Source organism: Sinohyriopsis cumingii, unplaced genomic scaffold (genome assembly GCF_028554795.1).
Source record: "Sinohyriopsis cumingii isolate HCF-2022 unplaced genomic scaffold, ASM2855479v2 utg003566l, whole genome shotgun sequence".
Taxonomy (NCBI): Eukaryota; Metazoa; Mollusca; class Bivalvia; order Unionida; family Unionidae; genus Sinohyriopsis; species Sinohyriopsis cumingii.
This window is the reverse complement of record NW_028316531.1, coordinates 42,162-114,250: the sequence shown is the minus strand read 5'-3', so window position 1 is coordinate 114,250 and position 72,089 is coordinate 42,162. Positions and strand designations below refer to the sequence as shown.

The following is a 72,089-nucleotide window of genomic DNA, read 5'->3' as shown; positions in this document are numbered from 1 at the left end:
TGCCAATAAATACTCTCTCCAAGTAGAACATAAACTCTCATATTACAGTACTATCCACCAATAAATACTGTCTCCAAGTATAACGTAAAATCTCGTATTACAATACCATCCGCTATCCACCTATAAATACTGTCTCCAAGATTAACATTAACTCTCATATTACAATACTACCCACCAATAAATACTCTCTCCAAGTGTAACATAAAATCTCATATTCCAGTACTATCCACTATATACCAATAAATACTCTCTCCAAGTAAAAGATAAACTCTCATATTACAGTACTATCCACCAATAAATACTGTCTCCAAGTATAATATACACTCACATATTACAGTACTATCCACTATGCACCAATAAATACTCTAAGTATAACATAAACTCACATATTAGAATACATCCACCTACAAATACTCTCTCCAAGTATAACATAAACTCTTATATTACATTACTATCCACCAATAAATACTGTCTCCAAGTATAACATAAACTCACATGTTACAGTACTATCCACCAATAAATACTCTCTCCAAGTATAACATTAACTCTCGTATTACAATACTATCCACTATCCACCAATAAATACCGTCTCCAAGTATAACATAAACTCACATATTACAGTACTATCCACCAATAAATACTGTCTCCAAGAATAACATAAACTCTCATATTACAGTACTATCCACCAATAAATACTGTCTCCAAGTATAACATAAACTCACATATTACAGTACTATCCACCAATAAATACTGTCTCCAAGTATAACATAAACCAGGGATCGTCCTGGGCTTCGCCAATGTCGCAAATTGCGATTTTTTTTCCTTATTGGCGACAAAAATATCCCATCTGGCGATTTTTTTGGCGACAGACTTTTTGGTTATTTAATTTGTACATACAATCATGGATTTGGACTGGATAAATTAAAAGGGAGAATGAAAGGAAGCCACAAACTTGACTAAGCAATGCACTGGAATCGATCTGTTACACAAACGATATTTTGTTCGTATTGACAACCCCATCTTTACAGTGCATTGTTACATCATAATCTGCTTATGCTGACATCTGAGCGGAGTACTGTATGCTGTGTTACAGTCAATCATGTTACCGAACTATACCTACAACTGACCGACTTCTGAAGATGACAATAGAACAGATACAATTAATTGAATGGCTAATCCTTCTGTTGTTTTTTTTTTTTTTACATAACCTTTGAAGTACCGACTACTGAGTATAAATACAAAGCAAATGGAAAAAATCTCAATCACAATCATATCTGTCGCCAGTACAGCATTTTACTCATTGATCTTTTCCTATTGCCACCAGACCGTGTTACGGCTGCAGAGACTTAAACTCCGCCAATAGAACAGATACAATTAATTGAATGGCTTAATCCTTCTGTTGTTTTTTTTTTTTTGTTTTTTTTTACATATACCTATACAGTAGTTTTGTTGAACCTTCATAGAAAACTGATAACCTTTGAAGTACCGACTACTGAGTATAAATACAAAGCAAATGGAAAAAATCTCAATCACAATTATATCTGTCGCCAGTACAGCATTTTACTCATTGATCTTTTCCTATTGCCACCAATCCGTGTTACGGCTGCAGAGACTTAAACTCCGCAACAAGAAATAGCTAAAAAAAACCAAACAGTTTTGCATAATTAATAATAATTATTTATTTCTCAAAATACAGGAGTGAAAGAATCCCTAAATTAGGTGTGAATTTATGCTTATATATACGGTCCAATATTGCCAGGTGTTGACTCATGTAAGTTTCATTCGTGGGAATGGAGATCCTATTTTGCTTGTCGAGAAAATGTATACAGCATTCAGTGATCATTCTTGGGATTTAGGAAGCAATTCACTACAAGCTTTGTGGAGCTAGCCATAAGGTGGGGGGGGGCTGCTAAGAGACTACTGGTGTCACCTGTCAGCATTGTAGACTGTGAACATGGATTCAGTAAGATGAACCTCATAAAGACTGACATCAGAAATAAACTCTGCATCTCATCTCTCGAGAATTTAATAAGAATCAGCATGTACAGATGTGAAAAATTAGACTTTGAAACTGCATTCAACAAGTGGGCAGCCCTAAAATCGCGACGGATCTTCATGTAACACTTGGTAACATTTTGTTAATGCTTGTTGTAATTAGAGTATTAACTAACCCATCTTTTGTAATTTTCATTGCCTGTTACATTAATAGACTAAATTAACACTTGAAAAAATGTACACTACTTGTTCCGGCGACATTTTTTGAAAATTGGCGACAGAATATTGAGGTTGGCGATTTTTTTGGCGACAGCTTTTTAAAAGCCAGGACCATCCCTGCATAAACTCACGTATTACAGTACTATCCACCAATAAATACTGTCTCCAAGTATAACATAAACTCTCATATTACAATACTATCCACCAATAAATACTGTCTCCAAGTATAACATAAACTCTCATATGACAGTACTATCCACCAATAAATACCGTCTCCAAGTATAACATAAACTCTCATATTACAGTACTATCCACCAATAAATAATGTCTCCAAGTATAACATACACTCACATATTACAATACTATCCACTATCCACCAATAAATACTGTCTCCAAGTATAACATAAACTCTCATATTACAATACTATCCACCAATAAATACTGTCTCCAAGCATAACATAAACTCTCATATTACAATACTATCCACTATCCACCAATAAATACTGTCTCCAAGTATAACATAAACTCTCATATTACAATACTATCCACCAATAAATACTGTCTCCAAGTATAACATAAACTCTCATATTACAATACTATCTACTATCCACCAATAAATACTGTCTCCAAGTATAACATAAACTTACATATTACAATACTATCCACTATCCACCAATAAATACTGTCTCCAAGTATAACATAAACTCACATATTACAGTACTATCCACCAATAAATACTGTCTCCAAGTATAACATAAACTCACGTATTACAGTACTATCCACCAATAAATACTGTCTCCAAGTATAACATAAACTCACATATTACAGTACTATCCACCAATAAATACTGTCTCCAAGTATAACATAAACTCACATATTACAATACTATCCACCAATAAATACTGTCTCCAAGTATAACATAAACTCACATATTACAGTACTATCCACCAATAAATACTGTCTCCAAGTATAACATAAACTCTCATATTACAATACTATCCACCAATAAATACTGTCTCCAAGTATAACATACACTCACATATTACAATACTATCCACTATCCACCAATAAATACTGTCTCCAAGTATAACATAAACTCTCATATTACAATACTATCCACCAATAAATACTGTCTCCAAGTATAACATAAACTCTCATATTACAATACTATCCACTATCCACCAATAAATACTGTCTCCAAGTATAACATAAACTCACATATTACAGTACTATCCACCAATAAATACTGTCTCCAAGTATAACATACACTCACATATTACAGTACTATCCACCAATAAATACTGTCTCCAAGTATAACATAAACTCTCATATTACAATACTATCCACCAATAAATACTGTCTCCAAGTATAACATAAACTCTCATATGACAGTACTATCCACCAATAAATACCGTCTCCAAGTATAACATAAACTCTCATATTACAGTACTATCCACCAATAAATAATGTCTCCAAGTATAACATAAACTCTCATATTACAGTACTATCCACCAATAAATAATGTCTCCAAGTATAACATAAACTTACATATTACAATACTATCCACTATCCACCAATAAATACTGTCTCCAAGTATAACATAAACTCTCATATTACAATACTATCCACTATCCACCAATAAATAATGTCTCCAAGTATAACATAAACTCTCATATTACAATACTATCCACTATCCACCTATAAATACTCTCTCCAAGTATAACATAAACTCTCATATTACAATACTATCCACTATCCACCAATAAATAATGTCTCCAAGTATAACATAAACTCTCATATTACAATACTATCCACTATCCACCTATAAATACTCTCTCCAAATATAACATAAACTTACATATTACAGTACTATCCAACAATAAATACTGTCTCCAAGTATAACATAAACTCTCACATTACAGTACTATCCACCAATAAATACTGTCTCCAAGTATAACATAAACTCACATATTACAATACTATCCACCAATGAATACTGTCTCCAAGTATAACATAAACTCACATATTACAGTACTATCCACCAATAAATACTGTCTCCAAGTATAACATAAACTCTCATATTACAATACTATCCACTATCCACCAATAAATACTCTCTCCAAGTATAACATAAAATCTCACATTACAGTACTATCCACCAATAAATACTGTCTCCAAGTATAACATAAACTCTCACATTACAGTACTATCCACCAATAAATACTGTCTCCAAGTATAACATAAACTCACATATTACAATACTATCCACCAATGAATACTGTCTCCAAGTATAACATAAACTCACATATTACAGTACTATCCACCAATAAATACCATCTCCAAGTATAACATAAACTCACATATTACAATACTATCCACTATCCACCAATAAATACTCTCTCCAAGTATAACATAAACTCTCATATTACAGTACTATCCACTATCACCAATAAATACTGTCTCCAAGTATAACATAAACTCACATATTACAGTACTATCCACCAATAAATACTCTCTCCAAGTATAACATTAACTCTCATATTACAATACTATCCACTATCCACCAATAAATACCATCTCCAAGTATAACATTAACTCTCATATTACAATACTATCCACGATCCACCAATAAACTCTCTCAAGTATAACAAACTGGTATAACAATAGTATCAATATGGATAAAATTATAATGACTTAATCTTTGCAACTTATTTGTTTATATATTTTAGTTTGAGGCTAATGAAAACCAGTTATTACGTGATTTTACATTTTGTCAGGGTTTTTGTACTATAGACATAATTACGACATAGCCATGTGATATCTTCCATCAATACCTGCTGGAAGTGCACCTTGACAGCTCCCATATACAGTGTGGTGCATCTAAAGTTAATACAGTGAAAAACAGAACAATGACAAGGATTGAATCTCCATTGGATTGATGTTTCCTCTGATAAGCAATAAAAAAAACAACTATTGCAACATCTATGCAGTGTGTGTAGGTGATATGCTGCTGATCTCCATGCAAATTTCTTCAAAGGTGGATAATTTTGTGCAAATTTAAACGTATATACTTATGGACCAAAATTGGATATGGCCACTGGGACAACAGGTTGGTAGCTGTGTAGGTAGTTAGAAACATAGATTGGTAGGTAGGCAGAATAATGCTTTTTTTCTTCTAAAATTTGATCCTATGGACACTGTCCCCCCCCCCAATCCAAATGCGACAAAAGCAGAATCGATGCCATACAAATCCCCACCATCACCAAGTCTAATGATGGTCTGTTTTTTGTTTTCTAAGTAATAACTGCCATCACTCCTTCAGCCATTAACAACAATGATCATATCACCAGGTTTCAAAACTGGCTCCCTAAAACAAAGGCAAGATGTGTATCATTTACAAAACAAAACAAAGGATGGTTCCCATACTTTTCTAAAGATAAATTTCCAGGTCATTTCCAGGGTTTTTCCGGGATGAAATTACTTTTTTCGAGGTTCACATATGACCATTAATGAATGGAATTAAAGAACATTTTAGATTATAAAAGATGCATTTTCTAAATCTAAAGATGTTTCTCTTTCAAGACTCTCCAAAAACACCAAAGTCAGAAAAGATGATCATGTACAGAATCATAAAATGTACCACATGAAACAAGTTTGATTATATTCCTATAAATTGGCATGTGAAGTCATTTCAATGTACAAAATAAAAATTCTAACTTTGTTTTGCTGCATTATGTTGCTAAGGGAGAACAACATAATGAACATAAATTATGTTCTGTTTCCTTTGAAACCTTTAATACTAAAGAATTCTATAGCAATATGTATATGCATCTCAGAGACAGTAACATTTCCTACTACAGTATGAAAAAAAATAAACACAAATAATTAGAATATTGCCTTGTAACGAAAAGAGTTTAACCCTGAATTTATCTGTGAAAATAAAATTCCAAACAAGATTTTTCAAACAACCTAATCTCCTTAAGACGATCTGGTTAAAAATCCATCATTTAAAAAACATTTTCAAAAGGGTTGTTTTAAATTTTGACAAAAGACCTTCAAAATTATATACTGTTATACAAACAAAGACTGAATTTTCTGTAAAATCAACTTGTCTTCTTGTAATTTCTTAAACCAGTCCCCAAACATGTATTGATACAGGGGCTCACATTGTTTTTTAATATACAATGCTGTTGGGCATTTCTGTGCACCCAAGGTTTCCGTCTCCAATAATGTAGCACAATGTATACTGAATTTGACCGATTGACAAAAATAAAATACTGCAATGCTTACCATTTGAAAAGAGGCAATTGTCGCCACAATATTCTTTTCAAAATAATATTACCTTTGGACACAAGGGATACCACCACCATGTTTTCATGACTCGCGATATGTCGGCTAATTCTGCATACAGCTTTGAAAAGATGTAATGTTTATCCATCAGGTTATAGAAATGAAATACATTATGTTGGACTGTTTCTGTCAGCAGTTCAGCTGAGTAATTTGATCAGGTTTATAGCTAGTTTTACAAAATTCAACGTAACAATGCCAATAAATGGCAAGCGATATTAAGCCAGGTAAACCGATCTTGTAAAAAAATTAGTAAAATTCAATATTTAAAAAAAGTAAGCTATTATGTGGAAGAGAAACAAAAATGAATAGGGTGTAATGTATTTACGTCTTGTTTATGGGGAAAAATTACTAAAGAATTTAGAAACAGACTAAAGGCTGGGACATTTTGTGAGAATCTGTTCTAGTGGCAAGCTGACATGTTGGGTAGCAGATGATTTTGTACATGTGGGGCAACTTGCAAAATTGGAAACTTTGATTAAGATGCATACTTTTTTTAAGGTATACGTTTCCATCTTTTATAAAATGTATTTATTTGTATGATTCTAACAGATACATAGTAAATAGGATTTTATGGGAGTGGGTCTTCATGTTGACATTTACAAATCACATTTTTGTATGCATTTCAAGTCGAAATGTGGAATATTTTTGTTCACTTTACGAGTATCACGTTTCTTAATTAAAGTACGATCTTTCTTTCTTGATACAAAATGAATTTTTGGCAACAAATAACACGTGATCCAATGTTTACAGAAATGACATCGTAGCGCAGAATTCCCTGACACGCAGAATTGGCCAACATGGTGGTAATACAAGGGACAACAATTTCTCATTTCAGGTCTGAGGTTCAACAATTTGGACTACAAATTTGGCTTAAAACGATTAGCAGTCCATTTTTTAATCCAAGTTTCCTCTGAATATTCCCACCCCATTTTTCATATTTGGACATTTAGGTTGGGTGTGGGGTCACTGCAACTGCATATCAAAAATTTGGAATTTGTTGCCACCGCGCGTTAGCGACATATGGCAGTCGCTTACCTGCAGGCCTAGAAAATTTAAACTTTTGTTATACTGACTCGTGCATGCATGAAATTGATAGAAAAATTATTTATTTTCTCAGAAATGGCAAGTATTATAATCGTTATGTCATTAACCTGCAGTCAAACAAGACGAAACTACGGCGTAGATGAAACCTGACCCAGTATTCGCCATTTGCATTACTAGTCACAGGACTTCACAAATCTCAAAGGAGGACATCGGAAGTCCAATAGTCAAGTGATATCAACAACAAACTTCTTTATAATACTGTTGTAGAGAAATTCAATTATATTAAATGAAAGTCAGATACTTTTTGTAAAAACCAGCAATCTAGCCAGTCTGATTTATGAAGCAGAGATCACATGTCAATGTGGTAGTCACGTGATACAACAATACTCCAAAAGTTGTTCTCAGAATATATAACTATGGAGAATTTTGTGTTCTTTCGTTTTTGTATTCTTATTACAACCAGTATATGACTTTCATTTAATATTTTTATATATTTTTTTCTTTACAACATTTGAAAAGGTGGGTTGTTTGTGTACAGTACTCATGCGACTAGCAATGCAAATCGCAAGCACCAGGTCACATTTCATCAACGACGTGGTTTTATCTTGTCTTTCTGCAGATTAAAGACATAACGATTTTAATTCTCACAATTTCTGAGAAAATAAGTAATTTTCATATCCATTTCATGCATGTATCACTCGATCAAGAAATGTTTAAAATTTGCTAGGCCATCCGGTAAGCGGCTACGCTTTGCCACTACCATGTTGGCCTCTTGTGATGCTAGATTGGTTTTCATACCTTCCATGTAAGGAAAGATACGGATATCAAGCTGACTTTAAAAATAAAAGTCTACTAGATGAATCTTATCCACTGAGCATTTGGATTGACTCAGCATGTATGTTTAATGCAAGCACCCAAATGATCCATACTGCACCCTCCAAATATTCTGGTTAGAACTCGATAAATTTAACTCATGATCAGTTTAGTTATGACTCAATTACATAATTGTTTCAGGCGTCAAGTGGTGGCAGAAAATTCCCGGGTTTTTCCTGACTGTCATCAATATTTGCAAAATTCCAGGACTTTTCACGGTCAGGAAAAAATTATCATTTCTCCCGACTTTTTCCCGATTTCCCGGTAGCATGGCAACCCTGACAAAGGCAACCATGTATCAGCTATGAAACAGAGGCAAGACACATCAGGTACATAACAAAGGCAATCATGTGTCAACTACAAAACAAAGGCAAGACATGTATCGGCTACAAAAGAAAGGCAATGATGTATCAGCTAAAAAACAATGGAAATGAAGTATCAGCAACAAAAAAAGGTAACCAAGCATCACCTACAAAACAAAAGCAAGACATGTGCCATCTACAAATATATCCTGACATTTCAAAAACAACTCAACCCTCTAACCACCATGTTAACACAGAAAACAGAAAATGTCAAACTGCAATTTATTAAAATGTGCCAGGAAAATACAGAAGCATTAAAAAATTCCCCCCAAAGATACAATCTAGTCGTATACTTGCCGGTGAATTTTGGGCAAATAATTTTTTTACTTACAGCTTGCCCCTCCTGTGAAGGTCATTAATGTAATTCTCTCTATCAATTGGGTGAAATCTGGCCTTGCTGAATGCTGAAACATACCAACAATAATTAATGGCTGCATGTAATGATGTAACAGTATCTATGATGTGATGCATTTCCAACAACTCTGTCTTGGCAAAATTAAAAATACTAAGAAACAATAACGGCCATTTAGGTGTGGCTTGAAACTAAATGCAGGCAAATATTCTTTAAAACATGCAATCAATTACACAATGAATAGCAAAGGTCTTTAGTAAATTATGTTTCTCCAACAACAACAAACAACCCCAAAAAAACATTTTTTAAAAGGAAACTAAATTCAACTTCTTCCCAAATCCAGCCCTCCCCCCCAAAAGAAGATAAATTTCATATACTACATCCATATATAACATAAAAATCAAAGGGAAAAAAAAAAACAAATCCATCACCTTCCCTTAACAGCACAACCTGTGAACTGGATGTTTAGGCCCATAAAAAAATCTGTTTCCTATTGCACTGGATTTAGGTTTGGTAGGTAGTTTTTTTTATATAAAACATATACGATAACGATTAGCATATAAAATGTACTAAGTGCTTCAAGTACTGGGCTAAACCAGCTCAATTAGATGCACAAATCAATTGGGGGGGATTTCTTTTTTAAATAATATGAAAACAATAACTGGTCCATATGCATATTCTCTTATGATGACCATAATATCTACATTGTATCCAGCTGTAAATCAAAGGGCAATAACTCTTACAGAAATTATTGTAGCACAAAAATTAATAAACACATCTTTAGGTAAGTACCAAGCTTCACAGAGATCCAACAGCAAATGGGTTAGAGAAAACTGTCAAATTTCTTCAATTCCAGATGAGCAGTTTCTGAGAAGAGCTTTTTAAAAACAAACAGAAAATTGTTTTTATTAATGGCAGCCACATCTGTTGGTAGACTGGTATCATTCTAAAAATTTAAAGGCCCTTAATGCCAGGATGTTTTCTGTAAAGTTTGGTCAAATTCTGTTGTACAATAGTATCTCGTCAGATGTCATCTAAATGTTTGTCTATATGCAGTATTAGTGGCTGTATTTGATAAGAAAATGCCATCATCTGCATAAATTCAAAATCTTTGAAGCTTGGGTGCTTTTCCTGTCAGATTTGGTCAAATTATGTTAAAGAGTTCTGTTGAGATGGTTTTCCTCTCAGTTGTATGAAAGCCCTTAATACTAGGATGCTTTAAATCAAAATGTATGTATTCTGCGGAGTTATTTTTGAGAATATGATGCTTAAATGTTTTGATATTTTTAATGACAGATCAGCATCGTTGCATAGATTTCAAAAGATACTGTGCCAGGATGCTTTTGGTGAAAGTCTAATCAGCCATTTTAGAGAAGAAATAATTTGATGGGCTGTCTATTTTCAGTAATGGTGGTCATCATGGGTGGAGTGATGTCATCACTTGTATAAAACTGAAAGGTCTTCGTGCCAGGATTCTTTCTGTCAGAGTTTGGTGAAATTCTATTCAGTGGTTTTGGAAAAGTTGCTGATGCCTGTTCCACTTAAACATGCATGGTACCCAGAGAATCTCTTTTTTTTAATATGCCATGGAACACTGATTATTTCAAGAGTTTACATTACTACTCCATGCTGAAAGTGCCATCCTAGGGTCACAAGTATGTTTTACTGGAACAGCCTTTAAAAGGTGTTTCTATTTTTAGTAACAGTAGCCTTATTTCATTGCAGATCAGTATTATTTATTTCTGAACAATCTTCATTACAGGACGTACTCTGTCAAATATGGTCGAATTCTGTTCAGCAGTTTTTGGGATGCAGTCATTTGAAAATTTAACTAATTTCAGTAATGGTGGCCACATCTGATGACAGATCAGTATCATCTATACTAATCCGAAACCAATTTTACCAGTAAAATATGTTTCTTCAAGAATACCCAACCATAATACCTTAGGAGAACTACTCCTACCTTGCAAATCCAGCCCCAGATACTACTTTTGGCTAATTGGAGCTAAAAGTTGTCTGCTGACCTGTGTGGCGGTTGGGCAGAGTGATCTCCCCTTGGGTATAAGACGGGGGGGGGGGCGGGGGCGGGGGCAAAGACTAAGAATGTGTCAGGTTACTACTGGAGTGGAAAGCACATTCTCTATGGAAGAAAGGCCTTTATGCCACAATGCTATGTGTAAAGAAATCATTTTTATCAATGACAGACCGGTTTATTCTAGTAATGACAGCCATGTTAAAATGTGGATCTGAATCATCTGTATCAACTTGAAGGGTCTTTTTGCCTAGATGCTTTTGATAAATTTTGTTTTAAATTCTGTTCAATGATTTTTCAGCTCAAGTTTTTGATTTTTTTCTCTGTTTTTTATTAATGGTGGCCATATTTGAAGGTGGATCAACATCATCAGTAGAGTTTTGAAAGACAGACATCCCACGATGCTGTCTGCCTAATTTGTTCAAAATTATTCCTGTGGGTTTTGAGAAGTTTAAAATACAACTGTAGATAGAAGAACCATGCATGCCAGATGCAGGTAGATACACAATAAGTTAAAAATTGTGAGCAAAGTGACTTGCTGATACATACATCACCAGGAGATGAGATGACCATAATATTTACTTACTTACAGGCAATCCATCAAAAACTGACAACTGATTGTGCTAACAAGGTTGTGTGCCAGACGGATGGATAGATGGACAGAAAGAAAGATTCATATTTAACCCTCCTTCTATTAAGAATAGAATAAAAAATAAATAAAAATTTTTAAAAAATTGATGCATTTTGGAAACTTCTTACAAACAACATTAACAAATACAATTAAATACTATATTTTCCTGATGATGTATTACTGGTGACTTTGAAACTTTACAACAAAAACATATTTCTTCAATTAAATGGAAAGTGAACAATAGATAACACAAGTTACAAAGTCTATCCTTTTACGATGTTCCTAATGGACATTATTCCATCAAATAAACCCTGCTTAACTGCTTACATGCATATACTTGAACGTAAAACCATAACAAGATGACACTACCATTACTGTTACCATCGTAAAATGATCTAGCAATGCCTTGCTCCTTGTCTGGTGAAACAACCAATATATCGCTATGCCTTATCTGTTGAGACAACCTATATCAAACAATGCTTTGTCTGGTGAGACGACCTATATCTATCAGTGCATTGTTTGGCAAAACAACCTGTATCTAATAATGCCTTGTTTGGTGAGAAGTCATATATGTAGCACTGCCCTGTCTGGTGAGACAACCTATATATAGCAATGCCTTGTCTGGTGAGACAACCTATATCAAACAATGCTTTGTCTGGTCAGACAACCTATATCAAACAATGCTTTGTCTGGTGAGACGACCTATATCTAGCAGTGCATTGTTTGGCAAAACAACCTGTATCTAATAATGCCTTGTTTGGTGAGAAATCATATATGTAGCACTGCCCTGTCTGGTGAGACAACCTATATATAGCAATGCCTTGTCTGGTGAGACAACCTATATCTAATAATGCCTTGTTTGATGAGAGAATATGTATCTAGCAATGCCCTGTCTGATGAGACAGCCTGTATCTAACAATGCCTTCTTTGGTCAGAAAACATCTAGTAATGCCTTGTCTGCTGAGACTACCTATACCTACCAATGCCTTGTCTGATGAGACAAAAATGTTAACAAAATTAGTCCACCACAATCGTGTGTCATCTAAGTTGACACTGCATACCAGTCCTAACCATACAAGTCAAAGTGACCTACATTTGCTAGAAATGGGATGTACTGCTATGAAGTTTAAAGACAACAGAAGCAATAGTTTCAGAAAAATGAACTTAAATTCAAAATCTATATGTTGCTGTCAATCAGTTACAAGAATTTTAAGAAATACATGTCTCAGAAGTGCTTCACAGCCAAATGAAAAAAACACATAAACAAAAGTTACCATCAACTGCTTCGTGTGACTTCCAGCCCAACACATCCATCAGAAATCTGTAAGTACAGCATAAATTGCAGTTTAAATCTATTTTAGATTTATTCTAGTATTGTAACTTTTTATTTGAAATTCAGGAAATATTATGTACAATTTAAAATGTAATTCAGACTAAGCAAAACCATTTTCTGGTCATATTTTACTGAAGAATGATAAAAGTCTCATTCATTTAAAGTTAACATAAAACTCACTTGTAAGTCAATCCAAACTTCAAACAACATACAACCTGATCTGCCAGCACATAAAGTACTGGTAGATCAGGGTTTACATTGTTTGTTGTACTGATTTATTTCTAACAAACTGCACAGACCCAGATCTGCTGTCACACTGAATCTGTGAAGTTTGAACACGGTCTCGACTTGTAAGCAAGTATTTAGTAAGCTAGTGATTTCAAGACATTAATCCTGGTGTCATGTGATAGCTCTGTAAAATTTTAAAGAATTTTAAGTATAAACACATTTTCATGTCAACTCCATATGAAATTTATGGAAATGCAGCCTGAATTTGATTTCAATTTCATACATTAAGTGGTCCTGACCTGCAGACCATGTAGCCAGTCCTATTTACTCCATGAGTGCAGTGAATCCCTATGATATAATCTGAAAGTACAAAAGAGAAAAAATGAGTTATACATGTATCTGACAGTATCTTGACAGCTATTTTGCAATTTTCAAAATAATATTAATGGACCGCTTCAGTGGCCTAAGTGGTTAGAGCACCCACCTCAGATGCAGGAGGTTGCAGGTTTGAACCCTGGCTGAGTCATACCAAAGACTTATAAAAATAGTACTAGAATCTCACTTGGCACTCAGCATTAAGAAGTTGGTGTTAGGACTGGTTGACCTGGTGTCATGATAATGGGACATCACTATAAGCTGCCATACTGCAGACATCATAGCGATACGACTGAATTTGTAAAAAACTGCATTAAAAATCCAAATCACACACACATTAATATCATTATGATGCAGCACTGAACTAATGAAGATCACAAATGTCCAAGCTTGTTTTTATTTTTTACCATAAAAGGTTACTAAAAAAGCAGCTGTACCATACTGAGCATGAACTTGTTATGGAAAACCATTTCATTTCAGAAGACGAGAGGATAATATATGACAATAAAATTCTGCAATCATCATCAGATGAGGCATGTAACAGATTTTACCTAAGAGATAAATAAATAATTTCACATTGTGTGAATAAAATGGTTGGCTACAAAAAGAGACATCCTGCATCTCCTTAAAAGATAAGGGAAGTACCAAAGTCCACTATGTACCATCAGAAGGCACATGTATGATCACATAATTAGGTTACAAGCTAATTAACATATCGCAAAGTAAAAAGGGATCAATGACAAAGCAATCTTCATTTATGTTTTGATTATTTAAGTGAATTTTTACGAATGTATTAATTTATTAATTTTAAGAAGTTTTATTAATAATCTGCTGTTTACCACTGAAAAATTAAGTGCTTTAAAAAAAGAGATGCAAGAGTATAAAATCTCAAACTGCATTTTCCCTCATCAAATCCAAGAAAGATAACCCACTAACAAGGGCAAAAGTCAAAACAATAATAACAAACCATACATTTCAGTCCTATGCTGTGGAGATATTTTGAAACAAATATATTTTTACAGAGAATAATATTCTAATGAGCAATCGAGTTATGTAAATTATTTTCATTTGTAAATTCAACTTGGCTTATCTTATTTAGGAAAAGCATTTGACAAGTTTATGCTGAAAGAGGGACTTCAATTATTGAATGTAGTAGCTTGCTATACTACACCTATGCCAATAAAACATGAACAAAAATGGTACAACATTTTAAAATTCATCACTAATTAGGTGATAACAAGGCACAGTTAATATACTTACTGTTGTCAAAATTGACATGCTGCTGAAAAGTGTTTATGATGTCAAACAGCCTGAAAAGAAAATTGATACAAAGATGAAAAAATTGATACAAAGATGAAAAAATTGATACAAAGATGAAAAAAAGTACAGGTTGTGGTCTAGCTATTCCTGATTATTGATCATTACTTAGACATTAATAACTGAAGTGACAGGGAAGTGCACAAACCAAATAAGTTCAGTTCTACACATATGTTAGTAAATTAATATATGGAGGAGTCTCAAATGCCAAGTCAGATTTTGTATGGAGCTCTAGCTAGTGGACACAAAGAAATTGGTTGCTTGAAGAAAAGATTCAAAGACTCCATCAAAGACAGCCTGAGATGCTGCTCGATATCTGTGACAAACCTCAAGTCCTGAGCTGGCTGGCATACAGCTGTTAGTAATGGGTGCAAAACCTTCGACAAAGCCCACAGAATGAAAGTCGCTGATGCCAGAGAATGCAGGAAGGCCTCAACATCAAGAACCAACCCATGCCTCCAGTGTACACACTGCTCCAGGACATGCGCATCTCGTATTGGACTCATCAGCAAAGAGCAGTGCAGGATTGACTTCATCGAACCCCGATGGTCAACCAACCGAACTTTGATCAAATTATATTAAGGTCCTCTCTGGCATTTATAAATGTTGCAAGTTCAGACTCAGCTGTTAAGGATGAAGCAGCAAGGTGACAGGGATGGTCCTGGCTTTTAAAAAGCTGTCGCCAAAAAATCGCCAACCTCAATATTTTGTCGCCAATTTTCAAAAAGTGTCGCCAAAACAAGTAGTGTACATTTTTCCAAGTGTTAATTTAGTCTATTAATGTAACAGGCAATGAAAATTACAAAAGATGGGTTAGTTAATACTTTAATTACAACAAGCATTAACAAAATGTTACCAAGTGTTACATGAAGATCCATCGCGATTTTAGGGCTGCCCACTTGTTGAATGCAGTTTCAAAGTCTAATTTTTCACATCTGTACATGCTGATTCTCATTAAATTCTCGAGAGATGAGAGGCAGAGCTTATTTCTGATGTCAGTTTTTATGAGGTTCATCTTACTGAATCCACATTCACAGTCCACAGTGCTGACAGGTGACACCAGTAGTCTCTCAGCAGCCCACCCCCCTTTATGGCTAGCTTCACAAAGCTTGTAGTGAATTGTTCCTAAATCCCAAGAATGATCACTGAATGCTGTATAAATGTTCTCGACAAGCAAAATAGGATCTCCATTCCCACGAATGAAATTTACACGAGTCAACACCTGGCAATATTGGACCGTATATATAAGCATAAATTCACACCCAATTTAGGGATTCTTTCATTCCTGTATTTTGAGAAATAAATAATTATTATTAATTATGCAAAACTGTTTTTTTTTGTTGCTATTTCTTGTTGCGGAGTTTAAGTCTCTGCAGCCGCAACACGGGATTGATGGCAAAAGGAAAAGATCAATGAGTAAAATGCTGCACTGGCGACAGATATAATTGTGATTGAGATTTTTTCCATTTGCTTTGTATTTATACACAGTAGTCGGTATTTCAAAGGTTATCAGTTTTCTATGAAGGTTCAGCAAAACTATTGTATTGGTATAGGTAAAAAAAAAAAAACACAGAAGGATTAGCCATACAATTAATTGTATCTGTTCTATTCGCGTCTTCAGAAGTCGGTCAGTTGTAGGTATAGTGCGGTAGCATGATTGACTGTATCACAACATACAGTACTCAGCCCAGATGTCAGCATAAGCAGATTATGATGTAACAATGCACTGTAAAGATGGGGTTGTCAATAAGAACAAAGGATCGTTTGTGTAACAGATTGATTCCAATGCATTGCTTAGTCAAGTTTGTGGCTTCCTTTCGTTCTCCCTTTTAATTTAACCAGTCCAAATCCATGATTGTATGTACAAATTAAAGAACCAAAAAGTATGTCGCCAAAAAAATCGCCAGATGGGATATTTTTTTCGCCAATAAGGAAAAAAAATCGCAATTTGCGACATTGGCAAAGCCCAGGACGATCCCTGAGGTGACGTTTATTATCTTTTACATGCTGTTTTATGTCATTGGTGCCTCCATGCCCAATAGCGAAATCACAATTACACAATTTGCAAAACACAAGGTTTTCTCCTTTACTAGATTGTTTTACAAATCTAAACAGGATGGCACAGTTGTCCTTCCAGTTCTTTTTCTTTTCTTTGCTGGAGGAAAGTCTGAATCTTCTGATTTCCTTTTCGATATGGTTAGAAGTTGAATAATAGGAAATTGAGATACAGCGATAGCAGCAACTGTTTGCACAATCTATTAAGATGGTTAAAGACTGGTAGCCTCGACTTCGAATGAACCAATCATATTTTGGAACTTGATATCCCTATATTCATTCTTTCTCTGCCTGGCTGCATATTGAGCTAAGGAACAGAATCATCAGCTGATCAAAAACACTTAAAACAAATCCAGCATAATAAGTCAGTAGTGTTTTATATAAACTTTGTTATTTTGTGTTTACTCAACCCAAATATGAGTGTATATCAATTTGATTTCAATCCAGTCAGTTAATGATATTAGTATCAGTTTCATTTATGAACTAATTAAATGACAGTAACGATACTATTAATTTTTAACTACTTAACCTCTATGTGTTATACTGTATTTGAAGTGAAACAATTACAATAATTAAGGATCTATCAGTCTTTGTATTTAAATGAAAAAATGTATGGTATGTCCCCTGCACAAGTGTGTGTGTGTGATTTGGATTTTTAACATAGCTTTAACAATGTTTCAGTCACATCGCTATGATGTCTGCTGTGTGGCAGTTTATAGTAACGTCTAGCATTGGGGCATCATGCCGCAGACATGTAGCATGATGTCCCACCCAGTCACATTATCCTGACACCAGGCTGACCAGCCCTAACACTAACCTCTTAATGCTGAGTGCAAAGCGAGGCAGCTGTAAGTAACATTTTTGTAAGTCTTGGTATGACTCGACTGGGGATCGAACCCCCCTGCATAAGTAGTTGTCAAGCAAAGTGATCTCCACTATGCGTAGAAAATGAGTTTAGAAATCATTTCATATTTGATAAAATAAATGTGGCTTTTTAGTGTTAACAAGCTCAGTCAATCAGTTGCAAAATCTCTCAATTACATTTGTCAATCTCACTTATTCATTGAGATATTGATGATACAAGCCCACATTTCATGTTTAGATTAGAAATGTGGACTCTGGAGTAGTGAAAAGATCCAAGATCACTTCATTAAATATCTCTGTGGATATCACTTATTAATGAACTCAGTCAAGATCTTGATGAAACAAGCACACATGCCAAGTTTGATCAAAATAAAATAGTATATATGACCTTCCGAGTGGTAACAAGCAACTGTTGATGGAAAATGGAAGATACATTATGGATACAGGGTTATTCAATAAGCTCTCCTGGCTTATCTCTTCACAACAAATTTGGAAAACTGGTAGCATCTATATTTTCCTTTGTCTTCAGCTCTTTTAAAACTTATGTTTTTTAACAAATGGAAATCATGTACAGTCTACTTTTTCCAACCTTTACAAATTCTTTTAAATCTGAATCTGTCTTTCTCACAAACTTTTGATTGTTTCTCAATAAATAAACTTCAGTGGGGACCTTCATGTTCAATAAACAAACAGCAAACAACTAAGACAGGGATCGTCCTGGGCTTCGCTAATGTCACAAATTGCGATTTTATTTATTTATTTTGGCGACAAAATATACCATTTGGCAATTTTTTGGCGACAGCCTTTGTGGTTGTTTAATTTGTACAATAATGGATTTGGAGTGGAGAAATTCAAAGGGACAACGAAAGGAAGCCTCAAACTTGGCTACACAATGCACAGGAAACTATCTGTTACATACTGACAAACCCATCTTTACAGTGCATTGTTACATCATAATCCGCTTATGTTGACATCTGGCTTGATTATTGTATGCTGTGATAAACTCAATCATGCTACCTGTCTACACGTACAATCAACCGACCTCTGAAGACGCGAACAGAAACAGCTCCAATTAATTGAACGGCTAATCCTTCTGGGTTTTTTTAAAAAATATAGCAACAAAATAGTTTTGCTGAAACTTCAGAGAAAACTTAAAACTGATTACATTTGAAATACAGATTGCTGTGTATAAATACAAAGCAAATGGAAAAAATCTCAATCACAATTATATACTGTCGACAGTACAACATTATCATGGGTAAACGTAAGTTGGACGTTGCATATGTTCATCATCTCATCCTAACAGTAAGTTAAATTTTTTTATAGCATTTGGATTTAGTGCTGAACCTGATATTAAACCTGGCAGTCAACCTCAACTATCATGAATATGATGACTGAAATGCTTTAAGTGCAACACCACATCATGATGAATGAGTCAAAAGTTCCTGAAAATTTCTAGACAGCTGGAAACTTGGGCATCCGTGGCTTAGATATCATACAAAGTTAAAGCAGATGTTCTGTAATATATGTATCAAGCCACAAGTCGTCAATTCACTTACAACTGGCTGTAATATTTTGAAGAAGGAGTGTGTCACCAAACATGAATCCAGGTGGGGTAAGTAATATATGCTAATTTTGCTCATTAATCTTTTCCTTTTGCCGTCAATCCCGTGTTACGACTGCAGAGACTTAAACTATGCAACAAGAAATAGCAAAACAAACAAGTTTTGCATAATTTAAAATAATTTATTTCTCAAAATACAGGAGAGAAAGAATTAAATTAACTTACAGCATGGTGAATGAATTCCTAGTTCCTAAAAGTCCTATCAATTCCAATAGCTGCAAGAAATCCAAATACATTCCAACGACCAAAAAATGCCCCTTCTGTGTTTCAAATGTACATAAAGAATTAATTTCCAAAGAATTCAAATAGTCGTTGAATAAATATAGTTAATACCGTACCGTACAGTACAGTTATTCTAGCGTGTCATGCAAAATATAAATCTTTTCAAATGCCAAGCCAGGAAATTGAATCTGAAAACAGGCAGATTGGGACCTACCAGCGAAGTTCTTTGCGGCATATTTAAGCATCACTTCCACTAAACATTCTCTGATTTTTCCAATACACATGAAATTTTCAAAAAGAACATGTTTCACCCTGTTTGCCCCCACCCCCCCCCAAGCCTATTCGACATACTTCAAAGAGACTGTCTGTTCAACAGCGAGTGAAAGCACTTGCAATTGATTGATAAATAAACCATGCCCTTTTTTGTTATATCTAAAAATCCCTAAAATGGGTGTGAATTTATGCTTATATATACGGGACATTAATGCCAGGTGTTGACTCATGTTAGTTTCATTCGTGGGAATGGAGAACATATTTTGTTTGTCGAGAAAAATTCTACAGCATTCAGTGATCATTCTTAGGATTTATGAAGCAATTCACTACAAGCAAAGCATGTAAAGCACGGCAAAAATAAATTTCAGAAACTCCTGGCTGACGGAGATGTACTTTGTGAAGCTAGAAGAGGGTGGGGAATTTAATTACTGAATGCATGAAATCGACGGTCGCATTATACATCACTTATCTTACATTACAAAGTACGATCATAGGTTTTTATAATTAACATGTCATTAACTAAAGTTCCTTACAAAACTATTATTTGGAAAATAATATACACAATATAGATTTGATTACTATCTGATGTTTCTATTTAAAAAAATGAGTGAGATACTGTAGATGACAGGAAAGTCAATATTTTACATTTGATAATGCATTTTTTTCAGGTGACAACAGTCATACCTATGCGCTAACGGTGATTCAGGATGCAAAGGCCATTGAATTAGTGAAGATCGCTGCTCTTAGTAAAATGTCATTATCAGTGCCATGAGGAACACTTTCTTTGCGGCTTACTACCACCACAATTATTCCAAAGCTGCACCAGTTGTGTATCACACACGTATCAAGAATATTATATCATAGGTTGTTAACTGTAATATTCTATGGATTTAAATGACATAACATGGGGAAAAACATGTGTACAACCTTAAAATATTTATTGTGATGTTACATCTGTACACTGTGATTGCTGCATTAATGCCAACTTCTTGCTAATTATATATATATATATATATATATATATATATATATATATATATATATATATATATATATATATATATATATATATATGTATGTATGTATACAAAATCAGAACATGTATAACTATAAATGAAATATTTATGGCTTAAAAAATTAATGATTATTTCCATTTCAGGGCGCCACCCGACTCTCAGACCTTAAAGCAGATATGCACACATCGTATGAATTCAACAAGTGGCCAGCCCTAAAATTGCGATAGATCATCATGTGACATTCTACAACATTTTAATAGTGCAAAACAGTCATGTAATGATTTATTTTGTATTATGGCTGTATTGCTTGTTGTTAAGTAATAACTATCCCATCTTTTGCAATATTCATTGCCTATTACATTAATAGACTTTTCATTGCCTATTACAATAACAGACTTGGAAAAATATTCACTACTTGTTCTGGCAACATTTTTTGAAAATTGGTGACAAAAAATTGAGGTTGGCGATTTTTTTGCTGACAACTTTTTAAAAGCCAGGACCATACCTGAAGACCCTAATCTGCTGGTGCATAACACAGTGACATATCTACTGATTACTCTTAATAGACTGCACAGACCCAGATCTGCAAGATATTATGTGACGGCAGATCTCAGTCAATAAAGTTTGTACTTGGATCTTACTTGTATAGGACTTTATGCTGTAAGCAATTATAAACGGTCAGATGGATACTTACTGATAGACGGCTTCATCTGATGGGACACTGTGACCCTCAACAAAGATTTTCTGATAATATATACCCTTGTCTGTGAATTCCTGCAACAAAAATGGCAGTCCATCAAAACATTTTGAAATTTATGTGTTAATCTGTTGTACGAGAGAATTAAATATTTTGCAACAATCCTTAAAACAATATTTTAAAGAAAGCAAATTTGTATAGTATATTATGTTACTCTGATAATACTTACCATATCACATTACATTATGCTAACTTTCTTTGCTACCGCTGAATCCAGTCCTCCTGGAAAGACAGAAGAATGTCTTTCTGTCTAAATATTAGACATGGGAAGCAACTCTTATAGGTTAAATCCCCTTTCTTCCTGCAAGGTGGCCACCAGTATACCTAGTTTAAACCAGTATTTTACTTGAATGGCACCTTAGAAGATGCTCGCATTGTGGGGAAGGATGGGAGGGATTATCAGCAATGTGATCAGATAAGTATTATTTGATAAACAATTTATTAAAAATTTATTTCTGGTGTGTGGTTTCATGAATGGGGAGTGATTACTGTCTGTGCATCTACCACTAACCAAACATGATTCAGTGTCTCATTAATGAGGCCATGTCATGCAAATGGAAGCTGTGAGAGTTCAGAGTACACTGATTTAATAACTCCCTTATGCCAAAAGGTCAATGCTTGTCATTGGGTTATGTCTTTCATTCCTGCCATATGTGATAGGAATTGTCTTTCACAGCTGATGCAGATCATGTCCATGCATACAAACAGGTTACGGTATCTTGGCTTCTCTTGACCGATCGATCAATGAGAGGGAACTAATAGTTATTGGTGTACCAGAGCATGCTGCTCTTAGGAAGTAACCAGGATAAGTCATTAGAACAGAACTGTAATTAGTTTGGATCTGCAGACATCATATGAAGCTCACTCACTCTGCATACCTAAGTTAGCATTATCATAAACTGCAAGTCAAGTATAATAGCTGCTTCAGTGTATGTGTGTGTGTCTGTGTGGGGGACGATGGCTCAATCTTTAGGCAAGTTTAGACAGGTCAAGCCAAAGAAAAGTTTCCACTGTAAATAATGTGAGTAAGCATGGTCTGGAGATATCGGAATTGGACCTCAAGTCAAAGATTACCTTGTTACAGCCAAAATCATCTCTTGCATGAAGTCTGAATGCATCTGAGATCATGGAACATTATCCATTGATTGTGATAGGGGCCAACTTCTTGTCTTCAATGGGACAAAGAAAGAATGGGGAAAGTGTGTTGAGAGTGGTGTAAATTCCATGATGTGACAAAGTCACTGACAATACGATTTCTGCTTGTTAAACTTAAAGACATGCTGCATCCATAAATGGACAAATCAGTAGCACTTTAAAAATTTTGAAATAAAAATCTGACAATGATGTAATAGAGCAGTCATCATTGTGGGCTTGATGACTATTTGCAAAAGTAATTGTAGACTACTTAAAGTGAGTGTTATGCATAAATAATTTATCAATGTCTTTTGTGTCTATACTCCTGAACTTAATCGACATGAATTTAGTCAATTTGTGACAACAGTTTTAACTGCAGATCCAGGAAAGTAGCAAAAATAAATGTACATTTTTCATAGTTTTTGGTAATTATGGCAGGTAATATATAGATTGCTTTTTTATGCTCAGATCATAAATTTTTGCCACTTATATTAGTAATAATTACATTTATACCTCTCCTGGGGGTTGGCATGTGTGAACCTACAACAAAGCAGTTAAGGTTCACATTAAATACAATTTCCCTTTGATTGGGTACCTGCATAACCAATCATTAGGATAGACAGGTACCCAGTAGAAGTTTCCTAAAATTTTGACATCTGTACTGGTCAATTTTCATAATTTGCACGGCAAGTAAAATTTTCTGTCACCGGCTTAGGATTTAATAAATAATATAAGGAAATAATCTAGATTTCTTTTGTGCAATTTTATGAAAATCGTGATTTCTGATATCATATATAGGTAACTATGATATCCTCCTTACCTCTGGATTGTAATACTTGGTTGTGAAGGTCAGATCTATGATCAATCCAAGAGTTAAGCCTCGGTCATTTAGCATATCTATCAAAGTCTGTGGTGTGAATCTGCAAAAGTTTCCGAAATGTTAATTCTATACCAGTAATCTTGATACAGTTACCATAACAACAGGCACTTGTTAACAATACTAATTACAGGGGGCTAATTTATTGCTTATGAATTATTTAAAGTTATACTCAGCATGCAAAAGCTGTGATATCTAGGACCGTTCCGTAAAGATCTATGCTATTCTGTCAACCTCTTTTTACTCCTCTTTCCTTCTTCCATCCATTTTATTCCAGCATTTTCAAGGACAGATTTACCTTTTTATGTATATATATGTAAACTGTGATCCATTTTCAATGATGAAAGTTTTCAGTCTAAATTTGCCAGTTGATTTTAATTATGTAATTTCCCTAAAAATATAATATTTGGAATGAAAACAAAAATTACTGGAGTTCAGATGTGCTTTGCCAAAGTGGTAATTGGTACTCTTGGCCACTACTGAACTCACTGTACAGATCAATGCTGAAGAAATTAAGTGTAAACTGACACCATCAAAACTTTTTGAAATTACCTTTTTGCTTCTTCATACTTGTTACTCAGGGACTAAAAATAAGATCAAACAAGAGTATAAATTATTATTTGAATAAATATATATATGTGAAAATGGAAACAAAAGAGATCCTTAGACAATAAAAGAAGCAGTTCCTTTATGTACTGTATCAGAGTAAGATTATAATCACAACTTTAATTGTAAAAACCATTTTGTCCAAATAAAACAGATACATGAGATTTTTATAAAAATCTTGAGAAACTAATTATTTTCTTTTTCTTTCTCAACAATGTGAACATTCAAATCCACAACAAAAAAAATGATGTTAATCTCATCTTGCATACGTGTGTGAGTGTTTGTATCTGTGTGTGCATGTGTGTGTGTGTGTGATTTGGATTTTTAAAGTAGCCTGAACAATTTTTCAGGGGCCTAGAGTGGCAGAGTGGTCTAAAGTGCTCTCCATTATGAATCACTGCCATCTCACCTCTGTCTGCGTGGGTTCCAGTCTCAGATTTGGCTAATGTGGGTATGTGAGAAAGCTTGCCAGTAGCTTTTCGTGGGTTGGTGGTTCTTTCTGGGGTTTTCCCGGATTCTTCCTCCACCATTAATACTGGCTGCCATGTATAGCCTATACTGTGCTGAAAAATGGCGTTAAACTCCACAACAACAACAATTTTTCAGTCATATCACTACAATGTCTGCAGTGTAGCAGTTTATAGTGATGTCTAGCACTGGGGCATTATGCTGCTGACATGTAGCATCATGTCCCATCCAGTCACATTATCCTGACAGTAACACCAGGCCAACCAGTCTTAACACTATTCTCTTAATGCTGCATGCCAAGCAAGGCAGCTGCTAGTACCATTGTTTAAAGAAGTCTTGGGTATGAATCAACCAGGGTTAAAACCAAGAACCAAGAACCTTGCATCAAGAAAAATCAAACCTAAGAAAACATGAAAAAATGGGGAAAAAACAAATTTTTGTGGATTTTGTGCTTTATCCAAACCATATATGTTCTTCTTAATGACACAAGTCTAGTGATCAGCATGCCTTAACTATCTGACAATTCAACATAACTGCCATAACATTTTATTTTTGCATGGGTTTGTTGATTCAAAATACTTTTTTGAAGATAATAAAAACATTTGTAAAAGAGTCAGAAAGCATTTTTTATTGTTGCAATGCAAATGTATGTGTACACTATTTAGTAACTGGACAAAATGCAAACATTTATACTTAAACTTACAGATGCATATTTTCCTGTTAAAATTTAAGTCTTCTGAAAGCACGTATAATTCAAATAATAAATTTTTAATTCATAGGTACAACAAGACTGTAAAACACTGATTTTCACTGATTTAAAAAACAAACATGAAATAAAATTGTGTCAATCTAGTCTCTTGGTGCATACAAACTTGTCATGTACATGATCTGGAAACTACTGAATTCTGTACATCCAGCTTAAACCATGCCATGGTTAATTTTCTTGTCAGTTGTGATTATCTTTTAGCAAGAATGAACTTTAATGTTGATGGTTTAAGGTCCACCCATAAGGTGATCTTCACCAGTAACATTTTTTGTGTATGTACTTATCTTAATACAGATAACAAAATTTAGGCAATTTTGTGCCCATGACTGCTTTATTTCAAAAGAAAAAAAAAGGAAAAAGTCATTAACTATAATGCCAACTGTTTCAAAAAGAAAATGTGTTGCCTTTAATTCATACTTTTATAAATTTTATGAAGAATTTATTAAGGTCTATTTGTCATTACTTACAATGATTTTTAAAAAAAAATCCTGATAAGAGAATTGAAATGTAGATGAAAGACTGGGTCTCTGGCTATAAAAGGAATGCATCAACAAAGAACTCACATAATTTTAAGCATCAGATTTCAGATTTAGGTATAAAAGTACATAATTCATTGTTTAATTTTGGACATAAACTGCCATTACCAAAATTATCAGATAAATGAATGTTCAAATAAGAAAGGTTTCTGATAGTACGTTAAAATATCTTGCTGGTAAAAATCGTAGAGATACATGCAATGTATGGGTCAGGTCCTGAAGTTATAAAACTCTCTGACCATAAAATCTGAACTAACACATAAACTTCAAAGTTAAAAACCACACTTGGCACCTCTCTCTCTATATATATATGTTGTAAATTGGGTCTGTAATTATACATGAAAACAAGATGATTATACTCAAACAGAAGTTACAGGCTACTGTAGTTTCTGAAATGTAAACATATTTGCAATTTTTTGTCAAAATAATTTTGGTAATTGCAGGAGCAGGTGCTTGTCAATGGTTTCATATAAACTAGTTAAACATTCATTCAAACAAGCTGATTACAGCCTTATTCTGCTATAAAATAAAATATAAAAATGATACTGAAACATTAATACTCTGACTTCTGTTCATTTGACAGCTTACTTCTAAAGAGATAAAACAATTCGAGTCAAATTGCTATGATGTCTGCATTGTGGCAATTTATAGTGATATATAGCAGAGAAGCTGCTGCAGACGTGTAACATCATTTCCCACCCAGTCAGATTATGCTGACACCGATCATTTTTCTATAGTTTTTGCTAGTATGCCATAAGTCCGTATTTTAAGGGTAATTTTCGTAAGACTTATACAAAATCGTAAGAGTTTGCAGATCTGAGATACCCCTCAAATTATGGTCTGTTGTCTTTTAGGATTAAATTATTTACTAGACTTCCAATATGTAATTTACTGACAAATTTGATGATGACTAGTTAGAGTGTTTTCCATACTGTGGATTCATCCTGCTGAACTGGATGAACTGAGTGGATCAAGATGTTAAGTGACAGATTATGACAATACTGTCCTTGCTGGTACATTCTTTAGCATGGCTATTTAGCAGAAATTTGCAATGAGTCTGTTGTATCATGAACAGCTGTTGTGTATGATTATACATAACGGTTCTTAGCTGGGATTCATACCTCTTTCAAAGGAACTTTCAAAGGCAGAATGCATGTTCTCTCTATTACTTCTCCAAAGGGGCAGTAATCTTCCCACCTGTTAAGTAAATACTGTCAGCATTAAGTACATTAAATTTTTGTTTTCAGGTCACAATTTCATAGCAGTATCTATCTTCAGTATACTTATGTATGTATGTGTGTGTATATATATATATATATATATATATATATATATATATATATATATATATATATATATATAGACACACACGTCGCAGAATAGAAACCGAGTGGGTCTTTGGACTAAATGAATAAGACAAACACAATGTGAGAAAGATGGAAATTTATGAGATGAATATATAAAGAAAAATATATGATGTAAAAATACAATGATTCTCTCACGCTCTCAAAATATGATTGACTCAAATCACTCTACACAACATTCACACATTGAAAATAAACCAAAACTTTGAAATCAATATGAAGTACAGATCCAAGAAACTTCATGGACTGCAAATACGTTTCAAACAGTATTCTACACTACAAGAGAGATTCACATAATCTCAAATATGAACTCCGATTAAGATTCAAAATAATCTTATGAACACAACTAAGATTCAAAATAATCTTATGAACACAACTAAGATTCAAAATAATCTTATGAACATAAAAATGCAACTGGAACAATAATTGAACCAAACGTATGCTTCTATACCCCTTGTACAGTCGCACGATTCCTTGGGTTGGCCCACGCTCTTATCGGCCGCTCGCACCCATTATGGATCCACCACATGTACAGTCATACGTATACACACGTACAAACAGCATACAGCACCCTTTTGAATTTGCTATGTCTACGTCCGTGGCACAGACATACGTACATACATACATATGTATCAACAGCACGCAGCCTTAAATACTCTGGAAACTCCAGACATCTCTAAACAACTTTAGACAGCTTCAGACAGCTCTAGACATCTCTAGTCTTAGTCACAGTCACAATCACAGCGACAATAAAACAAAATTGGTCATAATAAATAGTTTCTGTAAAATCTCTACATATATGCTAATACATTAACCTCTAATAGTGACCTGTAATTCAAAGTTCAAATCTGCATTGTAATAAATGCATTATTACGCGATAAGACATTACAAACTGAATAAGCTTCGCATATCAAATGAAATGTAAATTTAACACATACCCCTATGGCTGGAGAACAATGGAGAGCGTACACTCCTTGACGTGATCCAAAATGACCAGTGTCAGTTTTAGAAATTGATCTTACTGAAATCCATAGGAGAGTGAGCAAAAGTCAGGGTAAAATACCCGTGCATATCATGTTCCTTCATCACAAGTAATTTCTGGCAAGGTACATGTTAATACAATCGCTTACCTGGAAAAACACGCATTCACCCTAGATAACGTTGTACGCATGTACAACGAAAAATAGTCAAATAGTTCTAAGGCAAAACCAAGTTATTTTTTGCCTAATTCTTTGACAAGATATATATATATATATATATATATATATATATATATATATATATATATATATATATGTTTGTTACTACCTTTATTGTTTCATCATCTGTGACAGGGAAAATGTTTCATATATATATTAGGTTGATTTACCATGTGGCCAGTCAATATTTCAAGCAGCTGGTTTGACAACATCACACCTTTTTCACTTTCCATAATTTTCACACAGAAATTGTTAAAAATCAATGCCATTACAGAAGTCTGACCATGTTTATTTACCTACTCTGAAATCTTGATTAGCAATTTTCTAGTTGTTATGAGAATCCTGTTGATCAACATCCTGCCTGGTGATGGTATCAATCATTACACACCGTGCCATGTTTGTCAACATCATTTTAAGTGAAATGATGGCCACACTCACCAACCACTACTGCAACGTTGTGGCTCAAGTCAAAATGGAGGATTATTTAGAATATAATTATACATCTTTATTTATTGATACATATACACATAATCCTCATCCCTTATAGGAGGTACCAGTACAACGCAAGGATTCCATTAATTTGTTTCAATTTGGAAGCCCATCATACTCATCTCCACAGTGATTTATGTAACTGATTAATATGAAATCACTAACTTCTCACTGTTTCAATTCTGTTCCAGTTATTATTATTTTTAAATTACTGTTGTAACTAAATACTTAAGTCTTCACAAGACAGATTAGTACTGCAACATTTCGACTTGCCAGAAGGCAAATAGTGCATCTAATGGGCAATGAATTTAACTTGTTTTCTACCTGTTTGTCATTTCAAGTGGAGAAAATATTAACTTGCAAAACCCTGTTTTCACTGGAAATTTGTCTTTTACCAGTTACTTTTATTATTTTGTACAGTAAGCCAAGAATTTTCAATCAGTTTCAATGGCAATTTTGCCCATCATTTTGATTTGTACAGCTGAATTGTTTTTTTTTTTTGGTTGTTGCTGTTATAAATGAAGTCTGAATTTTAATGGACAGGAAAATTGGGATTCCAAACCCAAAATAATGCAAATGTCAAAATATAAAATTAGTACTGGTATACTGTATTCTTAAGAAGTACTACAATATATAATCTCAACCAAACAAAACATTTATGTGTCACTATTAGTAGCAATCAGGTACTGAACATTTATATTCCAGATATATGCTCCAAGGCAATATACTTGATCAACTTAGGATACTCTGTAATATTACAAGATGAATTTGAACAAATCCAAAAGTGAGTAGCCAGGTTTGTAAGATCCAGTTATGACTGTACACCAAGAAGTATGATCTCATTGTATAACTGTTTGTCTTGGAAGCCCTTAAAGCAATGATTCTTTTGTGCATACGTCTTCTCTGAAGCTTAGCACAACGTTTTTCAAACTGACTTTCTTATGATGATATTCATACAATTACAAACACCTTTTAACAAAAAGTTTTAAATAAAACTGTCTGAACCTCCATACTCAGTAACTGACAAAGCTGACAAAAATAGGGAAGGATTACGGTTGTGAATAAATTACACTAACGAAAATTGGGTAGTCCATCTCTACCCCACCCCTTTAATTTCGTAACAAACGAATACTCAGTATAATTTTGGATAAGACTTTTTTTAAAAAATTCTGAAAATATTTATGATTTAATTTTCTTTATGAATTATGCTATTATCCCTTACCCATCCGGTAATTTTGATTTATTAGGCATTGTTGCGCCAGAAATTCAATGCAGCTCGAGTAACCGGAAACAAAGCTAAGAACGTGGAGAATTGTATAAGACAAAACCGAAGCAATTTTCAAATCCTATAGCGGAATCTCATTCTGAGCTGAGTTAACATTCAATATTATAGGATTATATAGATTTATGTTATAAAATGAGAATGGATGAGCACGTTCATAACATGATAATTTTTTCTGCTAACAAATATTAGTTTTTCAAAAGGCTTTGAAAGAAAAAAGGTGCAATTAGCACAATACATAGGTCAGGTAATCTGTCTGAAGCTGGAATTCATGTTGAGTAGGTGTCAGATTATTTGAAGGTACATGTACTTGTTTTTTCTCTGTTTTTTTTTCTTGTCATTATTTAGTGCAGTTTCGATTTCTATGGCTAAGGAATTTTGTACTGTTTTGATCAGATTTTTTTCTCAAATTGTAACTCTTGCTTTTCTTCATTGGAAGAAGTGCGGCATATGATAAGACAAGCCATTGGGCCTCACGGTGACCTCCTGATCACAGTGACAAAACGTAAACTGCAGTGGTATGGGCATGTCACATGATCATCAGGACTTGCCAAGACAATCCTGTAAGTCACTGTAGAAGGAAGAAAAAAGAGAGGCAGGCAAAGAAAGAGGTGGGAAGAAAACATTCGAGAGTGGACAGGCTTGACATTGAGCGACTAACTGAGAAAGATGGAAAATTGAGAGGAATGGAGGAAGCTGGTTGTTTCGTCTTGTACGGTGCCCCAACGGTCTACCAGACTAAGGGACTGATGATGATGATGATGATGAACTCTTGCAAAGTACGTGTCACTCTAGTCACAAACAGCACCAGCATTAGCAAACGCAGGGCCCGATTTAGATCATTTTGACAGGGCCCCCTGGATTTACGTGCTGGGCCTCCTGTGATCATGGTATTTGGAAATAAACTTTTAAACAAGTTTTATATGATATTGAACTTAAAATTTTCTTACATTGTTTTAAAATTAATTTCTCTCTATAGACATATTTTAAAAAGTTAGTAAGGCATGGGGCCCCAGTAAGCGCAGGGCCCGGCTGAATCAGTCCAATGTGTAATATGTATTTATGCATGTATGTATGTGTGTGTGTGTGTGTGTGTGTGTGTGTGTATGTATGGGTGATCTGAGCATTGAGTTTGTAACTTTAAAAAATAATGTATCTAGTAAATACCGAGATGAACCAGACAGAAGAGAATTATAATAATCCAGTCTAGAATGTGCTAAGGAATACACAAGAGCTTTAGATGAAAGAAAATTGTGAATGGAGCTGACACATCAGATATGCAGCCTTGTATACATTCATGAAATATTGGTGTAATGAAAGAGTATTGTCTAGTGACACATAGGTTTTGTACTGATTCTGAGAATTTAATCTTGGTGTTGAAGACACTTTAATGCTTCAAGTAATGGGAATGAGAAAGTTCTGTCATTATTCATCTGCAAGTTGTTACATGTCATTCGTGACTTCATGTCAGAAATGCACCTCTCTTTGCCTTGGATGTTAGAATCCACTTCAGATGGTGGGCAAATATGTATATTTGGGTGTCATTAACATACTATTAGTGAAGTACTGAATGAAGATCTGGGACATGAGTGAGGTTGGGTGTATATAATGAAGAGATTAGGTATAAGAACAGAACCATGTGGAACACCAAACCACAGACCAACCGGACTGGAACAATTTCCATTTACGGTCCCAGTTTGTGTTCTGTCCACTAAGTATTACTTGAACTATATCAAGGCTGCATTGTGAATGTCAAATACATGCTGGAGACAGTGAAGTAATATATCATAGTCAATTGTTTAAAATGCGGCAGACAAATCAAGTAGGTGAGGACTGTAATCTATCCACTATTTAAAGCAGGGATAAGGTTGTTAACTATTTTCAGTGAGCTGTTTCGGTGCTGTGGTGAGGACGGTATGAAGACTAGATTTCTACACATAATATTAAAATCCAGATCAGATACAAGTTGGGATAGAGCAAATTTTTCTAAGGTTTTTGACATGAATTGTAATCCATTCATTTTTTAACCACTTAATTTTCCATGTCAGATGGTTCTTTATTATTTAGTTTGCTTGAGATAAAACTTCTTGAGAATACCATTAACCACAAAATTATTCTCTTCACAGACATTACCAATATTTGTTGCAAAGGCCTATTTCCAGGAATTTTTGCATTGATCTGTTTACACTAACATTTTGATGTTAGCATGTCCATGCAGGGTGTTTTCAACTTGAGAAAATAAGACTTACTAATACTCGTTGTGATTAAAGTGTTACAACAACAAATTATGTGCAAAACAAAAATAGTATGTCAGCGAAATGATCGAGATTTGTACAACCTAAACCAGCCATGCCAATATTAAATGCTGCCAAAGTGATGCTGCAACAGTAACATAATTGTTATATAATGAGTCAGAATTAAAATTCAAAGCAGACACTTAATAAAAACTTAATCTGAGTTAAAACGGACATACAAAGTCATCAAAGATATGGTGTCTAAAAACTTTTATTCTTTTTTCTTTCTGAAAAATCTCTAAGATGACCACATTGATACAGGCAAACATTTGTTCCCATTGCATGGTAACAGATGTTCAATGACATCTTTATGATTGCAACTTCCTGTTAAAAAAAGTCTGATTTTAATGATGGCAGAATGTTGAATCACAAGAGACAGGTCATCAGTGTAGTCATACTTTTCAGTTTCCTCACAACATGTTTAAAATAGATTTAAAATCACCTTATCTGTTTTTAGATGCACGTTTGTATTTTTTTAAAATGTTGTAATCCGTGTGAATCACTTGCAAGTTTCAATAAAAATTATGAATGATTACATAAAGTGCCTGAAGTAGTTTACATCCCGGTCTCCATGAATGTTTTGTTTTAGGCAAGTTTTAAAGGCAAGAAAAATATTCCTATCATTCGGTGGGCAAAGATCAAAGGTCAAAAGAGGTAATTTGGTAATTTATTATTTAAGCCATGGTAACAATGTTGTAGGTGAAATAGTAAATGAATGTATTTAAATTGATCCTGTTCATAACACAAGCTGATGAAAATTGCATTTTTATTACATAAAAGGAAGATGAAAAAAGTGTATGAAGCATCTAAAATCTCAGATAATTGGATTTGGATATTGCTAACATCCATTGGATAATTATTAATTAATCTGTCAGCTCTAGGGAAGAAATAGTGCATCAAAAAATGGCACAATCCCCCCCCCCACCAATCTGATTTACAAATTTAATCAAGGGCTTTATCTACAAAATCGCCTAAAAGTATAAATGTGTGCTGAATGAAAAATAGTTTTGATGACCTGTTGAATAATTATAAAGTTAATTAAAAAGCAATCTTGAGTTGGCGTTTTAAAAAAATGCCAGTGCTTTATATTCTGTTTTAATATAGTTAGAATCGGTATACTTAAATCTTACGAGGTCAGCTATGTTACATCTTTGAAGGTTCGAGTCTAAGATTCAGCCAATGTGGATATGTGAGAAAGCTTGCCAGTAGCTTCTCGTGGGTCGGTGGTTCTTTCTGGGGTTTTCCCGGGTTCTTCCTCCACCATTAATACTGGCCGCCATATATAGCCTATCGTGTGCTGAAAAAATGGCGTTAAACCCGACAACAACAACAACATCTTTTGAAGTCATGTAACCTCTGTTACTGTGGAATGTTAAGGTGAAATTTAACATTATGCATAAAGAAGGAAACCAGATTTTGTGCATGAAAATTTTGAATTATTTTCATACAAGTATTGATACTTCATTTGTCATCACTTTGCTCACTGAATAGGTTCTATAAATTTGAAAACGACTTAGATTCCCTTTGTCTTTATGTTGTCATGATTATTCTTATTTTACCAGTAGTTATTTCATATACAGAAATTACAAATCAGTTCCACATGAGAACATGTAGAAGAAATATTGCATGAAACTTATCTTTTCCAATACTCTAAGTAGCAAAGTAATAAGTTGACATGACACATTTCATGAAAACTCCTAAAAAAATACTGTAAGAGAGAATTCTGCTTGATCCAATTTGGCTACATTATCTTATGAAAATGGATTTAATGTGATTTGATATGTTACTTGATATTGTTGGCTGTTAACTTGGTGTCCATTCCATGTCTCACTATGCTCTCTGTGGCCCATAACTTTCCTTAGAATAAAGTCCCAGTTAAACTAGACCTTAACTTCAAGAGGTCTCTTTGATACTCAGATGAAGTAGTCAATCCTGACTATAAGACTGGGACAAAGGATGAAACACAGATTCAGATTTAAGCTTCATCTGATTTATTAGCAGTGACAAAATCATATCCCAGTAAAAATGTAGGACTTAAATATCAGGTGCATCACTTCTAAAAATAATAACACATTGATTTAATATCCCAGTGGTAGTGTGCATTTTGACATAAACAGTTACAAACATCAAAGTTTTCATGTTCTCGTTTTATATTAAAACTGTTGCTTAGTGACAGATTTAGAAACAATGGCTAACATTTAATTAAATTCATATGGAAAAACTTCAAACAGAGCCTTGAAAAATGCTCAATGGCTATAACAATAATAACTGACAAACTTATGCACAAAGCCATGAGAAAGTGTGGCTTCCTACTCTATCTTATTATTATTATTATTATTATTTGATTTCCTATTTCTATTGAACTACAATAAGTATTATTATTTTAATAAGGTCTGCAAAAAATACATGACCTTACCAAATCATAAAAGATACTGTCTGGTTAAAATTTATTTGTTTAAGCAAATGTTTAAACTAAAGTTGCTGATTTAATACCATAACAATGAATGATTAGTTGTTGTTGTTATGGGGTTTAACGCCATTTTTCAGCACACAATAAGCTATGCATGGCAGCCAGTATTAATGGTGGAGGAAGAACCCGGGGAAAACCCCAGAAAGAACCACCAACCCACGACAAGCTACTGGCAAGCTTTCTCACATACCCACATTGGCCGAATCCTAGACTCGAACCCATGCAGAGGTGAGATGGCAGTGATCCGTAATGGAGAGTGCTTTAGACCACTCGGCCACTTGGGGCCCCAACAATGAATGAATAAATATCCTGCAAGGTTTTGAGTATACAGATGTTGATTTCAAAACTTACTTTTAGACCTGTCTAAAATTTACCAAGAAAAAACATTATTTTTCCTGGCAATCATTGATAAAGACATTGTGAAATAACCGTAAATTGACGATTCAATGACAAAAAATAAACAAAAGAGTTAAGTTTTCTTTGCACAATGCCTTACAAGGACTTCACAGTAAATTAGTAAATGACTTTCTCATGCACTGTCTGAACGTACAAAACTCCAAACATTACCCTCGGAAACCCAAACAGGTCCTAGCATAGTCAAAACCCAAACAGGTCCTAGCATAGTCAAAACCCAAACAGGTCCTAGCATAGTCAAAACCCAAACAGGTCCTAGAATAGTCAAAACCCAAACAGGTCCTAGCATAGTCACTGACAAGTCCTTATATACTTCCCACGGAATTCTGCACTTTGCAGAGAAAATTTTGCCATTCATGGGGAAGTAACCACAAGGAAAATTCTGCAAGCCCTTGCTGGGGCAACCTTACTTTGCAACTGATAACATAAAACCCTTAATAATTGTGATTAAAAGCTAGAGTGTGCATACAATGAATATATGTATAAATGGTCAAAATCTGAAGAAAAATGTTAAGTTTAAAAGTGAGCATTAATGAAGCTGATACGGGGCCATCCATTTAGTACATACACAAAAAATCTGGCAAAGCGTGACCCCTCCCCTTGTACACATACATACTTTTTTTACACCCCCTCACCTGTGTACATACACTTGATGCCCCCCCCCCCAAATCAAGAGAACAGTCTATATTTAATCCATGCAGAAACGATCAAGGACTAATAATATTAATGTCTTTAATAAAAAAGATAATCCACCGGCGTTGAATGACTGGCTGCATCAAAGAAATAAGCTGTGGAACTAATTATTTTAGAGGGTTCAACCTCCCCCAGTTTCCTATGCATACATAAATTATCAGTAGACCCCCCCCCCCCTTATGTAAGCGTATGCATTTGGGTTACCCCCTCCATGTGGTGTACATACTAAAGGAGAGTCATATTTTGATTCATGGCATAATACAATGAATTTAAGGATTTCAAAGGATGATTTATGACCAGTTTACATGTGAATATGAAACATACCGTCATTTGGTAATGGATAAATGTAGGTATTAATGAATAAATTAAAAGTGACCATAAATGCTAACACCCACCCACTTAGCTATGACGTTGTAGCCCTGTCCACAATGTATAGATACTAGTATCAGTACTACCACCCAATCTGTATTACCATTGAGAGCTTCATGATTAAAGAACTTAATTTACAATTGAAAAAATATAGAGGCTGGTTCCCATACTTTTCTAAAGATAAATTTCCAGGATGAAATTAATTTTTTCAAGGTTCACATATGACCATTAGTGAATGGAATCAAAGAACGTTTTAGAGTATAAAACATGCATTTTCTAAATCTAAAGGTGGTTCTCTTTCAAGACTCTCCAAAACATCTAAGCCAGAAAAGATGATCATGTGTAAAATCACAAAATGTATCACATGAAAAAAGTTTGATTATATTCCTATAAATTGGCATGTAAAGTCATTTCAATGTACAAAATAACAATTCTAACTTTATTTTGCTGACCTGCATTATGTTGCTAAGTGGGAAAAACATAATGTCAGAACATAAATTAGTTTTGTTTCCTTTCAAACCTTTAATTCTAAAGAATTGTATAGCAATATATATATACATATATATGCATCTTATAGCAAGTAAACATTTCCTATTACAGTATAAAAAAACAATAAATGTAAATAATTAGAATCTCGTCTTGTAACAATGAGAGTTTAACCCTGAATATATCTGTGCCAATAAAATCCCAAACAAGTTTTTTCAAACAACCTAATCTCCTTAAGACAATCTGGTTAAAAATCCATCAATTAGAAAACATTTTCAAAAGGGTTGATTTAAATTTTGACAAAATACCTTCAAAATTATATACTGTTGTATAAACAAGGACTGAATTTTCTGTAAAATCAACTTGTCTTCTTGTAATTTGTTAAACCAGTCCCAAACCTGTACTGATGCAGGGGCTCAAATCATTTTTTTATATATATATAACACAAGGGATGATAATTTCTCATTTCAGCTCTGAGATTCAACAATTTGGACTAGAAATTTGGTTTAAAATGAATAGCAGTCCGTTTTCTAATGTGGGTTTCCTCTGAATATTTCCACCCCATTTTTCATATTTGGACATTCAGGTTGGGGTGTGGGGTAGTTGCAACTGCATATAGAAAATTTGGAATTTGCTGCCACTGTAAAGTAGTGATACATGCGGGCCAAGAAAATTTAAAATTATGTTACACTGACTTATACCTGCATGAAATTGATAGGAAAATGATTTTTTTCCTCAGAAATGGAAAGTATTATAAACTTTATGTCTTTAATCCACTGACAGACTAGATGAAACTAAGGCATTGATGAAACCTCATCCGGTACTTGCCATTTGCATTACTAGTCACTTCACAAATGTCAAATGACAACGGAAGTCCATTAGTCATTTAATATCAACAACTACCTCCATTTTAATGTTGTTGTAGAAAAATTCAATTATATTAAATGAAAGTCAGATACTTTTTGTAAAAACCAGCAAACTGGACAGGCTGATTTATCAAACAGAGAACATATGTCAATGTGGTAGTCACGTGATACAACAAAACTCCAGAAATTGTTCTCGGGAATATATAAATATGGAAAATTTTGTGTTCTTTCGTTTTTGTATTTTTATTACAAACAGTATACAACTTTCATTTATTATTTTTTTAATTTTTTTCTCTACAACATAAAGATAGAATTTATAAAGATAGAATCGATTTCATTGGAAAATTCAATGCTTCATCTGCATTTTTTAAAACTCTACAGCTCAAAAGAGGACCCTCTAAAGGTCGTATTGCTGCACCACTGCACTATGCATGAATGTAACCACTGCAGTATGCATGTTACAGCTGCACTATGCATGAGAGTGACTGCTTCAGAGATGGTGTTATTTCATCTACTGTTTCATTGCATTATCCTTATATATTTTGATTAGTTTTAAACTTGTTCATTCTGATGAATAACAAGAAACTTCATTTCCATTATGAACCAATTAGAAACCATATAAAATCTGAGACAGAGGAAAACCTCATGTCAAATTACTTTCCATTTAAGAGCAGCAGATCATCATCATTTTAATTCAGAATAAACAAAACATCATTAGAAGTCTTTTGGTTAAAACCCCATGCTAACATGAGAATTTGTAACAGGGAATTTTGCAGATGTCTTTGTAACATAAAGCAACTTTAAGTTGATGTATATGATTTTGTACCAGGTTAAATCAGTGGCATGTTTAAAGCTGCTAGTACTTGAGTGCATCTGGTTGGAACTTGATCAATTATTAATGGGGTTCCATTTTCTAACTATGTCAGGTGAATCTTGACAGGGGTGATGAGTGGGTTTTGTTTATGAAAATGGCCAAGGGTTAAAATGTTGCAGAAATAGTGTTTGTACTTGCTGAAATATTTGTCGTAAGTTGAAACTTTGCCAAGATTAGTAGATTAATGGGAGCAGAATTTTACAAACCCTGGAGGGATATGTGTTGATAATGGTGGTTAGATAATCTGAGATCTGATTGGGTAGTTAATGGTTTTGAGAGTGTTTCCTATGTGAAGTCTCTTGCTTTGCAAAGAAAAATCAGGCAGTCCAGGTTTTTGCAAGAGGCAAAAAGGTCTTGACTCCAGGGGTGGGTGAGACTCTTGTAAAGGCTGTTCCAGGGATGTGTAGTTAAGATTTGATACACGTAACCTGGGTGTAAGGAGATGGTTCTCTAAAGGGAAATTCGAGTGAACCTCAACGCTAAAAGGTACTGCATCTTACTTTCATACATAATTTTTCTTGATAAGAGTCTGAGTTAAGTGTTTAAACTAATTTGTCTTAAATAATATAGGAATCATGTATTCTAAGAATTGATTATTATTAGGTTTGTGTAAAGCTTTATACTTAAGAATTGTTAGTAAGCAATATAGTATAAACTAAGAAGTGAATTTTGTTTAATCTATTTAATTAAGATGTAAATTCTTTTAACCAATGAATTTATGAATTTGTTTTATTAACATTTGAGCAGTAGTTGTGGAGTGTAAAGTTTTTATAAAATGGAGCTGCTAATTGCATGTTAGAACAATGAGTTATTTATTTTTCCTTTTCTAGTAGAGGTGCATCCTGCAACTGGTCCTGTACAATTTTATTTTTATGTATCTAAGCAATTAAATTGTTATATTTTGTATACAGAGCTTGTGTTGTTCTATTTAATATCTCTGCTCAAATTTTCATTTATTCCATCCATTATTTTCATTTTAATATTTGCTTGATCTGGCTTATTACAAAATGGTTGATCGACTTCTGGGCATCAATAACCATGAAAGCATTCATTCAGGAAGTAGTAATGACAAAATGTTCATGCTGGCCATTGAGGCAGACATCAGATTCGCACCATTTCCATTTAGGACTAACTAGACATCGTAAGAAGTCATCTGGTGGAAATACCAAGTCAGTATGACTTTCCATTCTGAAGGAGCAGTGATAACAATATTTTCAAGATGGCTACTGTGACAGCCATATCTGATGTCACATTGGCACCATCTTCGTTTAAGGTTTTGTGGTTTTAATGCTAATTTTCAGCACATGATAAACAATGCATGGCAGCCTGTATATTTGGTAGAGGAATAACCTGGGAATACCCTCAGAAAGAACCAATGACCCACACAAATCTATTGGCAAGCTTTCTCACATACTAATATTGGCTAAGCCAGCGACTTGAAACCACACAGACAGTGGCAAAATGTTTGTGATCTATATAGATGAGTGCCTTAGGCTACTCCTCCACTCAGGACACCCGTAAAGGGCATCATAAGAAATCTTTAGGTGAAAACCCCATATCAATATGACTTTCTGTTCAGGTGGACTTGTGATAAGTAGATTTTCAACATCAATGCAGTGGTGGCCATACTGGATGTCAGTTCTGCATGATTTTTACTTAGAAGCATCTACAATTCATAAGAAGTCTTTTAGTAAAATCTCATGTAGGAGTTGTGATAAGATTTTCAAGATGGCCACCATTGCAGCCATTTTGGACCTCAGATTGGTACCATGTTTATTTAGGACCAACTTGAAATTTTAAGAAGTCTTTTAATAAAATCCTGTGGTTCATATAAATATCCAATTAGAAGACATAGCAATGACATGATTTTCAAGATGGTGGCCATATTGAACAACATAGCAGCACCATTTTCATTTAGGATGAACAAGTCCATGGGATGAATGTGTATGTCAAGTTTTATCCAAGTAGTTTAGAAGAAGTAACAAAAACAAACTTGTGATAATGGACTAGCAGAAAACAGACCATCCCATAAGTTCTTCTGGTCTAAGACCAGTAGGACTAAAACAGCTAAAGTGGCACAGATATATGCAATACGAATAAAATGAAGGTACATTATAAACAAGGATTTCTCAAAATGTTGTGTTTCATATCTAAATGGCTTAATGAAAATGAATTGTTATGCTTACTTTGGCACACGATACAGATATATCAGGGTACAAGCCTCAGTCATACAAAAATACTGCATTAAAAGTATTAGTCAAATACAGAAACTGATGTAGATGATGCTGACACAGTCAGAAAAAAGTATTTCTATATTTAACCATTCACAAACTATGAATTAAAATTACAAGCAAATATCTGACACAGAGATTATCAATAATCTGCTGATATAATTACAGCATTATACAATGTTACATCATGAATTAAAATATTCCTCTACTAACAATCACAGCTCCAATAATAATGTTTAAAAAAGTATTCTCTACTTATCTGCATGTAAAATTAATAAGAAACATTGTAAAAAGTATGAATTTTAAAACAGTGTACAGTCAAACCTGTCTTGAAAGACCACTGCTTTGAAAGAACACCTTTCTTGAAAGACCATGTCCTCAGAGCACAGATTGATTATATAGTATTATCACCTGTAATAAGTGACCACCTGTCTTGAGAGATCATATTTTTGGGGTAGAAGGGGTGGTCTTTCAAGACAGGTTCTAGTGTACTAAATATGCATAATAGATAATTAAAACAAATTTTAACTCTTCACTAACAGGTCTCTGAAAACACGAGTATTAATTAATGAGTATTACAAATCGATCAGAATCGGAAACCACATAGGTTGATAAAACATTTTCAAAAGCTTCTCAATTGATAATGAAACTGTAACAACAACCTAAATTCATTCTTTCCTCTTTGGACCTGTTCAAGATGAACAAGGTATTGAATATCACACTGGTATTTTCCAGTTCTGTCAAGTATACACTGACTTACACAATAATGTTACAAAACAAAACAAATTCATGCAGATGGACAAAACATTATGCCATTCAATGGAATAACAATGTGTCAAATTAGCCGAGTTTAATTACATGAATTTTCTTATTGTCACTCGAGCGATTTGTTAAGAGTAATTGGTTTTTGGTCCTGTTGTATGTGACTGCAGCTGGGTATTCTGGAAGTTCAGCAGTAAGGATTTGAAGAACAGTGCCATCTGGTGATAACTGATGAACATTCTTAGATTGTTTTCCCACAACATATACATTATCATCCATGTCTAGGGTGATACCATAAGAACCCTTCAGATTATCAGGGCTGTAGACAAAGAGACTTCTTCCAGCAATATCAAAACAGAATAGTGAATTGGTTTCCCATGTTGAGATGTAGACCCGTGTTTTTAATGTATTTAGAGCAAGGTAGCTGTCATTCAAGGCACTGTCCCAATATTCATGGTAAGACATCTCCTCTCCTCTGTCACTGATGACACTCCAATAACATTTACTTCTGGCCAAGTTAGGTCCTGTCACAACAATACTTTCCTCCCCAGCAAAAGTGATACCAAAGCATGGTAGTCTGGTCTTAATGATCTGGGTAGGTCTGATTGTGTTGTCTTTGACTACTAAAAACTGAATTTGATTCTTATTATTTAGGGTTATTGCCACTTTGTTGCCATCAAACATGTTGACTCTCCTTGGTTTGTTTGACAGTTGGTAGCTGGATATGTTGTTAAATAATGAATCCAGCAAAAAGCATCTATTATTATTACTATCTACAAGAATAATCTGATCTTCTGCTAGGCACACTAAGTCAGTATATTGTGGATTCTTATCATCTGGACCTATGACCTCAATGACTCCAGCTACTTCCAATGGGCAGTGCTTTTTGGGCTTCCTTCCCAAAGGGAAATCATGATTTTCTGTCTTTGTCATAACTTTCACAATTTTACCCTCTGCCACATGCTCAGGGCAGTTAAGGTCAGCTCCATACTTCAAGTCATTCTGTGGGTTGATAGTGAGCTCCTCAACAGGAACTATGGTGTGTGGGCTCCTGCTATCTCCACTTTTGCATGAGAAGCATGGTACTGGGTGCACAAAGTTGAAGCCAGCACTTCCACCTCGTCTAAACCCATCTGGTTCTAGTCTCCATCCTCCTCTTTGGAAGCTCCCTCCTGGAGGTCCTCTCTTATGACTGAAGGAGAGAGAAAACAAGTCATGAGAACTATCCTATCAGAACAAGGAACTGGAATAGGTTACAAAAAGTTGTCCTATTATTGAAGTGGCCCTTATTTGAATGCCCAAGGTTAATGTACAATAGCAGGAAATAAATACAGTGATCTCAAGTGTTTTTTTTCTCTTCATTTATTGCATTTTTTGTCTGGGACAATGAACAATACATATATATACTCTTCCCTAGTTTATCATGAACCCTCATATAACAATAGTATCCACCAATAATACCTTCTCCTTATGTAACATGAACTCTCATATAACAATAGTATTCACCTAAAAATACCCTATCCTTGTGAAAAATAACTCTCATAACAATAGTATCCACCTATAAATACCCTCTCCTAGTGTAACATTAACTCTCATATAACAATAGTATCCACCAAAAAATACTCTCTCCAAGTGTAACATGAACTTTCATAACAATAGAGTCCACCTAAAAATACCCATAGCTAAAAATTGGCAGGAAGGTGAAACAGATCTTTGTCATGACTAATATACACTCTGCCATGATGCCTGAAAATGTTGGAAATCATGGATGGTAACTGGGGCTAACTTTTTTCCTGAACAGCCAGAAAAAGATAAACTCAGCAAGCTGCAGAAGTGAGGCACTCAAAGTACTAATGTTACTGACTTTGCACCAGTCACTGAACATGTTACATCCACTTGTAAGCATTCAATGTGGAGGACTTTCTAGGAGAAAGGATTCCCTCCACAATCAAAGGCTAAAATTACTTTTATTGCAGAGCTCTTGCAACAAGAGCCAGGTGTAAAGGAGTCGTGGGTCTAGACAGGAATTAAATATCTGAGAACAGGGATGCTTGAGTTGGTTCAACTTTGCCAGGATTTACATGAGAATGGCTATAACTAGATCAAGTAGATCTCTGACCCACAACATGTCCAATCTAAGTGGGGCTATCAGAACCAATTGGCATTTACAATCACTCAATTTCTGTATTTTTTGGGTACTAAAATAATTGGGGAAAAGTTTAGGGGGTGGGTAAAAGAGGGCTCAAAACTCCTCCCAACTGACTGATGGTGCATCCATGGCTCAGGCGTCTTGGTCTGTGACTGAAGAGACAATGGTGGGCAATTTGTGACTCCAACTTGTTGCAGAAAGGTCTACAACTGGACACCCCAAAAGCATGTAAAATCCAATAAAGACCAGCTGATGAATGGTGTAGGTTTTTTAAACAAGTTGTTTAAAAAGTTTTTACTTTTAGTAATGACAGGCATATTTGATGGCAAATTGGCATTATTTGTATAAAATTAAAGGCCTCTAAACTATCAAGACTCAAAATTTCAATTGTCTGGACTACAATTTCAATTGCCCAAATATGTCCATAATACACAGCCATCTATGTACCAACAGTTTTCTTGCAGTTTTGTTTTTGTGGGTTTAACACCATTTTTCAGCACATGATGGGCTATACATGGTGACCAGCATATCTGGTAGAGTAAGGAAGAACCATTAAAATCCTGGGAAAAAATCATTGACCCATGTGAAGCTACCTGAATGCTTTTTCACACAGCAACATTGACTGAGCTTGATAATTAAACCAAAACATACGGAGGGGAGATGGGCGAGTGATACATAAAGGAAAGTGCATTTGACCACTTGGCCACCAATGGACCCCACTTTTGCAAATAAAGCTGCTATCTAAAACTAATTCATGTTTCAGGTTTTCAAACACCTTAGCAATATATCACTAATGACAAAACCTGTAACAATGAAAACTATGCAGAGGAGGATCCAGATGGACTGAATGGAAATGTACATTCATTAAGCTTCTGAGACCACTCTGGTGGCCTAAATGGCGAAAGCATTCACCTTGGATGTGAGAGGTCATGGGTTTGAACCCCAGCTGTGTCATACCAAAGATTTATAAAAATGGTATTAACAGCTGCCTCACTTGGTGCTCAGCATTAGGAGGTTAGTGTCAGGACTGGTTGGTCTGGTGTCAGGATACTGTGACTGGGTGGGACATCATGCTACATGTCTGTGCCATGATGCCTCAGTGCTAGACATCACTATAAACTGCCACACTGCAGACATCATAGCTATATGTCTGAAAATTTGCTAAAGATATGTTAAAAATCCAATTCCAAATCACACACACAAACACTTTAAGCTTCAGTAGGAACGTAAAGGTATGACATAACTGCTGGGTAGGTTGGTAGGTAATTAGATATATAAGTTGGCACATAGACAGAATACTGTTCTTTCTATAATCTGATCATCTGGACACACCCTCCCACCTACCTCCCCCTCCAAACCAACCCACTTCCAAGCATCAACAATGCCATACAAATTAGCACCATCACCAAATCTAATGACAACAGTTCTCTAAGTATTAACTGCCACAATAGCTTCAGCCATTCTCAACAAGGACACTACTATCATCAAAACAAAGATCTGACATCTATCAGCTACAAAACAAAGGCAAGGCGTGTAACAGCTAAAAAACAAAGGCAAGAGATGTATCAGCTACTAAACAAAGGCAAGACAAGTATCAGCTAAACAGCAAAGGCACGACATGTACCAGCTACAAAATAAAGGCAAGTAATGCAACAACTACAAAACAAAAGCAATACATATATCAGCTACAAAACTAAGGTAAGACATATATCAACTACAAAACTAAGGCAAGACATGTATCAGTTATAAATCAAAAGCAAGATATGTATCAGCTATAAATCAAAAGCAAAACATGTATCAGCTACAATTCAAAAGCAAGACAAGTATCAGCTACAAAACAAAGGCAAGACATGTATCTTCTACTAAACAAAGGCAAGACAAGTATCAGCTACAAAACAAAGGCAAAAGTATGTATCAGCTAGTCATTAGCAAGACATGTATCAGCTACTAAACAAAGGTAAGACATGTACCAGCTGCAAAACAAAGGCAAGACATGTACCAGCTACAAAACAAAGGCAAGACATGTACCAGCTACAAAACACAGGCAAGACATGTACCAGCTACAAAACACAGGCAAGTAATGTAACAGCTACAAAACAAAGGCAAGACATGTATCAGCTACAAAACAAAGGCAAGACATGTATCAGCTACAAATCAAAAGCAAGACATGTATCAGCTACAAATCAAAGGCAAGACATGTATCAGCTATAAAGCAAAGGCAATCATCCATCAGCAATAAAACAAAGGCAAGACACAGACCATCTAGAAAACAATGCAAGACATGCATCAGCTACTAAAACAAAGGCAAGACGTGTATCAGCTACTATATAAAGGCATGATAAATATCAGCTACAAAACAAAGGCAAGATTTGTACCAGCTAAAAAACAAAGGTAATATTAGGATTATTATTAACTGAAGTAAACATCTTTATTTGGGTCTGGGTTTAGATCATTGGGATTCCCCTGGTATACCTGACATAGTCCAGGTTCTATATTCCAATTTTTTTAACAGACTTTCTAATTATAACTAACAAGTTATCCTGTGAACATGTAAAACTTTCCAGATAAAAATTTCCATTAGGCAAGAGTTTTTATTAGAATTTCTACATGTACCTGAAGTCAATTAGAGGACTATATAATCTTGTCAGTGGAAATATTATTCATTCATGCATTAAGATCTAGCTGAATCAATTTTATTATTGTTGTGTCCAGCAGTTCATTTGGGCTGGAATTTATTTATTAAATTTTTCAATTCAAATGATTTTGCTCTGGAAATAAAGAGTGCTCATAAAAAATAAGGTTCTTGGACAGAGACATTCACTGGGATTTATAGTGAATTCAAATCTGGAATTATATTACTGCGATTTAAAAAAAAGACTGTTGGTACAACAACATGATACACGCCACAATAGGCAGATCAATATCTTCAGCATTGGACTTAATTTGGATTTCCACTAAAGTTTATTCATAGCTTTAATTATTAGGACTTCTGTCTGAAATTCAAGGATTATGTGGGATTTAATTCGCAATATCATAAGTTCTTTCTTAAAAATTATATTTTCTTGAATAAATCATTTTTTGAATTTTACAAAGCTTGTTTGTTTTCACTCTTTTAAGATATTTTAAAAGCACAGACCTGTATCAGCTACAAAATAATGCTAAGACATTTTTCAGCTACAAAACAAAAGCAAGACAATATCAGCCTATAAAACAAAGACAAGACATGTATCAGCTAAAAACAAAGGTAGACATATATCAGCTATAAATAAGTCAGACAGTCCCACAAAAACTCTACCTACTAAGCATCAAGTATATACAGAAAATAGAAATTCTCAAACTGCAACTCTCAAAAGGTTTCATGATTATACTGTACTTACAGCGTGCCCCATCTGTGAAGATCATTAACAAAATTCTGTCTGTAGATTTGGTGATGCCTGGCCTTGTTGAATGCTAAAAAAATACCAACAATATTTAATAGATGCATGATATGATGTAAGAGTACCTATGGTTGATGCATTTCTTCTTCCATCAACTTTAGGCAAAAGTAAAAACTTCTAAGTAGTCATAATAGCCCTTCAGGCATTGCTTGACATTAACTGCATGCAAAAGGGGCCCCGAGTGGCCGAGTGGTCTAAAGTGCTCACTGTTACAGGTCACTGCCATCTCACCTCTGTCTGTTTGAGTTCAAGTCTCATGCTCAGCTAACGTGGGTACATGAGAATGCCTGCCAGTAGCTTCTCGTGGGTCGGTGGTTCTTCCCGGGGTTTTCCAGGGTTCTTCTTCCACCAATTATACTGGCCACCATGTATAGCCTATCGTGTGCTGAAAAATGGCATTAAACCCTACAACAACTACAACTGCACGCAAAAGATCTTTAAAAATATCCCATTACCTCTCTTACCACTGCCAAGTGGCCAACTATCAACCAGATGAAAATGGTCATGTATCGCTGACTCTCTCAATGCATCAATTAAAGTGGAAGAGCATATGACCACTCCATGATTGCCAACTGATGGCAACCTATTCTTAGCTAAAATGCCTGATTGCATCCTTTGCACCACTCAACCATCTGATCTAAACTGGAGATAGTTCATGTAGATTGAATGGGTATGTAATTCACTTCACTCACTGAATGAAAAAGCTAAAGCTATCTCAAAGCACAGCTTCAGTGAGGTTCGAAATGAGATGAGATGAGCCCACATCAAAGAATCTGCTAGTGTTCATTTAAGAAACAGGGTAAGAGATTTTGGCTTGTTAAAGTCAAAACTGGCTAGCAGGTCTGATAAATCTTTATCATGACTAGATTCTCTTCTGCCATTATGCCTGAAGGTGATGAACATCATGGCGCAGTAGCTTTTGATAGTTATCAGAGTTGACTCTTTTACATCAAAAGCCTGAGAAAAACGTCAGCCATCTGTGGGATTACAGCATTGAATATTGATAACCTTGCATCAACCCCTGAAAATGCACCAGTTTCCTTCATAAGCCTTCAAAATGTAGGACTTTCTAGTTCTTGAGATTCTCTCCACAACTGAAGCTGAACCTTTTCACAAAGCTCTCCAGATGAGAACCTGGGAGGAATGAAACAACTCAGACCATGTCTGTTTGTGCATGTTTTTCCTTGGCAGGATTTTCATGGCTGGACCAGCAACCAGATTAGCAATGTATGGTTTACAGGGTGGTTGGAATGAAGTGTTGATAGACAGACAACAGATGATGCACGACAAAACGCCATATCATAAGCTCACTTGCACTCTGGCCATTAGAGTCCAAAGTTGTTTGTGTGTGTGTGTGGTTTGGAGTTTTAACATAGCTTTAACAATATTTCCGTCATATCGCTACAATGTCTGCAGTGTGGCAGTTTATAATGATATCTAGCACTGGAGCATCATGCCAGACAATGTAGCATCATGTCTTACCCAGTCAAATTATCCTGATACCAGTCTGACCAGTCCTAACACTAACATCTTAATGCTGAGCACCAAGCGAGACAGCTGCTAGTACCATTTTTACAAGTCTTTGGTATGACTCAGCTAGGATTGAAATCTGCGACCTCCTGCATCCAATCTAACCCATGATTTGACAAGGATACGAGTTCTAGTGAAAGATCAAGTTGACCTAATACCTGATTAGTTGGTATAAAGCAGCTGACCTTGTTGTCTGATGGAGAGATTCAAAATGCCAATATGATTCATTCAAGCCTTATAGCGCTTTAGTAATTATTATGTAGAATTAAGCATTCTTAGTAGTACAACCAGTCTTACAAGCTATTCAGTTAAAATGAGAGGACTGATTCATTTATTTAATTAAATCATTCAATTTAATTACAGTGCTTGAAATATTCAGGTTAATTCAAATAACAGCTGTACAGAATTACTGTGAATTCATTTAAAGACATTTTGGGATTACATCATAGTGATTCTTCTGTTCTATTGATATATCAGTACATTACCATCATTAGGAATACCATTGGAAATCATCTGGATCACTTTGGAATTGATGGAACATTTAGGACTTTAGGATTTCATTCACCATACTGCAAGTTATTTTTAATTCCTTAACTCAAATATTTTCAATTTCACAAAACATTTTGGTTTTCACTCTTTCTTGTTACTTATTTTAAGACCATAGAGTAAGACAACCTATATTTAGCAATGCTTTGTTTGATAATAAAACCTATATCTTGCAATGCCTTGTCTGGTGAGACAACCTGTATCTAGCAACACATAGTCTCCTGAGACAACTTATATCTAGCAATGCACAGTCTGGTGAGACAACCTATATTTTAGCAAGGCAGTCTGGTGAGACCACCTATATCAGGCAGTGCCTTATCTGGTGAGAAAGCTAAATCTAGCAATGCAAAGTCTGATGAGACAATATCTATCTAGCAATGCATAGTCTTGTCAGACATTATCTATCTAGCAATGCATAGTCTTGTCAGACATTATCTATCTAACAATGCATAGTCTTGTCAGACATTATCTATCTAACAATGCATGGTCTTGTCAGACATTATCTATCTAACAATGCATAGTCTTGTCAGACATTATCTATCTAACAATGCATAGTCTTGTCAGACATTATCTATCTAACAATGCATAGTCTGGTAAGACAACAAAGTTTACAAAAATGGATTCAGGAGAACAACGTCTCATAAGAGTCTACACTGCATATTAGTCCATACCCTACAATAAAATAAAAGTGAAAGTGACCTACATTTGCTAGGTGTAGGTTGTACTGCTAAATATGAATGCATATATTGAGTTTATAAACTACAAAAGCAAAAGTTTCAATGAAATGAACTTAAGTTCCAAATTCTGCTATGATGTGTAACCAAACAAATAAAATATAAAAAAAGGAATATATGTCTCATAAGACATATATCACCTAAACAAAAGTTACCATCAACTGCTTCACCAGACTTCCATCCTAACACATCCATCAGGTACCTGTAAATACAGAACAGAATGCAGATTACATTTCTTTAGCTTTATTCTAGTATTTTTACATTTTCTCTTTTCGTTTAGGAAATATTACAATATACCATTATTAAATGTAATTTAAACTCTGCAAAACTATTTTCTAATCATACTTTACCATTCACTCTAAGCTAAGCTTGTAGTTTAAAAAGTTTGTCCTTTTCAATTGGTTGTACAGTGTCATGTGATAGCTCTGTAGAATTTAAAGATTTTTTAAAACTCTGAATAATTTCCTGTTTTTGAAAATAACACAATTGCATAGTTAGACCTCAGCCAGGTCTAACAAATCTCAACAATTATTTGATGTTCCACAAAATAACAAATACAAGTATCACCAAAGTGTACATGAAAATAATGCTCCAAGAGCACTCTGATACTGGACAAAAGTTCCTCCAAAGGACTGATACTCTACTACCCCAAATGAATTTCCATGAATTGAAGACAAAAAATTTCCTCTTTTCAAATGCAGATTGTTGAAATTATGTCTAATATTCTTGACTGACAAGATTTTCACATTAGCCACTTTGGCAGCCATAGTGGATGAAAGATCACTATTTTCATTTATGACAAACTAGATACCAATAGAAACATCAGGTGAAAACCCCTTGCTGACATGACCGGCCATTCAGGAGAGTTAGGGTGAAGACTTTCAATACTGTTAATGTGGCATCCATATTTGCAGTCAGATCAACAATTTGTTTCATTCAGGACCAAAAAGATATTATAATCAGTCTTTCGGTGAAAACCATGTGTCAATATCACTTTCAATTTAGAAGTAGCAATAACGAGGTTTTCAAGTTAGCTGCTATAGTGGCACTTGGCACCATATTCATTTAGTACTAAGTAGATATCATACTAAATCTTCTGGTGAGAAACTAATGTTGATGTGACTTTGTGTCTAAGAGCAGTCACAATGACAATTATATAGTCCTAACCTGCAGACCATGTAGCCTGTCCTATTTATTCCATGAGTGCAATGAATCCCAATGACATACTCTGAAAGTATAAGGAGAAAACAAGGAGTTATGCATTATTATGATGGCTATTTTGCAACTTTCATGATAATGTTAAACTTTACTTGAAATGTGAACAAGTTTATCTCCCTTGCAATTTCTTCAAAATACAAATCATTTCAAACTATTTTATTACTAATATCACTGCAGCTAAAATAGGAAAATAACAACAGAATGGTAGAAAAGAATTTAACTGGGTGTTTCACTCCCTGTTTGGAACTCATTAAATGTTTGGAAATTTCATGGGGTAGTTTGTAAAGATACTAAAACAACCTACAATACCAGACTGGGTGTTAATCAGCAGGATATGCAATCACAGACCTGTTTACCCAGACAATTAATCACAGATCTGTTTACCCTGACAATCACATAACTGTTTACCCAGACAATTAATCACAGATCTGTTTACCCTGACAATCACAGAACTGTTTACCTTGACAATTAATCACAGATCTGGTTACCTGACAATTAATCACAGACCTGATTACCCTGGCAATTTATCATAGCCCTGTTTACCCTGACAATTAATCACAGTCCTTTTTACCCAGACAATTAATCACAGATCTGTTTACCCTGACAATCATAGAACTGTTTACCTTGACAATTAACCACAGATCTGGTTACCTGACAATTAATCACAGACCCGATTACCCTGGCAATTTATCATAGCCCTGTTTACCCTGACAATTAATCACAGTCCTTTTTACCCTGACAATTTATCACATTTCAAGTTAATCTGCAGTTACAATTTCATCATCTATGCCTTATTTCAAGTCCACCTCTATTTATCATCTACCCCTATTTCAAGTCCATCTGCAGTTAGAATTTCATTATCTACCCCTATTTCAAGTTCATCTGCAGTTAGAATTTCATCATCTACCCCTATTTCAAGTTCATCTGCAGTTAGAATTTCATCATCTACCCCTATTTCAAGTTCATCTGCAGTTAGAATTTCATCATCTATGCCTTATTATTTCCATTCCACCTCCAGATAGAAATTTATTATTTACAATTTATTTCAAGTTCATTTACAGTTAGTTTTTTTTATCATCTACCCCTATTTCAAGTTCATTTACAGTTAGAATTTCATCATCTACCCCTATTTCAAGTTCATCTGCAGTTAGAATTTCATCATCTACCCCTATTTCAAGTTCATCTGCAGTTAGAATTTCATCATCTACCCTACTTCAAGTCCATCTGCAGTTAGAGTTTCATCATCCACCCTTATTTTATTTCATATCTAGTTAGAATTTGATCCCCATCTCCTATTTCAAGTTCATCTATAGTTAGAATTTCATCATCTACCCCTATTTCAAGTCCAACTAATGTAAAATATGAGTGACTTACAATTAGTGCATGCAAAACATCAACACTGTTGTTGATTCTGCAGGCAGATAATTGTTACATCTCACCTTTCTTAGGTTTGTTTGAGTAAAACATACTTTGGACTCAGGGAAGGCACTTTTGATGTGAAGTAGTCACACACAGATGATAAAATTTAAAATTTTGTTTTGTTTTCTTATTAACTTGTTAAATAATCAGATTACCCTGACATATATTTTTAAGAGTGTGTTCCCATAGTTTCATGTATGCTTAAACAGCACTATACTACACCTATTGTAATGAAACATTAACAGAAATTTTACAAAGTTCCAGAACTCATCACTAATTAGGTGAGTCTATGTACAAGGTACAGGTAGTATACCTATGGTAATGAAACATTAACAAAAATGTTATGATGTTCTAGAATTAATCACTAATTAGGTGAATCATTGTACAAGGGACAGGCAGTACATCTACAGAAATGAAATATCAGCATAAATTATACAAAGTTATAGAAATCATCACTAATTAGCTGAGACCTTGTACAAGAGACAGACAGTAAACCTATGAAAATGAAAATTAACAAAAATGTAATGTTACAACATTCTAGAGTTCATCACAATTAGTTGAGACCTTGTACAAGGGACAGGCAGTAAGCCTATGACAATGAAATATTAACAAAAATGTTACAACATTCTAGAATTCAATGCTAATTAGGTGATAACAAAGCACAGGTAAAATACTTACTGTTGTCAAAGTTGACCTGCCGCTGAAAACTGTTTATGATGTCAAACATCCTGAAAAGAAAATTGATACAAAGATAATAACTACACTGAAAAGAGAAAGTACGAGTCTTAACTAAGGTATCCATGACTATTGATTAATTATTATTTAGTTATCAAAAACTGGAGTAACACAAAAAGTGTACAAACCAAATAAATACAGTTCAACATATGTACATATGCTGGTAAGTATATACAGTAGAATCATATTGCTTTATATATGGTGACATTTAAGATTTAGCAAAATGTACAGAACTATACTTAATAATGACCTTATTTAAAGAGGGCAACACTATTAGCTAAAAACTAATCTACCTTGAGGCCCTCATACGATGGGATTTATTTATTTTAGCTGCATCTCCGAAGCCACTGGATATTTGGGTTTGGAAGAAGGAAATAGAGTGGGCATTTCTAATTTCAACTAGAATACTATTCCAGAACAGAGTTCCAGAGTATTGGAAACTTTTTTTAAAATAACTCCTTATCGGGTTTGGAAATTTTATACTGTTTGGTAGACAAGGATCGCAGGTGGGGAGTATTACCAGGTAGCCAATACTGGAATAGTGTTTGTAAATATTCAGGAGCACTATTATGAGATATCCTGTACATTAATTTGGCTTTTCTCAAACAGATTCGGTCTTTAATAGGTAATATTTTTAACCTACCAGCTAAATTTTCCTTGCTTTCTTTCTGGATTGATATTAGCCCAAATGCTCTTTTTTGAAGATGTGCCAGCTTTGCTATGTTTTTATCATTTGAATTACCCCATACTGTACTACATTAGTCCAAATAGAGTTTGATGTAACTGTTATAAAATAGTTTTCTTTGCCTTTCAGGGAGAAAATGTCTTATCCTACTGAGAAGCCATAAACTTGAATTGACTGTTTTACTGATATGTTTGATATTGTTCAGTCCATGATAGGTTATTATCTACCAGAACACCAAGTAATCTATCATGACAGACCATTTGCAAATTTGTATCCTTCCATGTCAGACATAGTTCATCACTATCAAGATTTGTCCTTCTTTGCTGTGTTGAGATAAGTAATATTTTAGCTTTACCAGTATTTACCACCATGCCATTGCATGTGCACCATTTTTCCAGTTTGTTTAGGGCATTCTGTAAAGAAATTTTAAGTTCATGCTTTGTGTTTTGGATGTCTGACAATGTTGTGTCATCTGCATAGAGATATGTAGAATATATTGAGTCTCTTAGTAAAAGTGGTAGGTCATTAATAAATAACATGAATAGTAATGGACCTAGAATTGAGCCTTGTGGTACTCCATATCTAATTGTTTCAGGTTAAGACAGAACATTATTTATGTAAACATGTTGTGTTCTCTCACTTAAGTAAGAAGGAAGCCATCTAATTGTTCTTTCATCACACTGGTAGATTTTTAGTTTCTTCAAAAGGATTTCATATCCACCATGTCAAATGCTTTCCTGAAATCTACAAATACAGATCCTATTATTCTACCTTGGTCAAGTGCTTGAAGCCATTTATCAGTTAGGGAGATCAAGGCTGTCTCACAGGAATAGTTCTGTCTAAAGCCTAATTGATTAGGGTGTAACAGCAAGTGTTTGGTTAAATATGACATGAATGAGTCATGGACATGTTTTTCAATCAATTTTGACAAGTTTGGTAGTATTGAGATTGGTCAGTAGTTATCAGCATCATCCTTAGAACCAGATTTGAGAATAGGAGTTACTTTTGCAGTTTTCCATATTCTGGGGACAGATGAGGTTGCAATACTTAAATTAATTATGAATGTTATGCTTAACCTCGATAAAAGAATCCCATCGATCTCTCAAATGGATTTACTCTGTCTGTAAGAGGTTTAAGACATCATGGTACCCTCCCTGCATGTAATTACTTTCACCTATGGATGTCATTAGGAATTCAAGGTAACAAACTGCATGGAATAAAAAATTAAAATGTTATTCTAACCACTGAACTAGCTTTCTCTGATATAACATCTTCCAACTTTTACCAATGTTAACATAAAGCATTCTTGTACTATGGACTTGCATTTAAAAAGTGAAGGAAAATGTCTTTATCAAGCAAGAAAAATTTAAAGAAATTAATATAATATAACAGAACTGCAACTACATTTTATGGGATAATTATGAAATTCCTGATCATTTATTTATTGCACAAATAAACTTCAGCCATTTAACTACAAACACATGCACATTGTTCATGTCAGTGGAGTTCCAAAGTTGTTATATATGGAACCAAAATGACTACAATCAGAGGCGTGCCAATTTTGTTCAGGTAGCAAATGCTTCATCTGAATCAAAGGTAACATAGTTAAATTAAATCATTGGTTGTAGTAATTTTAATGTTAGAATTTATGCTTCTGAATAAGGGATGTTCTTCCACTGCAGATTTATGTAGGCATAGTTAAATCTGTAAAAGTCGGTTACATGGCCGGCCATGTTTCTTGACCAACATACCATATTTCTGGTTTTACATCATAATAACTGCATTTAACTTAGGATTTAGTATTGGCTTTTGTACTTGTACTTAATGCAGCAACATTTGTCCACATGCAGCAAGTGCTGCTTTGACTATTTCTTCTGGACTACTATTGTTTTTGGTAACACTAATAACTAAGACAAGAAAATTGTTTATCTCTCTATTATCTCTTATTACATATATATGCAGAACCATTTCACATAAATACATATTTTCTCTCCACCCATTTCTTTATTTTGCTTCTATCAAGTTTTTTATCAAGTTATGCATATCCCAAAATCACATGTAATGTTTTGTTTACTTTTTTTGAATATTTGTATACCAGATGCCATCTTAGTTGGGATTTGGTGTCCAAATTATATGCATAACTAATGTAGTTTTTAAACAAAAGATGGTTACTTAACATATACCTGACCACTGAATACTGGCAAATAGCACAGATCAGAATAAATTACAAAATGTTTTCTGCATTTTTAAGTAGGAAAAAGCTAATCCTAAATATGTAATGGAGATAACAGTGTCCAATTATGTATACAGTGTGACACCACTATAACATGGTACTTGGGAGCCATAGAACCCAACCATGTTATAGACTGAACCATGCAACCAGGTCAGTTAGCTGCAGTGTTTCCCTTTATGCACATTTGTGCATCAGGGATGCACGCTGGAGAAAATTGACGCACACAATTTGTTACCATGCATTTTTTTGACGCAAAGGATTTTCATAATATGATCATGATTTATTTAATACCCAATGCTTTGGACGATGGATGGCATCGTATATACTTCGCGTATAGGCACTGACTGGTTCCCCGCTTTGTTTGCTCCCTGCCTTGTGCTCCTCTATTCGTATAGCAAAGTGCAACGCAGGGAACATATAAAACAATGAACCAGACTAGCACAGGCAATGTTATGACGGAGTAGCTTCCCCTAATCTCGCGAGCTTTTCGCGATTTGCATCTAGCTCAGCAAGCTGTTCTAGATATTTAACATCAAGGCTCGTTGCACTAGAAAGTGATCTCCAGATTAAAACGTCATGCACTAAAAAGCATTAGCGAAGAAAGTGAAAGAAGCAGAACACAAAAGAGTAACTGTGGATCTAACTTTAATGAAAAATGTAGAAAATTATTCCCTTGACTGGAATATTCATTATGATTACTGATGTGACTTCTGATTGCGCGATTGCAAAGACTGCAAAAGTGAATAATCCTTTTGTAAGAAGATTTTAAAAATCTTAAAAATAGGCCCACATTCGCCATAAGATATCTGGAGAACACATTATAACCTAAGACATTATTTCACAACAAAGAAATCAGTAAACTTGCAGAGACTAATGCGTTATTTGGATTACAAAGTCAGCGGGTCATTGCAGATTTTGTTGGTTTTTAACTTTTACTGCAATAAAAGAAAGATCTTAAAGTTCAAGTGTAACTTATTAGAAAGAAGATGAATCAGTATCCTCCTTGATATTTGGATAAATGTGTTCTAGGACGAAGTACAGTGAAACCTATGATACACATTTGATGAAAGGCAGTAAATTAACTCCAATTTGGTTAAAAAGATTTATTTGGCTTTTGTATTGGCTTATATGTAATGTGTTGGGCTATAATATTGTTGAGGAGACTGTTAAAAGTATGACTTAAATGAAAAATGAACTAATTAAATTATTCTTTGAATGGACAATGCATTTGTTTGTTAACTGTGCATGTTGGTGTATTTGTATGTTTAGAGAAAGAGAGATAGAGAGAGTATGTTGTGCAAGTTGCAATATCCTATTTCAAGCTGAAAACGTACGAGTCACATGAAAATTTGTCAGTACATTTTTGACTCCCCCATTTTTTATTTGACCCCCAGTTTTGACACCTAGGGGTTTTTTGTACCCTCAGTTTTACACCCCTGGGGGATACACTGGTTAGCTGAAGAAAATGATGAATGTACCCCCAAAAAAAATGGGGGAAGCGGTAGGTAATAAATGCAGGCAGTAAAATATGTGCTTCATCGGCAGTTACCATCTTAAATTGATGCATATTAAATGAGAAATAAACCTGAAGTGAAAACAGAGAAGGCATATTTAATACTTTACTTTAGAGAACCATGAATTGGTACATATATGTGAATACTGTTTATATATAAATATCTAATGTATGGCATAAATAGAGTATCAACACCATGTACTCACCTGCAAATCTCATCATATACATTAAATCCAAAAATATTTTTTCCTACAAAAATATGCACACACACATATTTAAAATATTCAATAATTTTGTCACAGGTCATATTGGTCTGAATTCAGTGGAAAAACAGCATAATCACATAGCAAATGACGAGGCATATTTACTTTTCACTATGTCCCAAGGCAGTAAAAGTTAGTTAGCGTTTTAAGCTGCCGTTGGTGGCATTTGTAAGCATAAACTTTTTCCCAGCAAAAAGGAAACTTTCACAGCACAGTTAATGTGTTCCAGTCACGCTGGAAAATGCAAAAATCCATCATATTCCATTACTTTTGTTTAAGTTTGGTACTGACTTTTTCTTAAGAAAAGTTCCTTGTTTTTACTGAAGATTGTAGTCGGCTTTCTTTGATGAAGGGTGCATGCGTTATTGAAGTCATGCTAAGGACAGCTTTGGAGAACCAAACAAATGCCCATTTCATATTGTTGTGGCAACATCAAATAATTGTACTGCATGATTGAGACTGATTTGTTTCCATTTGCCGAGTAAGTTTTCATAACAATCGATGCTTCAAAGGTAATCTGTTTCCTTTAATGTTTCAGCAAACTATTTTATCTTGGTACAGTTTTAAAAAGGAATTGGCCACCGTTTTTGGTCTATTCTAGTTACTGTTCCTCCCTGCCTATTGAATAAACCAATAAGTAAGATGTGTTTTTATTATTATTGTTATTATTTTTACATTTGTGGTAGCAGCGTGATGCTGCCTTCCACACATGCATCAGAAATTTAACAAAGGGGTGTTCTAAAGTATTTAATTCTGACTGAAAAGAAGAGGAATTTTACTTACCATCCACATATAAATGTCAGTCTTTGTAAATATATTAATTACTAGCGAGTGGTCGAAAATCCGATGAAAGATAGATTACAAGATAATGCCTTGTCCGGTTGATCTCCATTACCAGAAATGTCAACAACAAAAACATTGATGTCTCACAGCATACAGTACTCATGCTAGATGTCAAGATAAGCAGATTATGATATAACAATGCACTGTTTAGATGGTTTTCAATATGGACAAAGAATTTGTTTATCTATCAATAGATAAATTTCAGTGCATTTTATATCCAGTTTGCAGCTTCCTTTCATGGGGCCTCTGAATGTCTCCACTCCAAATCAATGGTTGTATATATATGTTTAAACAGCCAATGTCGCCAATAAAAGAAATTTGCCAGATGGTATATTTTTCTGTCAATAAGGAAAAAAGATCCAAGTTTGGAACATTGGTGAAGTCCTACATGATCCCAGAATAATCTTTATACATGTTATTTTTCGTACTTTAAAGAAGAAAAAAAACTGAATTTTTCGTGTATGAGAAAAATACATATAAAAATGCAGTGCTTCTGGAATTCACTGACACAGTCTGACATGATCAAAATGAATGTCCAAAAGTATAAGATATTAACGATCATTTGCAACATTTCACTTTCATGTTCAAAATTTTTAAATATTCTTTCAAGTCAATATGTCATTTTGGAAAAGTCTGCTTATTTCTCTACAATTATAACTTTAGTAGGAACCTTCTTGTTTACAAAATCAACTATGATATTGGAATGACTAAATAACAGAACTGAATATACCCCTGCACAAGTCAGGGCCATTGATAAACAACATAGCCATGATCTGCTACCTCATAGTGTACAGGCAGGTCAGGGTTTATAATGCTTGTTCTACTGATTACTCCTAACAAACTTCATCAATCTAGATTTACTGGCACATTATGCAATGGCAAATCTGGGTCTGTGCAATTTGAAGTTGAATATGATATAAGTATAAGCAGTAAGTAGATATGGATGGAAAGACAGTTACATACTGACTGACTGCTTTATCTGATGGGATTCTTTGACCCTCAACAAAAATTTTCTCATAGTTTATTCCCTTCTGTGTGAACTCCTGCAACAAAAAATTAAACAAATTAAAATTTTCAAGTGTACTGGTACATAACAGCAAATTAAATATATTGCAACCATCAAAAAAATATTTTCAAAGAAAATAAATAGGTGTGACAAGATTTATAACGATTGTTGACATATCATAATTCTGTACATGTATAATTAAAGCATACTGAAAGAATATCAATGAAACACTGACACTGCAAATATATTAAATACATTTCACTCTCTATGACAATTTATGCGCATACAAGTTGTATACAAAATGTAACATGCATCACAACTTAGTCATTAAACACTGTGTACTAAATCAATGATTTTTTTCACAATTGTTTTTATCCTAAACAGGGTAAGACAAATATGCTAACATACGAAAAAATAACAGTGTTGTTTTAAGAAATGAAAAAAAAAGAATTACTAAACATCTTTAGTTTGAAATTGAGACAAGAACTTCCTGAGCTTTTAAATCAAAATTCTGTACAAGTCCATGTAAAAATGTACATACAACTGGAATGGCATTAACCAAGATTTGCTAACTGATCATGGTCTATGCATTTTGTTCAACTTCATATTCCTTTACAGGTGTCAAAATCAATTGTCCAACAGCCCAGGAAATGTCTTAAATTTTGTTGGGCAACTAGCTTAGGATTTAATAAATAATATAAGGAAATAATCTAGATTTCTTTTGCAATTTTATGAAAATCGTGATTCATGATATCATATATAGGTAACTATGATATCCTCCTTACCTCTGGATTGTAATACTTGGTTGTGAAGGTTAGATCTATGATCAATCCAAGAGTTAAGCCTCTGTCATTTAGCGTGTCTATCAAAGTCTGTGGAGTGAATCTGCAAAAGGTTAAGAAAATGTTAATCATATACCAGTAGTCTGGATATAGTTATTACAACTAAATGTATTAATTAAATGTAATTACAGGAGATTGCTTAATTATTGATGAATTCTTTTGATTTAAGTTATACTCTGTACGTAAAAATCGTGACAACTAGAATCATTAAAAAAAGAACTGCTTTTTTCTCCTATCTTTTCATATTTGATCCCTCTTTCTATGTTTTATTCTACCATTTGTACTAACAGATCTCTTATTGAATACTGTGTATATATTGATATGTAAACTGCATTTTCTAGGATAGGTGTACCTTTTATATCTATATATGTAAATTGCAATATATTTCAAAAATATAGTTTTTCTATCTAAATTTTCCTGTAATATTTGTTACTATGTAATTTCTTTAAAACTTTTATTTCAAAGAAAACAAATATTAGTGAAGTTTAAATGTGCTTTACATAATCAGCAAGGAAGCCATTTAAATGAAGCCAAATTATATTTATATTTTGAGGAAGAACAAACCTGCAAGTCAGAATATTATGTAGCCAGTAGTAAATGTTTCCCTGATTTGTAACCCCTTGATAAGATAAAATAGGGTAGCATTACCCCAAGAAGCACTTCCCACTGCAGCATACCGAAGTGGTATGGATTGTCACTGTGTTTTAGCAAAAGTGTCGACTGTCATGATTGTTTCTTTTTGTGCGAATAAATTGCAAAATATTTACCCAAGTTCCTACAATTCATTGTACAATTAAATGATCATGAAACCATGTGAAATTAAGATCATCCAAACTTTTTAAAATTACCTATCTTTTTCTTCATATCTTTTACTCAGGGACTGAAGAAAAAAAAAAACATCAGGCAAGTATCACTCAGTATTTGAATACATATATAGTCCAACCTGTCTAAAGCATTCATGAAATGGAAAAATCCAACATGTATAAAGCAGCCACCCATAGGAAAAGGTGGCCTTTGTAAACAGGTAAATTCTTTATGCAGGTTAATATTTCAAACTTGGTCGTTAAACTGAATACCATTAGAAGTAGAAGCATTTTCTTTATTTATTGCCTTGACCAGGAAAGGATAATTTTAAATGTCTATGGAGATTAATGACATCAATTTTCAGTATTGATCTATGAAAGGATATATTACAAAATGTCTTCCATACAGATTTTCAAATGAAGTAATTACTTGAAAGGATAGCCAGATACACTGCTATATAATGCAAGTGAAAGTTTGTGGACTAAATTTAGTTTTTTTAATTTTATTAACAAGTAAGAACTATTGCAACTAAAAACAATAAGATGATCTTAACTTACTCAAAAAGAAGTTATAGGCTACTGAAGAAATGTAAACACATTTTCAATTTGTGTGCTCATACTCTTTTTGTAATTACTGGATCAGGAGTTTGCCAATGGCTTTATATAAACTAGTTAAACATCTCAACGGGGCCCCGAGTGGCCGAGTGGTCTAAAGCCTTCTCCATTACGGATCACTGCCATCTCACCTCTGTCTGCGTGGGTTCGAGCCTAGGATTCGGCCAATGTGGGTATGTGAGAAAGCTTGCCAGTAGCTTCTCGTGGGTCGTGGTTTTTCCCGGGGTTTTCCTGGGTTCTTCCTCCACCATTAATACTGGCCGCCATACATAGCCTATCGTGTGCTGAAAAATGGCGTTAAACCCCACAACAACAACAACAACAATAAACATCTCAACAAAGGTTAATTGTCTTATTTTTTTGTAATAAGACTGAAGCATTACTCATCTAACAGCTTACCAGTTCTACTCAAGAGCTGGTTGGTTGGTTATGGATTTAACAACATTTTACAGCACATAAAAAGCTATATATGGCAGCCAATAAAACTGGTGGAGGAAGAACTGTGAAAACCATGGGAAGAACCACTGAACCACAGGAAGCTACCAGCATGTTTTCTCACATTACCACAATGGCCAAGTCTGAGACTCAAACCATCACTGATCTATGAAGGCAAGTGCCTGAGGCCACCTGGCCACTGGGTCACATATAAAGAGATAAAATTATTTGTGATGCAAATTGATAATTCTGCTTAGCTAGTTTATGATACTTGTCAGAATGTCATGCATAGCCCACATGCCATATTCCCAGCCAGTGTTGAGAGGTTTTTGAGACTCAAAAAGTTATTTGAGGTTCCATGGAGGGTCAGTGCACGTGACACAAAAAAAGTGATATACAACTGAGAATAAGCTATCTTTGCATACAAACCTATGGAAAAATTATTGGAAATTCAAATCTGAATATTTGAAAATAACTTGTCTATTTTCTCTAATACATTTATTACACCTATAAAGAAAATTAAAATGATTGATATACTTAGCATTCTCTTGTATCATTACCACACACCTACACAAATGTGAAAAACTCACATAATCATAACCATACTGACATTAAATAAAAAGCATACATAAAGTTTCTGTCTTTAAAATGCACTTCATGGCAAAATATAGGTTTAATTAGATGCAGTATTTGCTGCTCTCATTAGCTCAGTATTGACTTTAAAGGTAATACGAGTGTCACTTGTTTTAATTGTAGCACTCGTTTGAGACTGGATGGTATTGTTGTTCAAACTTCCCCATTGGAGTCTCTGAGTGAATCCTGGTCAAAAATGAGTTGTTCATGAAATCCATAATGTCAACATTGTCAGAACTGAGTTGTTCATGACAACCATATGTCAGCATTGTTAGAACTGAGTTGTTCATGACAACCATAATATCAGCATTGTTAGAGCTGAGTTGTTCATGACAACCATAATGTCAACATTGTCAGAACTGAGTTGTTCATGACAACCATAACGTCAACATTGTCAGAACTGAGTTGTTCATGACAACCATGCTGTCAACATTGTCAGAAGTGTATCCAAGATATACCTGTCTCAACAGAAAAAAAAGAAGATACATCATATCTGGGAATGATCATTTCATTGGGGATGAGGGGAAGGGGACATAATATTTTCAAGTTTAATGGGGGACTTACAGGTAATATAGCAATAATAAAAACCTATGTCCAGTACACGTGTTAATGCTTTATCAACATTGATTAATTGTGCAAACATGAACATCTGCATATTGTATTCCTATTACATCTATTTCATTCAGCCTGAAAAGCATGGGCCAATAATTAGTTGATATTTTAACAAGATTAAGATATATTATCTGAATGTTCATTTCATCCTGTCAATTATGTTCTGGATTGTCCTGTTGTTCATACAGGTGGTGCTGGTATTTCAACGGACATCATATAATCCAGAATGACTCACACTGATATATTATTTGCAGTATGTAAAGAATTTAAATGCTCCCTCTTCCTGCTATGCTTCACAAAGTTAGAACTCTGTCAACCAGGGTTCTGAAATCTTTGCTGGGTGTTGCTTCCTTTGCTGACAGCTTACTGCTTCCTGAATCACAGGAAAAGCATTTAGACATTTGCCTTCAAAAAATGAATCACACATGAGCACTATTTATAATCAATTAAAAAATTATGCTTTGCATTTCATACATGGAGTGAACCCAGCTTTAAATAAAAAACGCTGCTGTTCACAAACTTCACAATAATATTAATGCAGATTCATTAAACATTCTGATTCAAGGCAATAAAGAGTTATAACTTGTATTCCTCAGAAAGCATCTCTTTGATTTGCATGTAACTTAAATTAGCCTAATAGGTACACCACAGCATTCTTCAAAGGACTTAACACATCACCCAAGCTATTGTTAGCCATTTGAGTAATATGTGTAATGGTGGTTGTTTATGACCACCTTGCCTTTCAACTGCCTCTATAACAATTAGCTGTATAAATTGCCCAAGGATATTTTTACAACAATTAGCTGTGTAAACTGTCCAAAAATAGTTTTACAACAATTAGCTGTATGAATTGCCCAAGGATACTATTACAACAATTAGCTGTATCAACTGCCCAAGGATAGTATTACAACAATTAGCTGTATAAAGTGCCCAAGGATAGTATTACAACAATTAGCTGTATCAACTGCCCAAGGATAGTATTACAACAATTAGCTGTATCAACTGCCCAAGGATAGCATTACAACAATTAGCTGTATCAACTGCCCAAGGATAGTATTACAACAATTAGCTGTATAAAGTGCCCAAGGATAGTATTACAACAATTAGCTGTATAAAGTGCCCAAGGATAGTATTACAACAATTAGCTGTATAAAGTGCCCAAGGATAGTATTACAACAATTAGCTGTATAAAGTGCCCAAGGATAGTATTACAACAATTAGCTGTATAAACTGTCCAAGGATAGTACTACAACAATTAGCTGTATAAACTGTCCAAGGATAGTTTTACAACAATTAGCTGTATCAACTGCCCAAGGATAGTATTACAACAATTAGCTGTATAAACTGTCCAAGGATAGTACTACAACAATTAGCTGTATAAACTGTCCAAGGATAGTTTTACAACAATTAGCTGTATCAAATGCCCAAGGATAGTATTACAACAATTAGCTGTATAAACTGTCCAAGGATAGTATTACAACAATTAACTGTATAAACTGTCCAAGGATAGTATTACAACAATTAGCTGTATCAACTGCCCAAGGATAGTATTACAACAATTAGCTGTATAAACTGTCCAAGGATAGTATTACAACAATTAGCTGTATAAACTGCCCAAGGGAAGTTTTACACAAGCTCTTAGCAGGCTAGTTTATTGATTACACATTCTACATGTTACTATGATACTGTTGGGTGTGTTGTTCCAACCAGATTGCTGACAGTCATTTTATTTTTAAATATGACCAAGTCAGGGTGTTAGGAAGTAAAAAATTCTTTTTTATGTGACACACTGTGTTATGGCAGGTATGGCAATGGAAAATCATCATGATCTTTTTTTATATTACTTCCTGAATCCTGGGCAAGCAGACTATTTTTCCATCCATATGTTTTACTACAACATGAAATATGGATGAAGTGATTTATAATTACAACACATCAAAACATGTAACTTTTTTCCTCATTTATCCTGTCTTTCTTTTCTTTTTTCTTCAACTGCTCCAGTGGCCTAGTGGTTAGAGCATCCACCTCGGATGCTGTAGGTCTTGGGTTCGATCCCCAGCCGAGACATATCAAGGAGTTAAAAAAATGGTACCAACATCTGCCTCGCTTGGCACTCAGCAGTAAGAGGTTAGTGTTAGGACTGGTTGGCCTGGTGTCAGGATAATGTAACTGGGCGGGACATCATGCTACATGTCTGCGGCATGATGCCCCAGTGCTAGACATCATGATAAACTGTCACAATGCAGATATCGTAGCGATATGACTGAAAAAAAATCCAGATCACACACACACACTTTATATTGTCCTTGATGGTGCATTCTTTAGTATGGTTATTTAATTGCAAAGTAGAATTTGTTTGCTCTTACTGGTGCATTTTTCAATATCGTTATTTAATTGTGAATCATAACTTGTTTGAAATATAGGGATGATACATAAAAGTCCTAAACTGGGCCTCTTACCTCCTTCAAGGGAACTTTCAGAGGCAGAATGCACGTTCTCTCTATGACATCTCCAAAGGGGCAGTAATCCTCCCACCTGTATTGTAAATAATATCTGCAATAACTACATATATCAGGCCAAAATTTGAAGTCACTATCTGTCTTCCCAATACTGACGTGTCATAAAATATGAAGAAAAAAATTCACTTGTTATTTTTTGCTTTATTAGTTGATTCATAATTTGTGTCAGGAAAAAGGTTTCATCTAACTTATTTACAATACCTACATATCTGACAAAAATCCAATTTTGCAGATGTGTGCCTCTGGTAACTGCTTGCTATAATAGACGTAACAGGGGTCAATTTAGCAAGTGGTTGGCTAGCCAGTGATTTTTCACTCAGACAGTCAATATTTCAAGCAGCTGGTTTGGCTAATCAGTAATATTTTCTGCTGTACTTTGCAAGTGTTTTCTGAAAATTTCAACAACAGAACTAATCTAAGAACCATCTGACTTTTTTTTACTTTGAATAATTTCCACAGAGAGATCTTTAAAAAAATCAATGCCACTTACGGGAGTCTGGTGATGTTTATTTACCATATCTGTGAATCTTGCTGAGCATTTTTCTGGTAGTAAAAAAGATTCGATTGGTCAATATCCAGTCTGGTGATGATATCAATCAAAATGCCATGCATATTTGTTTTCATCATTTAAAGTGACAAAATGGTTTGCAAATGATTCACAACAAAAAATGACACATCAATAATGCCTAAATTAGTAAGATAAAAGAAAAACAATAACAAGAAACAATACAACAATGAGTACACAACAATAACAATATACAACAACTGTAACTGCAACAACAGTAATGTTGTTTTTAAATATATTGAAATAAAATAAATTTAATTTGCTCAGATATATTAACTTTATAGAAAAATATTCATGATAATTGTGGACGTGACAATCATGATGATGGTTATTATTAATGATAATGAAAAATGGCATCTTTAACTATCATGCTGGACTGAATTCTTTAAATAAAAGTTACATGTGAATTTCATTATTGATTGCTTAAAATTTTCTTAATTTTTTCATTAAAATTTTGTACAAGTTAAGGAGGCCTTGTGCTATATCTAGACCTTTAGTGATGTATAGCATTAAAACTATTTGGCTGAAAGTAGTTCATAACTTTTTTAACACAAGCATTTGTCCTGTATTCTCTTTTACAGTATACTGCACAGACGTGCACTCCTTTTTGTAATTGTTAAAACTATATAGTCTTAAACTAAGTAACAGAAACTGAAAGGCTCGGAGACAATATTAAAAACAGGGTCTGTATTGAGCAAAATCAGATTCAGGTCAGAAGAAAAGCAAAATTCTGATTTAAAACAGAAAGCAAGAAAACTTGTTTGACGGCAGTTAAATCCAGTTTAAGTTAAACAAAAATACAACAACAATAACAAAATTTGATAAAAAAAATAATACACGGAAAGATGTGGAAAGAGGTTATTGTGCCCAAAATAAACAATACAATTACAGCTATCAGAAAGAGGAAATATAAATGCTGCTGAAAATCCTTCAAATTGTACAAGAAACAAAAAATAAATTTGATTATATCTTATTGATAGTTTTTATTTAAATGTCACTGACATTACAATCACAAAATGTCACTATATTTTTAGCATTTTTGACAAACTCTCAGTGAAATTTCAATCACAAATTCCCACTTATATTTTCAGAAATGTTGTCAGAGTCAGTGAAATTTCAATCACAAAATTTCACTGATATTTTCAGAAATTTTGGTAAAATCTCCTAAAATACCATAATTTTAGTGAAAAAGGACATTTGAGTGAATGTCAAGAAATGTTCAGTGATTCTGCTGAAATTTCAGTCACATTTTCACTAGGGTATGATTTTTGTAGAGCATATTTTATTAGGAAGCCAAAAAACTTTTCAGAATAAACATCAGATCAAGCCCAAAATCCACCTTGCACCAAATTTTCTCAGTCCAAAGAGTCATCTATGCTTGTACTACCAGATATTAGTTTTCTGATCATGTTTACATTTTCTCCACTTTTTTGGTCATGTCTTTGTCTGTTTTTAAACATCTGTGGAAATAAATTAAAGAAAACTGACATTCATGTGTTTCTTCAAATTTATATGAGTATGTATTCATCCTTCCACATCAGCTACACTGACATGTACATGTACTCTAACTCCCACCACTATTTCTATATGAATCCGATAGTTTAGGTTATTCATTCTTCAGAGAGTATTTTCCATGATGCTATAATACATGAGCCTGCTTTCCATATGGAAAAAAGTGCTTATGGATTAAAGTTGCAACTTTATTCCATATGGAATTTTCACTTGCCATGAAGTACTTGTGGAACTGATATGGAATAAATTGTCTGATTCCATAAGTTTTTCAGTCCATATTTCTTCCAAACGGATTCCTTAAGTATTCCATATGGAATCCATGAGAAATTTCTGTACGGGAAGCAAAACCAATAAGTCTCATAAAATTCAACAGTTAATTTCTCTAGAATACGAATCCAGGAATGCCAAAATTTGATTAAATTGAAGTATGTATCTTTAACAAAATGAATAAGTGTATATTAATACTGAAGAAATCATTCAGACAGCTTTGTTTCGTTCAAAATTCTTATCATCCTTTACACCAATTTCAGTTTTGCTAGTTACCATCGCTTTCCAGTCAATGGCAATGCAGGCCAACGGAACTTGAAAACATGCTTTATTTGCTTGTGTGAGAATTTGCATTTATTAGGAAAAAAAAACTTCAAAGTAAAGTCTGACTAAAACATTAAGACTTTATTTTGTATAAAAGTGCCTATAAGGGTTGCCAAGTATGCAAGATATTCCTGAGAAATTGACTTATCAATCTAATGCTAATTGACATTGGAACATGCTTAACACAGCACCATTATTTGGACAGTGAGACCTCGACCCCCAAAACAAAGATATCAGAATCGATGACTTAAACTATTTGACTAACTAGGTAGATGGTTCTGAAGAGATTAATTCTGAGGACAGCCAAGACAGCTTAGCTTTATCTGAGAATGAATCTTCTAGCTGTGTACATGTGTGTCAGCCATCAGCCAGTGGCAACTTCGGGCTGTGTTAGTCCTATAATGTAAGGTTTATCCCAAGATATTTGTGTTTTTGTGGTGGTGACTACCAAACTACAAATAATAGGGGAGGCCACTTATATCTTATGACAAGGGGTGCTGTTAATTTTGTGATTGTTAAATGGGCGCAATGTGACAATTCTCAACAATGGACACAACTTTCATTCTGGTCACTGGTGTATAACATCAGTTTTGAGGTGACATAGCTCATTTCTTTATGCACATTGCCTTGAAAATTTGAACCAAGTTAAATATTATATTTTTTAAAAATTGTATAATTTTTATTCATTGATTTGACATTTATACGTTTCACTTAATCCTTGGATCTTTCAGTTGTTTTGGAAATATTCAACCTGTGCAAGCTTGGACATTCCTTCTAAAAGTAATATGAAATTTATCTTTATTATAATACACATGTGCTACCCACACAGGGATCTAACGTTTTATTAATAAAGTACGAGGAAATCTCTGACAACATGAAATCACGTTATCGGTACTATGTTCATTTATTGTACCGATAAGGTGATTTCACGTTGTCAGATATTTCGTCGTACTTTTATTGGTAAAACGTCAGACTCCCGTAGCTACCATACTTAAGTTAAGCAAATCCCGCGATAACAGGGAGTTGTTCCCCATCGTACGTTAATTTGGGTCGGTCACCATTGCGGTTTTATTTACGTTTACGCGCTTTTATATATATATATTTTGGGGTACATGTATATAGGAACAGTTAGAAAGAAAGCCTGGGAAACTTTATAACTTGTAACCATGCAGCAATAACGAAACGGTTTTCATGTGTACCGTCTGTCTACCGATAACAACATTAAGTACTGCGATAATACAGCGTTCCGGTTACTACGATATTTTCTAAGCAAACAGATACATAGTATATTTATGAACAAGACTTATTAAGACAATTTCTGAATATAATTATAAAGTACGCTGTCCCGTACCTGTCCAGAAATTTTGATCTTTTGGGCATTGCTGCGCCTGAAATTGAAAACAGGGAGTAATAGTCTGGTTCTCTGCTTCGTTTGCTTCCAACATTGCACTTTGCGATAGTGGAATGCAACGCGGGAATAACACAAAGCAACGAACGAGACTTCATTACTTGCATCACAATTCGGTAAAAATGTTCATTAGAGTTTATGTTGAATTGTTGTCTTAAACCATGCCGAAAGTAAATAAATATTATCTTATCTTTACTTATCTTATCTTTTTTACTCTACAGTCTATACATGTGTTTCTCATTAATGAACTTTCCATCGTGTCCAAATCATAATAAACCATTAAGTTAATCTAAAATACCTTCAAAGATTAACTCACGATAAATTCCTTATAAAAGGTTATTCAGCATTTTTATTAGACACTGGACTGTAAACAAAAGCAACGTGCAATGGGTTACATATTTCACTTCCTGATCAGTATCAATGCCTAATTACTCACTGTGCACTGTCACCAAAATACACACATACAACTCCATCATAATACTCGTAACATAAGGGAATAAACAATTTCCTTTAAATAAATTCTTAAATGCTCATATTTTTAAAAAATAATCAATTCCTTTAATTTTACAGCTAATGTCTAAATCCAACTCTTGTAATGCTACTAAAATGAGAGGGAAATGTGTTCTATGAATTGTTGTGTATGTTTAATTTGCATTTTTTTTTATACATTCATTATACGCTATGGGTAATTGTATTTTGGAATTGACCTTGACCTTGTCCAAAATCAAGATCATATTATTCCTGACTAGAGACATTGATGCTGTTTTTATTTTGTAAACAAATGATACATAGTTATTATTTCTCTAGGATTGTCGGTTAAGGATCATTACGTTAGACTGAGTCAAGGATATTATTTTTACCAAGTTTTTTATTACAATTTAGTAACAGACCTTGTCTCATTTTATAATTATAACTTTGTTCTAAAAATGAACTTTTGTGCTATATCATATATATATATATATATATATATATATATATATATATATATATATATATATATATATATATATATAATCTTGTTTACTTGAGAACTTATTCATTCTTGCTGTAAGATCTTGATGCAGAATCATTAGCATTGTTGTGTTTAGATACTGGTTTGGGTGAATTTATTTATTCAAATTATTTGTTCACTGGACATACA

The 72,089-nt window shown here is 34.2% G+C and overlaps 2 protein-coding genes across 4 annotated transcripts in view; both read right to left on the bottom strand.

Moving 5' to 3' along the window:
* LOC149769600 (RNA/RNP complex-1-interacting phosphatase homolog) overlaps positions 1 to 30,684 on the bottom strand; it is a 40,682-nt gene extending 9,998 nt beyond the window's left edge. Inside the window, exons 1-9 of the mRNA XM_089949827.1 lie at positions 30,584 to 30,684; positions 27,431 to 27,506; positions 24,486 to 24,517; positions 23,877 to 23,976; positions 21,860 to 21,939; positions 15,055 to 15,104; positions 13,719 to 13,779; positions 13,133 to 13,179; positions 9,175 to 9,247 (exon numbers count right to left, since the gene is read on the bottom strand). Of these exons, the coding sequence (XP_089805953.1) occupies positions 9,175 to 9,247; positions 13,133 to 13,179; positions 13,719 to 13,779; positions 15,055 to 15,104; positions 21,860 to 21,939; positions 23,877 to 23,976; positions 24,486 to 24,517; positions 27,431 to 27,506; positions 30,584 to 30,612 (548 nt within the window). The 5' untranslated portion in view covers positions 30,613 to 30,684. The remainder of the gene's footprint in view (positions 1 to 9,174; positions 9,248 to 13,132; positions 13,180 to 13,718; positions 13,780 to 15,054; positions 15,105 to 21,859; positions 21,940 to 23,876; positions 23,977 to 24,485; positions 24,518 to 27,430; positions 27,507 to 30,583) is intronic.
* A 2,906-nt stretch (positions 30,685 to 33,590) lies between these two features.
* On the bottom strand, positions 33,591 to 70,977 carry LOC149769599 (uncharacterized). Of its 3 annotated transcripts, XM_089949824.1 has the most exons (11): positions 70,892 to 70,933; positions 66,813 to 66,888; positions 64,589 to 64,726; positions 62,104 to 62,135; positions 61,199 to 61,298; positions 60,371 to 60,450; positions 53,814 to 53,863; positions 51,666 to 51,726; positions 50,654 to 50,700; positions 47,629 to 47,701; positions 33,591 to 43,294 (listed from the first exon to the last, which is right to left on the bottom strand). In XM_089949824.1, the coding sequence occupies exons 7-11, from the start codon at positions 53,860 to 53,862 to the stop codon at positions 42,181 to 42,183; spliced, it is 1,344 nt and encodes a 447-aa protein (XP_089805950.1). In that variant the 5' UTR covers position 53,863; positions 60,371 to 60,450; positions 61,199 to 61,298; positions 62,104 to 62,135; positions 64,589 to 64,726; positions 66,813 to 66,888; positions 70,892 to 70,933; the 3' UTR covers positions 33,591 to 42,180. The 3 variants fall into 3 exon arrangements, with proteins under 3 accessions (XP_089805950.1, XP_089805949.1, XP_089805951.1); XM_089949823.1 differs by lacking the exon at positions 64,589 to 64,726 and having other exon boundaries at positions 70,892 to 70,977; XM_089949825.1 differs by lacking the exons at positions 62,104 to 62,135; positions 64,589 to 64,726.
* Between the last annotated feature and the right edge of the window lie 1,112 nt (positions 70,978 to 72,089).

Excerpts from the sequence above, each read along its gene's own strand:
- LOC149769599 (XM_089949823.1), bottom strand. The coding sequence starts at position 70,920 with ATGCCCAAAAGATCAAAATTTCTGGACAG. Across the intron at positions 50,701-51,665 it reads ACAGGCTACATGGTCTGCAG|GTACCTGATGGATGTGTTAG; the intron begins GTTAGGACTATA and ends CTGTATTTACAG. Across the intron at positions 47,702-50,653 it reads GTCTGGTGAAGCAGTTGATG|CATTCAACAAGGCCAGGCAT; the intron begins GTAACTTTTGTT and ends GTATTTTTTTAG.